The 60,948-nt window shown below is 40.9% G+C and overlaps 11 protein-coding genes across 16 annotated transcripts; 4 read left to right on the plus strand and 7 right to left on the minus strand.

Moving 5' to 3' along the window:
- Positions 1–2,770: 2,770 nt before the first annotated feature.
- LOC129597220 (uncharacterized) lies at positions 2,771–3,743 on the plus strand. Of its 2 annotated transcripts, XM_055494686.1 has the most exons (4): positions 2,771–3,006; positions 3,286–3,363; positions 3,432–3,515; positions 3,614–3,743. In XM_055494686.1, the coding sequence occupies exons 1-4, from the start codon at positions 2,811–2,813 to the stop codon at positions 3,619–3,621; spliced, it is 366 nt and encodes a 121-aa protein (XP_055350661.1). In that variant the 5' UTR covers positions 2,771–2,810; the 3' UTR covers positions 3,622–3,743. The 2 variants fall into 2 exon arrangements, with proteins under 2 accessions (XP_055350661.1, XP_055350662.1); XM_055494687.1 differs by lacking the exon at positions 3,286–3,363.
- A 143-nt stretch (positions 3,744–3,886) lies between these two features.
- On the plus strand, positions 3,887–4,820 carry LOC129597219 (uncharacterized). Of its 2 annotated transcripts, XR_008691542.1 has the most exons (3): positions 3,887–4,080; positions 4,187–4,567; positions 4,603–4,820. XR_008691542.1 is itself a non-coding variant. In XM_055494685.1 (2 exons), exons 1-2 carry the CDS (start codon positions 3,915–3,917, stop codon positions 4,561–4,563), a joined length of 543 nt encoding a protein of 180 aa, XP_055350660.1. In that variant the 5' UTR covers positions 3,887–3,914; the 3' UTR covers positions 4,564–4,572. The 2 variants fall into 2 exon arrangements, 1 of the variants encoding a protein (XP_055350660.1); XM_055494685.1 differs by lacking the exon at positions 4,603–4,820 and having other exon boundaries at positions 4,187–4,572.
- Positions 4,110–10,853, minus strand: LOC129597218 (suppressor of tumorigenicity 14 protein-like). 2 transcript variants are annotated; one of them, XM_055494683.1, is made up of 19 exons: positions 10,621–10,853; positions 8,507–8,622; positions 8,338–8,432; positions 8,228–8,265; positions 8,067–8,159; positions 7,738–7,851; positions 7,512–7,671; positions 7,315–7,452; positions 6,868–7,130; positions 6,757–6,785; positions 6,560–6,627; positions 6,474–6,506; positions 6,306–6,413; positions 6,087–6,241; positions 5,812–5,962; positions 5,709–5,749; positions 5,528–5,655; positions 5,258–5,322; positions 4,110–4,948 (listed from the first exon to the last, which is right to left on the minus strand). In XM_055494683.1, exons 1-18 carry the CDS (start codon positions 10,676–10,678, stop codon positions 5,263–5,265), a joined length of 1,848 nt encoding a protein of 615 aa, XP_055350658.1. In that variant the 5' UTR covers positions 10,679–10,853; the 3' UTR covers positions 4,110–4,948; positions 5,258–5,262. The 2 variants fall into 2 exon arrangements, with proteins under 2 accessions (XP_055350658.1, XP_055350657.1); XM_055494682.1 differs by lacking the exon at positions 4,110–4,948 and having other exon boundaries at positions 5,031–5,322.
- A 211-nt stretch (positions 10,854–11,064) lies between these two features.
- On the minus strand, positions 11,065–20,336 carry LOC129597217 (Fanconi anemia group J protein homolog). The gene is made up of 15 exons (XM_055494681.1): positions 19,613–20,336; positions 18,992–19,109; positions 18,621–18,743; positions 18,139–18,203; positions 17,595–17,767; positions 17,242–17,331; positions 17,000–17,027; positions 16,779–16,916; positions 16,600–16,713; positions 15,430–15,912; positions 13,804–14,469; positions 13,070–13,330; positions 12,062–12,161; positions 11,851–11,937; positions 11,065–11,634 (listed from the first exon to the last, which is right to left on the minus strand). The coding sequence occupies exons 1-15, from the start codon at positions 19,817–19,819 to the stop codon at positions 11,312–11,314; spliced, it is 2,976 nt and encodes a 991-aa protein (XP_055350656.1). The 5' UTR covers positions 19,820–20,336; the 3' UTR covers positions 11,065–11,311.
- Positions 20,337–21,379: 1,043 nt separating this feature from the next.
- Positions 21,380–23,408, minus strand: LOC129597244 (uncharacterized). Its single transcript, XM_055494718.1, has 2 exons — positions 22,477–23,408; positions 21,380–22,081 (listed from the first exon to the last, which is right to left on the minus strand). The coding sequence occupies exons 1-2, from the start codon at positions 22,829–22,831 to the stop codon at positions 21,588–21,590; spliced, it is 849 nt and encodes a 282-aa protein (XP_055350693.1). The 5' UTR covers positions 22,832–23,408; the 3' UTR covers positions 21,380–21,587.
- A 1,556-nt stretch (positions 23,409–24,964) lies between these two features.
- On the plus strand, positions 24,965–26,361 carry LOC129597288 (uncharacterized). The gene is made up of 2 exons (XM_055494771.1): positions 24,965–25,365; positions 25,932–26,361. Exons 1-2 carry the CDS (start codon positions 25,042–25,044, stop codon positions 26,046–26,048), a joined length of 441 nt encoding a protein of 146 aa, XP_055350746.1. The 5' UTR covers positions 24,965–25,041; the 3' UTR covers positions 26,049–26,361.
- Positions 26,362–29,041: 2,680 nt separating this feature from the next.
- Positions 29,042–31,172, plus strand: LOC129597263 (uncharacterized). Its single transcript, XM_055494745.1, has 5 exons — positions 29,042–29,400; positions 29,787–30,375; positions 30,540–30,704; positions 30,871–30,959; positions 31,052–31,172. Exons 1-4 carry the CDS (start codon positions 29,042–29,044, stop codon positions 30,913–30,915), a joined length of 1,158 nt encoding a protein of 385 aa, XP_055350720.1. The 3' UTR covers positions 30,916–30,959; positions 31,052–31,172.
- A 3,381-nt stretch (positions 31,173–34,553) lies between these two features.
- LOC129597239 (BCAS3 microtubule associated cell migration factor-like) lies at positions 34,554–43,434 on the minus strand. 2 transcript variants are annotated; one of them, XM_055494713.1, is made up of 16 exons: positions 42,864–43,434; positions 42,100–42,157; positions 41,934–42,006; positions 41,691–41,849; positions 40,896–41,070; positions 40,753–40,829; positions 40,392–40,468; positions 40,185–40,268; positions 39,305–39,466; positions 38,723–39,050; positions 37,708–38,120; positions 37,179–37,351; positions 36,355–36,714; positions 35,543–35,631; positions 35,320–35,439; positions 34,554–35,066 (listed from the first exon to the last, which is right to left on the minus strand). In XM_055494713.1, the coding sequence occupies exons 1-16, from the start codon at positions 42,926–42,928 to the stop codon at positions 34,885–34,887; spliced, it is 2,595 nt and encodes an 864-aa protein (XP_055350688.1). In that variant the 5' UTR covers positions 42,929–43,434; the 3' UTR covers positions 34,554–34,884. The 2 variants fall into 2 exon arrangements, with proteins under 2 accessions (XP_055350688.1, XP_055350687.1); XM_055494712.1 differs by having other exon boundaries at positions 35,320–35,466.
- Positions 43,435–44,342: 908 nt separating this feature from the next.
- LOC129597238 (KICSTOR complex protein ITFG2-like) lies at positions 44,343–49,188 on the minus strand. Its single transcript, XM_055494711.1, is given in 10 exon segments — positions 44,343–44,668; positions 45,017–45,122; positions 45,204–45,292; positions 45,785–46,154; positions 46,705–46,781; positions 46,999–47,107; positions 47,490–47,548; positions 47,551–47,620; positions 47,974–48,069; positions 48,595–49,188. Coding segments are annotated over 10 exon segments (1,257 nt in total). The 5' UTR covers positions 48,718–49,188; the 3' UTR covers positions 44,343–44,510.
- A 246-nt stretch (positions 49,189–49,434) lies between these two features.
- On the minus strand, positions 49,435–52,607 carry LOC129597281 (protocatechuate 3,4-dioxygenase beta chain-like). Its single transcript, XM_055494762.1, has 6 exons — positions 52,318–52,607; positions 51,937–52,104; positions 50,709–51,032; positions 50,386–50,453; positions 50,036–50,219; positions 49,435–49,769 (listed from the first exon to the last, which is right to left on the minus strand). The coding sequence occupies exons 2-6, from the start codon at positions 52,007–52,009 to the stop codon at positions 49,642–49,644; spliced, it is 777 nt and encodes a 258-aa protein (XP_055350737.1). The 5' UTR covers positions 52,010–52,104; positions 52,318–52,607; the 3' UTR covers positions 49,435–49,641.
- A 2,707-nt stretch (positions 52,608–55,314) lies between these two features.
- Positions 55,315–60,715, minus strand: LOC129597284 (uncharacterized). 2 transcript variants are annotated; one of them, XM_055494765.1, is made up of 7 exons: positions 60,712–60,715; positions 60,430–60,613; positions 57,971–58,126; positions 56,770–57,093; positions 56,196–56,263; positions 55,901–56,070; positions 55,342–55,522 (listed from the first exon to the last, which is right to left on the minus strand). In XM_055494765.1, exons 2-7 carry the CDS (start codon positions 60,566–60,568, stop codon positions 55,486–55,488), a joined length of 894 nt encoding a protein of 297 aa, XP_055350740.1. In that variant the 5' UTR covers positions 60,569–60,613; positions 60,712–60,715; the 3' UTR covers positions 55,342–55,485. The 2 variants fall into 2 exon arrangements, with proteins under 2 accessions (XP_055350739.1, XP_055350740.1); XM_055494764.1 differs by lacking the exons at positions 60,430–60,613; positions 60,712–60,715 and adding an exon at positions 58,322–58,552 and having other exon boundaries at positions 55,315–55,522; positions 55,887–56,070.
- Positions 60,716–60,948: the final 233 nt, after the last annotated feature.

Consider the following 60,948-nt stretch of genomic DNA (forward strand, 5'->3'; position numbering starts at 1 on the left):
AACACTTGAGCCTGGACACTGCTAATACAGAAATCGGCACAATTATACGGCATTATAAAAATTCTTTGGAAGAAAACTGCCCTCTGATTGATGAACCAATAGCGCAACAGCTTAGGACACTACATTCTAATTGGCTTAAATTGGTCACGCCTCCGGACGGTGGCTGGTCATCATTTCGCGATGTACTTCAATAGTAAGAACTGCAGAGTCACAACTTTACAGGGCTAATTAGATCGGGTATCTGGTACAACGATCTAGCACAACGTTACAACTGCCAACTCCATGTAAAAAAAGTGCCGATGTGGACATTTGCTGATCGGAGGGCATCTTTGGAAGGAAATGCAAGACTGCGCTTTAATAAAATAGATACATATAGCATGCATTTGCGCATTTATTTGCACATATTATGCATAATTTTCTTGTTTGGTATTATTTTAGCTACGATTCGAGTGACAAGTCCAACGATTTCTGGAAGAACCTGGATTTCAAAAACTTTGACGATCTACCGTTTGGAAAAATGGCTCAACTGTGCATTGCTAGAGATTATTTAGCCTGGGTTCCCACCTCCTGTCGTCGCCGCTAACCGAAATTATTCAACCAAGAATTTTTTGTTATGATCTTTTTTATGCGTAGTACTGCCACAGCTTAACAGTCTACAAGGCCGTTTTAAAAACGGCGTCTTTACTTGGTTGTACTACAAAAATACAGATACCTACTTTCTGCAATGTGCAATTCTTATAATTGGATGCCTTTCATCCGCAAAACATCTGCATATCTGAAGTGTGTACAAGCCCATCTCATATCAAGGTCATGTTTATCTGTGTACCTAGGAAATCACTAGCCACCATTCCAGTTAAGCCGAAAAGTCGAAAACGTATCGCGGTTGTATTTTTTAATGTGAAAGTGCGGTATGATGTCCTGTATCAACCAGAGGCCTCAAGAAAACCGGAAGAATGTTGGTCATGTAAAAAAAGAATTAGGATAAGGCCCGAGTCTAACTACATGTAAAATCAACAATTTTTCAACTGACTTTTGCGCTGCAGGTGCATTTTGCCCTCTGCTTTCGCTGTAAGTATCGCTTCCGTATGCAATCATGTATACGATAAGCGGGCTTATCGCTATGCTTTTCACACTGTCGCACAAAATTAACGTAGTGCAGAAAAGTTCGGATATACCGCCGTACAGGCCTATACTGCACCGTACTTGTAACAGTCATGTTACGCTCAGGTTCTCAACAGCAGAGTCCAACAGCAGAACAAGAAAGCCAAACCTAAGCAACCATGAATTTTTATAATGCGCTAATGGATTGCGAGTGCCCTAGGTTGTCTTCCTCATCTAGAGTAGATATTCTGTCTGCAGATTTCTGCTCTGGTCGATAAGACTTATTGCAACGTAGACTTATTGAAACGCGCTTGTACATATAATACATATATATAGATTAGCTCACAACATTCACTGTTTTTACCCTCTGCACTGTTAGTAACTGCAATAATATGGCCTGGATTCTGATTTTTACCAATATCTGCTTGTAAATGTAACGTTTTTGAACATCTTTAATCATGATTGAGTCTTTCGGCAGCAATTGCACATATGTTTATGACAGTAAAAACAGCTTAGTAGGTTACGGTCCCTTTGGTTCTGTTTACACAGCCACCGTAAAAGAGCGTGGTGATTTTACCGGTCCGGAACAAGTGGCTGTTAAGGAAATCTATCGAGACTCATCATTCAGTGGACCATTGTTTCTGTACGAAGATGTTCGCAGTAGGTGCGAAGTCTTGTTACAACTTAAGCACGAGAACTTGGTTGGGTACTACAGAATTACCATTCGAGAAGTAGCTAAAGGAACCGTGATGGAGATCATGATGGATCACTTTCCGGGTATGGGCTTCATCGTTAGACACTTTGGAAACTCATATGTTATTTTTGGGGCATTTGTATGATGCATGGGACTCCCTCAGTTAGACGTGGTAAAGCTCAAAACCAACTTAGCCAAAACATTTTCTTATTAATTTTGCAGAAAGCCACTTGAGTCAATTTTAAAGAACAGGCCAAGGGAAAGTTTGTCCTTGATCAATCTGACAGATTTCGCGAAGCAGATTGCTAATGGCTTAGTATTTCTGCATAAAAACGGAATTGTGCATTGCGATATTAAACCAGCGAATACATAGTTGCAAGGGAAAGCAAATGGAGGATACAATTTGCACATTGGCTGTTTAGAGAATGTTGTCAGGATACAGCAAAGCAGCACACGTACGAACGACATAGCACAACTGCGTGGAACCATGCGGTATATGTCACCCGAAATGCTGCGCCGTTTTATGGCATTTACCACAGACCCACCCCCTGGCAGGAAAACAGATGTGTGGAGTCTCGGTTGTGTTATTCTTGATCTAGTTGACTTTCATTATGGCATCAAAGAAAGATGGTTGAAGAAAAACGGAACTGCGGAAAAGTTTCTGACAGATGATGCAAGTGCTGAAGCGATCGCCTTAATGGTTGTGAAAGGCTACTTCCCAGTGGTACCGGACGGCATTCACAAAGGGATCAAATCAGTTTTGGAAGTTTGTCTATGCGATGTCATCTCACGTTGCCCGTCTAAAGACGTACTGGAACTATTGCGCAACATTGTCCATGAAGTGACAGCGGTCAGGTCTTTCGACAGCTCTTGCACTTACCATTACGATCACAGTAATGACCAGATAGGAGGAGGTGCTTCCGGCTGGGTCACCCAGCCGGAAGCACCTCCTCCTATAGCCTGGGTCTATAAAGCAGTTATAAAGATACGTGGAAACTTCACCGGCAACGATGTCATGGTGGTGAAGAGGATTTTTCTGAAGGACGAGATAAGCGGGAATGTGGGGAAACATCGGGTGGGCGCAACTGATGGATTAGTGTGGTTACCTTTATTGTCAGTTAAGCATGACAATGTGATGGCCTATTATAAAATAATTATCGAAAAGAAGCAAGCGGGAACCATAATTGAATTGCTGATGGACTATATTCCAGGTTTGTAGCATTTACGAGCAGTACCAGCTAGCTACCAGCCTTCCACGTGCAAGTATATTTGGAAAGTCATTTTTGCGTATAACTTTACTGGCTGCTTATTATGCGTATAACATGACTAGCTGCTTGTATACTCTTTTACGTTATAAGCAGCAACTGTACATGTACAACCACCACTACTAGCAGTACTTCTACTGCGATTCGCAGTGATTGTACGGTTTCTGGTCAACTTTCTGCTTATACATTCGCAGTTACTCGCAGTCTTTGAACATGCTTACATAGGATTCAGGATTGCAAAAGGGCAGCAAAATTGTAGAAAAGCGAATTGTCGGTCGGCAGTCTGTCGGTCAGCAAAACGGAGTAAACTGACGTGCTACCATTTGAAAATAGTAAAACAATTGAATTATTTTATTATCAGTATTTTGCAGACGGAGATTTGACGACGTTTACCAAATCCAGTGAACCGCTATCTTGGGCCAACGTGGTCGACTTTGCGCAGCAAATCGGAACTGGTTTGATGTTTTTACACTCTAGAAACTTCGTGCACTGCGACCTGAAACCAGCAAACATATTATTGCGACGGCACATTGGGAAAACTTTTAACTTGCAGATCGCTGATCTGGATGATGGTGTCATAACCGAACATAGCCGCGTATGCAGCAAAGATGGCGGAAAACTCAAGGCTACGGCACGGTATATGTCACCGGAAATGGCAAAGGCGTTTGTTGAAACCGATTGTGGCTTGCCGGGAAGAAAAACCGACGTGTGGAGTCTTGGTTGCATAATCATAGACTTAATGGATTGTCATTACGGCAATCTTGACAAATGGTTTCAAGGTGGACGGAAATGGATATACGCGAATGTGAATTTCTGATAAAAGTGATGGAGCTCCTACAATATTTCGAATTGCGATGGGTTTCGTACCGCTCATGCTTCCATCTATACATGGAAGAATTATTGAGGCAACAAGAAACTGCTTCTGCGAGAACATTAAACAGCGAGACTCTTCAACAGAGTTACTTGAAAAGTTAAAGAAGCTTGATCCTGGACTCGGCGAGATGAACAATGGATCGTCAGGTACTCACACTGTATTTGTACATATTACCTAATTATGTGATACGTGTACAGTATAACCGAACGATGTGACAAAATGTACTGTACTAGTTGCTTTTATTTGCTGCAGCAAGGTTGAGCCGAATTTCGGATGATTACACCGCGCTCTTGCGAGTGATAAACTCCACAGTTGGAAAAGAGCCGGAAGACGTGCAACTGGCTGTGGCATGGGTCATAAAAAACCGCGGGGATCAGGATCGTGCCGAATGGGGTGGCGGTTCCATCGCCTCGGTGTGTGGCCATCTGGAGTCGCTCGGGAGTTTTAAAAACGATACCGCCGAGTTACACGATGCGAATTCTCAAAAGAAAACTGAAAGCTGGCTGGAGAGGGCGTACGACCGCCCGGATCCTACGGAAGGAGCCGTGTACTTTACCAAAAAGAAAAACGAAACACAACGGTCACTGTGTAAAATTGCGGGATACTGGTTCCAAACGGAACTGGAGTAAGAAAGTTAGCAGTTAGAAGGTTAGCAAGTTAGCAGTTAGAAAGTGAAAGTTAGCAGATACATGTCCTACTTTTTTCGTACTAATGTTTCAAGTTTTTCACTAGCCTAGCGATCATACGTACATGTATGTACTTTGAATTTTTTATTACTTCAAACCATCATTATATAAAAATGTATCAAATGCAATTAGAAAAACAAAAGCTCGTTAAATAACTCAGCTTTCTCCACGGTGCTCATGGCTGAAACTGCGCCACCCCGCTGCGTCTCTATCTAGAGACAGTCACTGTCGTAGAAATTGGTGCTTGTACTCTTTTTTTGTGTGCCTCAAATCGCCGCATCCATCGTATCTTCAAATTTTTTTGTTGTTTCGCGTGCTGTCCGTAATACTGTCAAATGACGGGGTTTGCAGTGTTTTCCACTATGTACTGTACTACAATGGGGCTTCCCTCGTCTCGGAAAGGTGCATCGTTTTTCATTAATTAAGTAACAATTTTTTATTACAGTTAAATAATCCGCAGAACAGTCAATTTCAAAGCAGGTATATTTTTTATTTTCAAACAATTTTTGGTAGTTTTTCAACAAGACATTTGTATACAGTCGACAATGTAGGTGTGAGCAGTCGTTTAATCAAGTAGGAATGGAATGCACGCGGCGTTATAGTCAGTGCACTAAACACAAAGTACTATAGCTGTTACCAAGTCTAGTTGTTGGCCATAATTTCGTATATCCAATTCATCGCGTAAGCGGTGTTGGCGTAGACCTGTAATACCGAACCAGCTTATTAGAATTATCTGTATGCATTGGCTGCGCGTGTTAATAATAGCGGTCTATGACTGTTGAAACCAAATAAAAATTAATCCGACATCCGAAAGAAACCGTACGGGATGAAGCGGAATTGGCAGTATTGAAACCGTACGGGACAAGATTGAACTGGCAGGATCGAAAACACTAAAATAAATTCATACCGCGGGAAAATCGATGTGCGCACAAGTCGGTGGTCCCCAGCTAACAATCCCGGCTACCATGTATTTGTTGTATTGGTTCTTGCAGACAAAAGGTCCGCCCGAGTCTCCGTGGCAGGTGTTCTTCCCGCCTAGCCAGTTTCCAGTTAAAAGCATGCACGCTCGTTAAATGAAATCAACATACCGATTCCCAAGAATCCCGAGCAGATCATGCGATCATTGATCCTGAGAGAAAAACACGACATTATTTTAAGTTTTTAACCGGTTTCTAATAAAAAGCTGCTCACTTGTTCGGACCGTGCATCTCACCACAAACGGTTCGGTTAACCACCGGTACGGTCACGTGGCGCAGTGGTTTACCACCGTTTCGTGTTTGCGGTGCCAGGTTCGCAAATGTTTCCGGATTAGGAACCCACCCACCGGTATTTCGCCCCCAACCTGACAGAATTACAGAACATTACCCGTAAACAATAATAAGCGATAAAGATAAACCGTCCAAATTGCGAAGACATAAACGCACAAAATCGAAAATTAAACGAATGAAAAGGTAAAAGATTCGTACCGGATGCTATGCACATGGTATCGGGCGCGACCTCTTGTCCTTGCCGGGGTAAACATGCCGGTACGACGTTCTTGCGGAATTTGATTGGTTGCTTGGTTTTAATCATGCAGTAATCGAAATCCGTGGTGCGTGGATTGGTGCCGTAATACGGATGGCTGTACATTAACTCAACTTTTGACACATTATTTTAATTTACCAAACTTTTAAAATGCGGTTTACCATAGCACCGTCTCGAATTCCATATCAGTACCGAGATCGTCGTTTGCGCTCAAGAGCACGTCATGCCCACCGACGCGGCCTCTGAACTGCGGCGCCGAACTGGGTCCCCTATTAACATCCGTTAACCTCTACATGCTTCTAACAAATAATTAATTCTGGAAGAATTACCCAGTAAAACAGTGCCCTGCGGTTAAGATCCACCTAAAAATGATACTTTAAGGTTTGCGGAACACCAGCCTCTACTTTCTCTTAACCTGTTAGAAATGATAGTTCCACCACAAAACTGACTGTTGCCTGCCGCGCGCAGCATCGCCACTTGCCACTACAAACACAACCATTCCCTTTCGTTATGTCAATAAAAATGAAGAAATTACAAAATGTTAAGGACTCAGTAGGCCATCAGGAGCTTCACGCTATAATAGTAAAGTAAGGGAAGTCTGTCATCGTTTACCGGTACGGAATACGGATTCGCTTCGATGCCTGCAATATGCGTAGACCTCCTTTAAACGATGTAGAAATGACCGTACATTCCAAAAATGAAAGGTCAAGATTGCCGCTGTACCTCCAATAATTCGGGCGCTTTCACTGTGCATCGGGAAATGCGCGACCCCGCAGTCGGGATAGCAGTATTCGTGTTTCTCATCGGATCCATCGGCACAGTGCACGATGCCGTCACACTGCTGCTCCACCGATACACAGCCCAACGCCGGATTATCACAGGCCTGGTATCCGGCTCGACACGCCACCAACGATAAGGCGATATCGAAACCGGCGCCTTCCTGTACGTCATCAGCGACGAACGTAAAGACCAGCTGCGACGTGTTTCTGCAGAAAAGCACGGAAAGGCATTTCGAGGTTAGTAAACTTTATGTTGTACATATTGTACATGCAGTTTTAAACTGAAAAATTTATATAGGTACTTTGATAAAATGGAAAATGGTTACATGAAACGTTTGTGAACGACAAACTAACGCTTTTCGAAAGGTCACCGGTCTGCCTTTATGCTTACTCGAATCGCAGCTTCATCAGCTCGTTGTCGCTGCAGAAGCGCTGAACGACATTATTGCTGATATCGGTGATGGTCAGCGAATCATAACACCATCGATCCAAATCGAATAACCGAGCGTCCACCAGCACCGGGTAATTCCTACAAACATTGGTCAAATCCTTTATTCAATTTCTGCCAATGGGTGTAAAGTTGCATACGGATTGGTTCGGACAGTCCACGTGCAGTGCTGATTGGGCGGATAATTGGCGGGAAACGACGGTGAACGGATTTCGAAAGTATCCGTCAACTGCGTCAAATCGACGGTGTGATTGCACTGGGTCGACGGGCTGGGAGGCGCCCAATCGAAAAACTCCAGTTCTACCAAAGAAACCTTGGATTTAGTATGACGGACGGTTTGCAGTAAGACTTGACAAATTTTCTTACCGGCTTTCCAACCGCGTCCCTGTGTGCCGTAATCGGTACAAAAATCCACGATAATTCGATTGGTGCGGGATGTGTACGAAAATGAGAAGTTGCTGTAAGTTCCACAAACCGGGCCTGAAACAAAAGAATTATAAATAAATAAATAACAATAATTTAATTATAAATAAATACATAAATAATATTGTAATAAGTAGGTAAGAAATAATTAAATTCTAGTAAGCAGTTAAATCATAAAAATTTAAAATAAAGATTATCAATATAAATAAACAAAAAAGGCTGTGATGTCAATGGGAAAAATTTTTTCGGAAATCGGAAAAATTGTTACCGACCGATAACGGGATGGGTAAGGGTTTCGATGTCCCGGCAAACTTTAGCCACGTTATGACTGCTCAGGAGGGTTGTCGCATTGACTGCCGGAGAAACTGTGAAAACAGCGAAATCTTAATTTGATGTCAATTTTAAAAAGTGTCACTTTCCTATCTTCACTCACACGGCGGAAATTCGTAGACATTGACGAAATCCATATTACTGTTAGAAACAATTAGAATTTCAGAGTATGAATCTAGGCCGGTTTATAAAACACAGGATATACTGCTTTACCACTGTCCATGTTCTCCTTCTTCTACGTCAAAAATTCCGTTGACATTGATACGAATTCGCCGGTTGGACGGCACAGTAACAACCCATCGGCACCACTTCAGCCAAACATGAATGAATTAAATTTTGATCAAGCGATACGGTTTGACGTATTAATGAACAAGCTCCTTACAGTGTAAGGTAAATAATTTCCGGCTTCGTCAAAATTATCGCTGGATATGGACGCAGTGTCGGTGGCGGCGGTGAAGGTCAAGTCGCGGACCTCCTGACATCCATGCTGTCCGTGCACTATGCGCAATATAAGCAAACGAGCACCACAATTATGCAATCAGCTATGCAAGACTGTACGACTTACGAGTACTATCATCAATTAAGCAATTAAGGAGATACGAAATTACATTATTAAAATTTGTAAAAAACAAGATAATAAATCCTAAAATATTAAAAAATCTTAAATTAAAAAATTAAATCATAATAATTGCTACAGAACTTAATAGTAACACCTACGGTATATCGGTTACTATTCGGCACCACTGTACAAGTAATTCTACAATAATTGATTAAGCAATAATTAAGAGTGATAATATGATCGACTGAAGCGAAGCGAAGGTCCTCTATGCTCAAGAAAACAGGTATTTCTGTCCGTCGGTCACGTTCCTAAAATCCTGTCGGTCACACCGACATATGCATAGTGCGACTATAGCTATCACTCGAAGTACTGCCCTGTCGGTCACTTAGTTTTAACTTTTAAGCAAAATACTTTTAAGAAGTTAAAAGTCAAGTACCTATATACTTGTATATATTAAAATATTAAAGCCCAGATATTTATCGATTGTTGTGTGTTTGGATTAAAGGTCAAGTTGAACCGGCATGACTTCATAAAGTGTCGTTTTTGAAAAGTTTGAAAGCAGTAAATCCCGATTTGTGCAGCAACAGACCAGAATCGAAAGGGATCAGTTCTGTGCCGCGCAGCAAAACCAGTACCGTCGCAGAGGTCATCCGTTCGCCGTGTACCAACGCAAACAGTTGCGAGTATCCTTTAATAAGCTTTTGGGCAATTAATCAAGTATAGGCCGGAGTAGCTCAACATCACAACTAAACGAAAAAACAATGCGCTGGATGAAAAACATCAAAATACCCGCCAAGCAAAGAGTGCGAATATGCAGCCCGAACGACGGCGATCCAGTCAGGGACCGGGAAGCAGCTGCCCGTAGACGATGCGCCATCGCACAATCTGGACAAGAATAGAGCGCTAACCGGCGAAATAGAACGCACCGCTGTGCGTCATACAGCAACGGCAACAATTAATGCCACATATTCTAGCAACAGCTCCGAAATGGTTAACCTGCACGGAACGCACCAAACCTTAGCCCGCATTAAAACCAATAAAAAAGCTGCAGGGTCAGGCATAGTCGAAACATGTGCACAGCTAATGGGCTTAAGCGGGGCACTATGATGTGTGCGGGCAAGACCACTAGATGCCCATCTAGAGTTCTTGGTGTGGGACATATATAGTTAACAAGCCGAGGAGTTCGTCGCCAGACTCACTGCCACACTGTCTGTAAATATCGGTAAAATTTCACAAGTACTCTGGACTTTAAGTTTATTTACAACTGTATGGCCACAACAACCCATCACCATGAAACGGACGGAACAGTCGGAAAATTGCGTTAAGCTCTGTCTTCTTTAACGTTAGCTTCGGCCATTACAATACATAACGGATAAAGAATTGCTTGCGAGAGAGCAGTCTTCCATAATTATTGAAAAACGAAAACTCGCATCCGGTCTTATTTGCGAAGGCTTCTTACGCGTGAAAATACGAAGCGATTTGGCGGTATAGAGTTAGTCTTCCCGTTTAGCATTATGCAGTCCATTAAGCAAAGAATTAGAAAACTACCCCTCAAAAGAAGGCTTTAATTAAAAAGCTGTGGGCAGGCGCTCTATTTCCATTAAATATATCGAAAATAATTTATCTAGGTAATTAATGTCCGAAATGTGGTGTTCAACCTCTTCACGGACATCACAGTCAGTAAAAACAACAGTCTGCTGCGTCTATGCGTATATGTAATTCTGTTTTTGGCTTCGCTTCGGTCTTCTAGTGCTGGCCAATAGCGGTGCACTTCCCTAGTAACAACTATTGTACTTCAACAAACTCTTTCTTTAAAAAACAATAAAAATTAAATACTTGTTACTTACAAATACATACACAGTATGCATGTATGTACTCTGTATAAAACAGTTATAGGTACTAAGAGTTATCACTTAAAAGACAAAAAACACGCGTACCGGAAGCGGCGCTGATCAGTGCAATAAGCACTACGAAGCTAGCGATCCTTCTATCCATATTCCGTGGATCACCGGGTTTTAAAAAACAAAGCTAGACTGAAGTCTGAAACCAACGTTAATCGTTCAGCTGATCATGCGATCTATCTCAATGCAGCTGGCTGCGGCTCAACCAAAACACCTTACGCTACGATTGTTCCCAATAGAGTACTGTTGTACCGGGTAACCAGTAATCCACACAGAGAAACGTCGATAATCTCATTAGCAACGTTTTGTTCTTTAATGGAACAGGAACAATGGCGATTCAAAATATTTTCATTGTAAATCATAACGCGATAAGATACAGTACCACGCAGCGCATGTATCGACCGGAAACCATAATTTCACCGCACTGATATCATGCCGCATGTCGACAAGCGTGATTAACGAATATCGGCGAAAATACCGTTAGTGTGTTAGTGTTTATTACAAATATTTTCATAATGTTTGCATAATTCTTTCCATCTTCATGCACAGAATATTAGTAAGGCATATATTTCTAAAAAAGTTATTATCAAAGAAAGAAAAAACAAATTCAAAGAGCTTAATCACAAAAATTCGGAAGAAAAACAGAGATTAGAAAAATGAGCAACGCAATACTCCATCGGGCGGCGGCCACTTGAGATACAACAAGTAACAATCCCAACAATTCCCGTTAATAGATCCCGCGCTTCTTTTTCCGCACATTAAACTGCCGCTCCCCCGTCGGCGGGGACGGCGCTGACGATTTCGTGACAAACGGCGGCGCGGACAATTGTCGGGAGATGGTGGAGGGTCCCGGCTTAAGTTTTAATGGTGAATCTTCGTCATCCGTCAGAATCTGCTCATCCAACATCTCCTGCAACGGGCGCTCTTCCAGTGGTGGCGCGACGGGCTGCATGGCCAGGCGGTGCGCCACAAACGCCCGCAGACTGTTCATGGGATCGGCGAAATCGCGGAAGTTTCTTTTAATCCGCTGTCGCACCCATTTGGACAAACCTGCACCAGCAAACGCGGGGTTATTATTCAAATTTAATATCCAACAAAAATAAATGTAATATCCAAATATTTATATAATACATGACTTAATCTTACATATGTTTTTGAAAAAAATATAAATACAAAAAATAAACCTAAAAATTATTCAAATTAAATAAAAATGATTAAAAAAACAGAAAAGATATTCGAGAAAGTTGGTAAAGATTTTTTGCCCACCATCGACGAATTTTGGGTTCATGAAGCGCTGCTCCAACAGGATTAATGCGCCCCAGTCATGTTTATGACGAAGACATCGTCCCAAGGCTAAAACAAATTAAGAACAGTGTATCTGTTACCGTTGTTAACCGGCAGAACGGCATAAATACGACTAATCAGTAAATAATAAGACTAATCAATAAAAATGAACAAATCGTGTAAAGCAGCAAACCTTGGTTAATGGCTCGGAAGGCTTGAATATCGTACCATTCATCACCGGATAACAATCCCAAATTTCTCCGCGCATCATTATACTGGCGTTTCATTTTCACCTGCAATGAAATCGATCAGCGGTGTACTGATCGAAGCAGCATACCCTTTCCTAATAGCTTCCAGAAATTCGATTTACTAATAAAAAAAAACAAGAAAGTACTGTGGCACCCGGCTCCACTCGATGCGTAGGAAGCCGCCACAGCCATATTGGGAAAGTTTAAAACCACGATTTTGTTCCATTTCGCAATACACAACAGCTGACATTATCACAAGTTTTTTTCTCTTAAATTTTCAGTATCCCCGAAGACACGAATCACTGAATCTCGATTTCGTGCCTTTCTTTTAAGCCATCGCTTGACTCATATAAACTCCTAGCCGGTTTTAAAAGCCCGCCATCCAAACACGGCTAACTAAAAATAATTCTACCTAGACAAATTATTCAGGAAAGGCGAAAAAATACTTAGAAAAGGAAAATCACTATTCAGATACGCGAGCAATGGTAACGGTTGCCGACATTACTACATGCGTAATGTTTGCGTTGTTATCAGCCACTGCACTACAACTCTTCATTAAAAAGTGTGCTGTTGCTCTTGAGTCATGACAATCATTCACAATCCTTCGAAAATTTCTCACTTTAAGAAAACGAAGTCATCACGGACTTCTAACCACCACAACGGAAGGTCTTTTAAATTAAATTGAGTTAAATTAAACAAATTATTTTAATTAAGTTAAATTAAATTGAGCAAACGTTTAGCGCACAATCTAACACACTCCATAATATCTCAAGAAAAAAAAAATTTTATTATGCACCCAATTTTTTTCAAGAATAGGGTACTGATTAATAATCAGTGATTATATGCTGAAAATAATACGCCAGTGACATTTTGCGTTATTATCCAAAAACTTTTCTTTGAAAAAAAAATTATTTTTTTATTGATCTGCTCACTACGGAAAATCACGTGCCCACCTGTGTGTCCTGAAAATACGGATAGGGTATGCCCACGGCAATCACGGCGCGGGCATTATCATCGGCAAAATCCAATCCCTCACTGATCTTCCCGCGGTAAACGCCGAACATTAGCGCCCCATCCTGACCCTCATGCAAGCCGGTGCCGCGGATCGCTTGATAAAATGTCTCCAGGATGGCGGCGAAGACGTTCTTATCCGCGCGCTGCGGTTCTTGCAGCACGACTTTCTTCTCCTCCAGTGCCTCGTAGATTCCATTTAACTGCATATTAAAACAGAAACATTCTAAACAGATTGGAAGAATTAACAGAAACAACGAAAAACGACAGATTCGAAAACCCGGTAAACCTATATTTTTATTCTTTCTTGTTCATACTTACTGAATCTACCGAAAAAGAACCTAAAAAATTAATTAATGAAATACAAGGAGTCAAGGACTAATTAAGCCATCATAATGTTTTATATGTTTACGCTAACAGATTCCAATAAATGATCGAAGTGTTTTTATCGTAGCCGTTATTCTACAATCTTTTCTACAGCTTTAGGAAGTTGTGGAAAAGAAAGCTGAGATCATACGTACAAATAAAACTCAGTTTATAAATTCAAAAAATCATAAAAGTAAAACCAAATTTAAAAAATGTATAAAACTCACTGAAAATTACTTAATTATAAAATTGTTCTATGATCAACCAATTGCGTAGATTTATATTATTAGAGTTTTATTGATCCATTCACCTTCCATCGAGTGATCATCGTGTCCATGGCCTTATACGACGTGAAAAAGCACAGCACCCCCTTAGGGACCGCCTGGCACACCTGCAGCACGGCATTGCCCAGATCATCCTGATACGCCAGCGTCTGCACGTTCTTATACGTCCCGCACAACGTCGTCCGCGCCGGCCCCTGTCCAATGACCCCCGCCCACACCTGTCCATCCTCAATAACGTGCGGCGCCTCGAACTTCACCTGAAACTCGAGCCCCAACTCCGACTGGAACGACGCCATAGGCGACAGCGTCCCCGATGTCAACACCACCGCGTGGCACACCTTGAAGTCCCCGAAGGCCACCGCCGGATTGAGACACCAGAAATTTAAGGTAATATTCCACTGCGGTATGGCAGTGCCGCGGCGGTGTTTGCGCTGACGGAAGTATTCCATATCGCTGCGGAAGGAGATGGGCTCCTTGACGACGACGATGTTGTAGTCGGCGGCGTGCTGGCAGTCGTTGCGGTACAGGTAGTCCAGGACGACGGAGAGGCTGCCGACGAGGAGCAGCGCGGCGGAGGAGACTTTCTTCTTGGCGCTCGGACCATCGCCGGCATCACCGGCGTAGATGCGCCCGTACTCGGATTGTTCTTCTTCCGTGGCGTTTTTGTCGTTGTACAACGCCTCCACGTTTTTCTGCAAAATCATTGGCTTCGTCCCGCACACTGTCCGATTGTGGTAAATAATCAGCATTTTCTAGAAGTTACTTATATTCGATACAAACTGAAAAAGTGAAAAATTGTAACTGAATATTTTAAATCATCCGTTTCACAAAAACTTTATAAAAAGTTCAACTAAAACATCACTAAACTACGGTGTGATTTATGTTTCCGATGTAGTGTGTTGCATTCAACAATGAGAGTTTAGTCTTGACGACCACTAAACTACAGCAACTGAGTATTGCAAGACACATTCACCAAGCCTTACTGTGATGAACGGTGCGTATGAAATTCCTTAATTTACGATACTTAAAACACGTAATGAATAATTCACTGTAAAACTGGACAACTTTTTCCGCGTCAAAAGAAAAATTCAATCAGAAAACCGAAAAATTAATTCTACTTCTGGCACAAATACTATCGATACTACAAAGTACAACGACGATTTCGCTCACAGCTACCTCGCAAAATTTTGCCATTCAATTTTAGCCACTCGACTACGAGCACTACATTAAAATGCAACTGCATTTTAATGTAGTGCATGAATTTTAATGTAGTGCATGCATCATTAGAATGCATGATAAGAAAATACGGTAGTTTTTCCTGTGTTGAACGTTAGGAAGAAAATGTCATAAATTATCGATACTACTATACAAAATATCAAATAATTAACAGAAAATTTTATACAACTTTTCCAGAACCAAAAATAGATTTCTGTCGAAAACCTCAAGAAAAACAACGTTAATCTTCAAACAGCATAATTATTGGTAGTGTACGCTAAACACTCAAACGTATTACTATTATGGAAGCTGAGAGCCACTCCACTACAACGCTGTTCATTTACCTATACTGTATAAGGCATATAATTATGTTAAAAATAACACAATGCGAGGAATTAACGATTTTCCAATAAGTCTGCAACACAGCAACACGGTACCTTGAAGGCGGGGAATTCTTTCGGCCCGAGGTGCAGTCGGGTGGCGATGGCGATCATATCCCGTCCCGTGATGACCCGATTGGCCGCGCTGTTAATGCCCACCTCCAGATTGTCCGCGGCTTCCTCCACCCACCCCTCCAACGGCTGCAGCACCCGCAGCAGATCCATGACAATCTCGTATAACGCCGCCGGACTGATATGCTCCCCGCTGTCCATGGAGTACTTGGCCGCCTGGTCGCTCAACTCGCGCGCCGTGAACTGCAGGTCCTGGATGGCCATCTTCAGGTTGTCCAGTTGCAGAATGTAGGAGGCCGCTTCGCGAGCGGCATCCTCCATGTTGTGGCCCTCGTCGAAGATGACGATGGCGTTGTCCAGGCTGATCTGCATGGTGGCCCGGATCTTGGCGTCCACGAGGTAGTTGTACGGGGTAAAGATCAGCTGGGCGCCGTCGCGCAGCTCACGCGAGGCGAAATACGGGCAAAACTGTCAACAGTGCGAATTCCAGTAAAAAAAATTCTGAGACCTCATCTCAAATAAACCTTAAAAAATTCCGTTCAAAAATTCTAATCTACAGAATCAATAAGTTCTAATCATTTCTGAATAATTTCTAATAATAATATTTAATTAATTTATAAAAATTTCTGAAATTTTGATCTATAGGTATACTGACGAAAATTTGACAAATATCACAGCGAACAAAAATTCTTAACTGAAAAGCTGAATTATCTTACAAAAGCTCGAGCAGTACAAACACTTGGAATAAACACACTCAGATTCGTGTGGAAAAAGACAAAGATGATTCGATTATTCAAGCTCAAATAAGATCACTCAACAGCAGACAAAAACAGCTAAGCTTCTTAGATAAATTATCGACATTTTTGTATTTACAATACATATTAAAAACACCTATACAAGCTATATTTAATCTGACAAAGCGTTAATTTTCAGATTATTTGTATTTTCAATTTCCAAATAAGGAAATTTGATTCTAAAACCTGCAATCAAAAACATTTCAACTTCTCATATACATTTTAATAATTTTGTATAGTAAAACTATCTATACAGTACTTCAGTACGTCTTTAATTGGTAAAGAAGTTTTCAATTTGTAAAATTATTTGTGTTTTCAGTTATCCGCTGACAATTCCAAAAATGCAAAGACCTCCTCTTACACGGTGTTTCTTTCCAGATTTGACCAGATCTTCAATATCGAAGGCCGTTTTCAAATCGTAATTCTGCAACTGACCATGCGACACCGCTCGGCCCTTTCCGAAATAATCACAAGTCTGCAATACAAAAAAAACCCGCATTTTTTTTAAATGAGAATTTCTTTAAAAAAAATGCTGTGTACCTGGCCATCCAACGGATCGTCCGCATCCGTCGACATATCCATGGCTTCCTGAAAGGGATGCTTCTGGGCGTTCTCCAGCAGTCGCGAACAGTTCTCATTTTTATTCCCATGTTTCGAGACATACTCGTGGATGCAGTACTGTGAAAATGACAGAATTCATTATTTGTTTTACAATAATAACACGAGGCAGTATGGCTAAACGTAATGAAACATTCACATACCTGCTCGCGACTTCCCAGAATCGTCATCCTGCATTAAACCGCACCATGAGAAATCGCAAATAAAATCAGGAATAATCAAATTGTGTTTGAAAAATCAAATGTGTTTAACGCTCCTTTGTTCGCTACTTTTCCAACGAAAAAGCCAAAATTATTAAGCGCTACTCATTGATTATTTACTCGTCCGAAATAAATAAACTCAATTTTCTTAAAATCGAAAAATACTGTTTCGAATCAGAACTCACCGGCAGTTTTTGTAAGTCGTCTTACGCAGTTCCCGTATTAGCTGCGCGATCTGCTTGTGCGTCCGCGTGCAAAAGTAAATCTTCGGAATACTATGAAAAGCATACAGTTTCATGATTCATCACACAACTTTTACTCGCATTTATCGGACTCCATTTATGTATCCTTAACGAGCACTTACCCAGTTTGCTTTTAACACAATATATTATGTACTGAAATATTCATTTTTTTAAAAGTTAAACACCGCATACAAAAAAAGGAATAAAAAATTAGAAAAGAAAATAAAAATTAGATAAAAAATAAGTAAACCGTTTAAAATTACTGACTAGTAAGTACTGCACGGGCCATATTTTACCTGACTTCCGGTGTAGCAGTGGAAGCAGCAGCGGCGCTCATGCCTTCCAGCATTTGCAGTTTAGTGTCCATATCCACATCCATCGCGGCCCAACCAGCATCGGCCAGGCTTCCATCGCCGGCGCAACACGGCTGGTTGCCGCTGCAACCAGCTCCGTTTCCGTTGACCGATGTCTACATTAATATTTCACTGAGCATTTCACTTATTAAACTCTTTTTATCCTCCAGTCTTCCCTGTGCAATCTTTATTTCCAAACTTTAAATGGTAAATTTATTTTAGGATGCAAGTACTGCTTTAGGATACGATTTCCTGACGCTTGCCACCCAGGAAATGAAATCCCGATACAATCAAGTTACATTTAACACGCTGCACGAGGGAAAACTGCAGACCACTGTCGGTTAAAGCAGTGAGATGCCGATATAATTCGTCAGTAAAGGAAAAACGATCAACACAGAGCCTTTAAAAACGGGGATAAAATCAAAAAAACAATCCAAACGAAAAAAAAAATCAAAAAACGGAAATCGCAGGCTCGCAGCCACGGTACCTGAGTTTTCATGGGAGAAGCACCCCAACGGGAGTTTGCCGAACATCCCGATCCAGAAAAAAACGCTGAAGGGAAGATAATCCGAAATGTACACTACCGCAGAGGCACGCTATAATGTTTATATTACAGAGACATTAAAAAGTTATAAAAAAACAATAAAATACTTAAAAGTATAAAAAATGGTCAACTATCAGCGTCTGTCCCATTTTTTATTATTATCAATACTTCTACAGCATTTTTACTGCCATACAGGATCTCGTAATAAAAAAAATCCGAAGCAGCAAGCAGCGAAAAATCTGGAATGCATTTGTTAGTCAAGAAAAGTTGCCAAACATTAGAGGAAATTATCTCCTTTGAAAATACATTAAAAATTACAAGACTAAAATTAAAGCTTTTGTTCGCAATTTCATATAAAAACTCCTATAATCGTACTCGTAGTCATGTGCACCAAAAGTCCACCATTCCAGCTCGTTCGAACTTACCTGCGTTGAAAGATGTCGACTGATTTTCTTGATTTCCTCCCGGTTTGGTAGTAGACACCCCGGCTTCCAGTTGGGCCAACTGCTCGGCTATCATTGCGTTCTGTTTCTGTCGCGCTTCCGCTGCTGCAGAATTTCAGTGTATGTTGAAAAAGATACGGTCTAGCTATGTACTGTTATTCTGTACACAATCGTTAGTTTTTCCGGCACCCAAAAGTCACGAAAAATATCAGTAACACGGCCTCAAAAATAAATTTAGTATCTACTAAAAATTCGTCAACATAAACTGATATATAAAATAAGCATACAAATTTTAATTTATTATTTAACTATATTTTTGGAATTAATACGTGCAGCTGTATAATTGTATTTACCTTTAGCAATTAAGTGCATCTGATACGCTTGACTGGAACACAGAAGCGCTAAACTCTTTCCACTTCCCGTGGGGCTCTCCAGAAGTCCATTCTCCTTGTTTTTCAAGCATCGAAGTACCTAAATTCCAATTCATTCAGTGATATAAATGGCACAACGGCACAAAAAACCACATTAAATTCACGGTCAGTAAATCGCAAACGGCAGGCGAAAAACAACTTTCCTTAAAACAGCTGTGAAAAACACCCTAAAACTGATCGAAGATGCAAAACATTTTAAAAAACCACAAAAACCTAAGAAAATAAAAAAAAATTATAAGAACTGCCCCAGCAGAACAACAACGGAAACGATCCCAATATAAGAAAAATATTACAGTGGAAACAGACAAACAAAAATTTGAAAATTTAAAAATACTAAACATTACAAAAAAGCATAATCAGAAGAAAATCAGTACCCTAAAATTCCCAAAAAAATATCTGATGCATAAACTGTACGCACTAAAATACTACAGAAATCACCCAGAAAGGCAAGGTTTCAATTCATTTCTTTTTGACCAAATAAGTACTCTAATTTATCCGACCAGTACTCCAACATGCTGCACATGTTTATTGGCGCCAACCCACCTTGTCCATCAGGCCAATCTGCGATCCATAGGGTTTATGGGGGAACTGCACCTGCACCCCCTGCATCATCTGGCTCCACTTGGGCGCCACCACCACCTCCGGCTCCACCACGGATTTCGGTGCTTTCCCCCGTCCCCCGCGAAGCACGTTACCCACCCGCGGCAACACCTTTCGCGCCGACAGATCATCCTCCAGGTCCTCCATCATGGGCAGGATGTAGTGGTCCGCAATGTGCACAACGTCGGGGTCCCCGGGGGGCGACGGGGGCCGGGCGCCCCACACCCGCACCCGCCGCGGAACCGGGCCATCGTCGGATGATGCGGAGGATCCGTCGGACGCTGGGGGAAGGTGGGGATGCGGATTGAAGATCTGGCCGTTGACCAAGGAGGAACTGGACGGGGTTTTGGGGTGTATGGGGGCACGAGGGGCGATGGTGCTCGGTCGCCCCACACCCTCACACGCCGCGGAAGAGGGGCGTGGCTGGGGGATGCGGATGGATCGGCGGATGTTGGGGGAACGGGGTGGCGCGCGTTGAAGAGCTGGCCGTTGAAGGGTGAGGAGTTGGTGTTGGACTGGGAGCGTTTGACGGGCTGCCAGCCAGACATGATGAGCGCGATCAGCAGCGATAATTGTTGGGCATGGACCGTGTTTATTAAAACTTGTAAAGTATACGTTGATACCAAATGCGAAAAAGATTAAAAAACGACTTATAGATTTTGCTCGGATAAATTAAAATAACTGCGCTTATTGACATGAATTTTATCGCTTATGTTTCATGACTCATCTGGGCCAGCTGGTTGGAATTGGAAATGGAATGCGGTGGAAGAGCTGACTGGAACAGCCGCCACCGGAATTCCAGTTGCTTTTAAGTGCTAACGTTTGCACAGTAACCTCCTTAGCTCCTATAATTTGTTTACTTACCAGTTTGCTATTACAGAATGCTAGATTGTTAAAAAAATAATGGCACTGAGTTTTGCACTTTCTTGCATTATGTTAAAGTAATTAGACCTGAGGAAATGCGCCATGAAATTGTGCGGCGTGAGCCTTTGTTTCTACCGCCGTTTGACATCCGGTGAAACTTCACGCATCTGTATTCCATTGAGCCAACGAGCAATGGTGAAGCGCACTTCATGAATAAACATGTTTCAGTAGACACTAGAGTCGGTGACTAGACAGTTTACATTACATCCTCTCTGTTATCGTTAATTTTGTTGTTACTTTTTTGAGTGTTATCTACTACTGTAATGAACTTTCTTGGTCAAAATCAATTCGAAACATCGATTTTGGGTTACATAATAATAGAGATTGCAAAATAATTACAAGTACTCACTTGTAATTATGATGTATAATATTTATATGTATATATCTTATATCTATCTATATAATATCTGTATTACGTATTCAGTACATAACCATGCAGGGATTAACTGATTAATGTAAGCACTTGTACTGCATTACCGTATTACTTTACCGCATTAAACTTTTAAATAACGCGATGCACTCTTAAAGAGCATTCCGATTCATACTTCTACAGAACTTTCTTGCACGAAATGTGATAAAAAAATAAACGATATTACATTAATGTTAATACGAGTACAGTTAAACAATGTCATGTACAGAGTCTCTAAGTACTTACAGCAAGCGACTACTACTGCGTACGTGGTATTCGCACTTCGCTACCTAGCTGTAAGTAATAATTCTTTTCTAAGGTTCAGTTAAAATTCATTAAAATGGTTTTATTACAGTACTGTACTACTATCATTTTTATCACAATGGTATAGGCCTGCTAGGCCACACATAATATCACAAAGCTTATGTAGCATAATGGAACCGCTTCCAGGTTCGGCATGGACTGTAGATACCCAATTATAACAAAAATAAAGAGATTACAAAGCAGTGTTAATTCACGCCCGGAAGATCAACATGTATTGTATCCGTAATCAGGAGCATACAAGTAAGCGGAGGCAGAACAGCATTAACCGGAAGTATCACACAAATCGTATTCGTCTAATTCATCATCACAAAAATCATACTCCCCTTCCAGAACCGTTGAAACGCGCCGTTTTGGCTTTCCTCTTTTTTGTGCAGCCTTACGCGTACCGGACTGGGAAATGTAATCTTCCAGCCGGTCGAAATGAAACTGATTATGGTAAGCTCGAGATGCCGGAACAGTGTCGGAGTTGTCGTATTCATCTTCGTCACTGTTTTCATCAACCCAGTTATGCATGCGCCAGCAGCATGTACAATCCACATCCGCATAATCAGTGCGCCTTTCCGGCGGCAGGAACCGGTAACTGGATGACTGCGAACCGACTTTGTTGCGGCATGCTTTGGTTTTGATCGAAGATTTCCGTCCCCGGTAGGCCGGTTGTTGGGAGTGAAACTGCTTGTGGAAGTAGAATGCGTCGTACTTCCACGGTAAACCGATCTCGTAACCGATGTCTTTTACATCCTCGACTTGGGTAACATCTACATACATCATCACGAAATTAGTACCACAAGCGATTGGTTCAGTACAGTACGATAATTCAGTTGTACGCTAACCAATAATTACTACTGTTTTTGAAATGATTAAGTAGTAACTAACGAGTATTTTGAAATAATGCCATGCTGATGAACATTAACACTGGAAACGTACAATACTTGTTCTCGTACTCGTATCCTACAATACGAATATTTTTGGGCGCCACCGTATTAAACGCAAATTCTCAATTCGAGGGCCTATCCGTAGCACGTATGAGTGCGATAAATGTGGCTGCATTACACTTTATCTTCTAAATTAAATGTGATACCTTCAGCGGTTCTGGAACTGTTCGTCAAGTACGTACAGTATAACTGTATAAACAACTTTCGTTCACACATACCTGATCGTCCGCGCAAACGTTTCCCGTTCTCCCAAAGATTCCTGAAAACTGCAGCGCCCGACGGCCGTGAAGTATACACCGTGCACAAAGATGCCTGCTCATCGCCATCATCAAGATCCGCATTAGCCGCAAATTTCGTCGAGGTTAAGCTCAGTGCACGGGTCGGATCGTAAGATGAGCGATAGAACGAGGGATACATCTGGTGACAGTACACGGAAAGATGCAGATTATGCGCGCGGATGTCGTGAGCCGATTCCTCCGCGAGATGTCGCAGGCGTTCCAACAATGTCCAGCGCTGGCGCTTATTCAGACTGTATAGAAGAATGTACCGGTCGCTGCCGGGCACACAATCCATGCCATCATCCAGGAGGTGGCGTTGCAGAATAGCATCGCTGTGGTGGAAAGCCTCAGCGTCTTTAGCACTGCGTTCCGCATCCTGGTACCACAGCGTCCACTTCGGTAAGGGACTGTACAGATCGCTGGGTGGACCGAACCCTTGCGAATAAACCCGGCTTTATGGGGCAAAGACTGGCAGCAGGGATAGCGCTTGTACTTCGGACGGGTTTTCAATACCATAATTATATTACTTTGTTGATTCCCGCGATTATTATACTTACGAGCTTCGCAAAATTATTGGGAGTACCACACAAAAGTCAAGGAAGTAACGACAGGTACAAATAACACTTCTCGAAATTCACGTTTACTAAATTTACTTATATATATTTCTACCATAATAATTTTAGAGAGATCAGAGCTATCATAACAGTCCTAAGTAATAAGTAGAAATGTGCAGTATAATAAGTACTGTTGTGCTGCCAAACAGCGCGGATACAAATAGTGGGTACTACTAGGTAAATACTGCACGGTGTGATCGATAGATCGACACAACACGATGTTTTCGGCAGCTGCTGAGCTGTTAAATACGACGCGCGACATGCTTGCCGATTACATACCGGATACAGCACGCAGTGAAACCGTGGTCGTTTAAAGCCAAATGAAATCATCAGGATTTTAGGCGCTTAGCTCGCCCAAGGTTGAAAATTATGATATCATGCAGAATGGTACCAGTGTTTGCTGACTCAGTTATTGTGCTTCCCGCCTTATCGTCTCCGTAAAAACAGCGAACTGAGTCACCGAAAGCGTTTGCACGTGAAACAAAGGTAGATACAGAGTGCAGCTAAACAAAAATAGAAGTATAAGCTAATCAGTGTTGGGTTACGGTACATTAGAAACTACTGTTTTGTTAGATTAAGGGAAATGGCCCGGTACATGGTGTCAGAAATGGGATACATACGCTAAAACTTTCGCTTTCGCGCACTCCGAATCACTTTTTTGTAATACTTTATGACATTCTAAAGCTAAATGATTTGATTACATTGTTCTGAAAACTGTTTGCGCGCGCAACATCCGGTTGCCGAGATATGGTGAAACAAAATGGCCAAAAAGTTTATATGCATTGTCGTGCACCAAAAGTCTGGTTATTACCCGATCTTCTTGAAACTTTGCTGTAAAAGGCACATGACCATAAGGTCGAAAGTGAACCAATTTCAGCTTCATAGCACTTTCCCATAATTTTAAAATGATTTTAAAATTGTTGAAATTCATTTTAACAGACGAACCAAAAAGTTGTCAGAACTTCGTCACTGTAAATTAAATTTTAGAGCGAATTCAAATTTTAAAGCGTAAATAATTATAATACGATTTACAACTACGAGTCTACGAGTACAACAAATCGGCATTAAGGATATTGAACGAACTATTCACAGGGTCGGAAATTAATCAGCTCAGGGTACTAATGCAATTCTTTAAATATATTAATTTTATTTTTAATCAGTATTATAAAAGATTAGCCGGTTGTTTCTTAGTATAACCTAAATAAATAGGATAAATGTACGTCATGCACCTCACTCGTATTAATCATACGACTAATACAAGTTAGATACATACTAATTACGCTAGTTCGCGATCGAAAAGAAGTAATGTATTATGTCTTTTCGATCGCGAACTTAAGTAAGTTACTTAATTACAAACAGTTTCAACTTTGTGCACAGCCGTAGACTGATCTGTACAATAACGTGATGATTCGATAAAGAAATTTGTTCAAATGATGCATTTAGTGTAAACAACTCGTAGGTGGTAAACGCTTTCACGACGTTACAAGTATTAAACATTTTGACCTTTAGTGTCAAGGGACCGATAAGCAAAGGATTTACTGCGACTCAACCTTTCAAAGCAGCACATTAATGTAAACGTCTGTGCGAATGTTATGACGATATTGTCGCATAGCGTGCCGAATTACACCAGCAGTCATTACTCGCGGGACAACAATGTTCGCCCATAAATTTCCTGCTACGATTAACACACTACCCAGACCGCGCTGGCTGCTTAATGCGCTCCACAGGCTAACAGCTTTACGCGAGGGCGTCGAAGCGTAAAATTAGTACCGGGAACACCTTATGACTTAATTCCGCACTTAACCACAATCGTAATTAATCCGCCTGGATGCATCAATCCCGGCATGCGCTTATGGCTAACTTATAGACTATAAAATAGCATCGTTCTAGCATGCGGCCTCGCAGTTGCTTTTGTTCGCTTTCCATTTACACATACCTACCAATAATTAACATGTCTACAAGCGCACTGTTCGCCGTGACCTTTGTGTGCGTGTTTGTCGCGTTGTGCGCTCAGGATGTGGACTATCCGGATACCGCGCGCGAAGTATGGAGAAATGGTGAGGATTTGACGGCGTTGACGGGATCGCGCGGGGGTGCGTTGGTCAGTTATGCAGCGCCGAGAACAGAGGATGACGGATGGTCTAATGACGATGGGGTGGAGGTGTACGCTGTGCGACCGCGCCATCTTTTTGCCCGACAGGCCAGCCGATCAAAGGTGACTTTTGTTGTTTGTATTATTGATAGTCTCCACAAAATCCGGTTACAGAAGGGTCAAGTACAAGGAGCAATATAATAAGATGATAGTCGTTACACGCGAATAGTAAACTGTATGCACAGAATATTACAACGTTGGTTGAAAACTTGAATATGTACAGCTGTGAAATACGTTCTTGAATGTTACTATCGCCAGACTTGATGTTTCTTCAACATTTTTCGCAAACGGCTTTCGTAAGCAGTCTACCACAGGTTGATTTTTAATGCTTCAAACTTATACGAAACTAGAGTGAAGTGTCCACAATTTCGACATTTTAGAGTGTCACCCAATATTAGTTCTGTTGCACGTGGTTAATCCACATTTGCGTGTCTGCATTTTAATCAAAATTTGCCTTCTACTCTGAAAACGAGGTCAATCAGGTTATACTTTCACCTGGACGTGCGCATTGGTGTGATACAATTAGCTCTTCCAATCAGCTTAGCAACCAATCACAACTAATTATAATGACGCACCGGCTGGGCGCGTTCATTTCATCCCAAATCATGATTATTCTTGTGCGTTTACAGCGTTTCTTCTCCATTGCCTCACCCACCGACCGGTTCCGTTCACGCTATTTCCGGTCAACACCCAAGCCCAACGCTCCCTTCAGTGCCATGGCGCTCCTTACCGGCATCGCAGAATGACAGTGCTCTTTACACCTATGTATTACACCTACGTATTTCGCGTCGAAATACAATTAATAGATCTCTTGAGACTGTATAGGAAATTAAGAACAATCAATTTGCGTTTGTACGTATGGGTATATTGTGTGGCTGTAATCGTTTTGGGACAGCTGTGCAATGTGCTGCGCTCTTTACAGCCTTGGTCTTTGGGTTAGCATTTAGTAAACAGTCGAAGATGCGGTGGAATTGTGGCTTTGGTTTGCTTATTATGAAAGAACTAAATTTATTTCACGTATGAGTCGGCAACTGTATTTGACAAAGAAAACTTCAATAACAACACAGTACTCGTTCTGTAGTTAGCTTATGTTTAGTAAGATGGCTAGAGTAGTACTTATTGGTTTCAAAACACAAAGTCTGTTGTTAATAATATTGTAATGTCGTACGTTTCGGTCAGTTTTAAGTTCCGTTAAAAATTCCGATTGTGAGACCGAATAATTTTATCAAAATAAATAAAGTGCTTAATGTACGAGGAACTTCTTTGGAAATCTCAAAAATTAAAGTGCAAGGAAATGTTTGTATCTGTACCGACTGTACGAGCAGTATAGCAGATCGAGCATGGGTAAATATGCCATTAACTTGATGTAAGTATAATTATGTTTATTACGCGCCTACCACAGGCAGCGTTTGTGTAACGTCTGTTCCACCTTCAACGCACTGAAGGTCATCGTTATATGTGGAAATATCTGGTTCCCCACTGTCAATTCCTGGTCAGATGGTCCATCGAAATGCCTATATTATCCAGTGAAATACTGAAATATTCGGTGGTAATGGTCCCCACTGTTGAATTCCTGGTCAGATGCTTATCCCTAGAAATTTCTGATCAGGAAATTTCTGATCAGGAGGTAACTGTCCGGTCTCGAGTGAATTAGCAGCTATATTTGCCATCCAGAATGTTGTTTTGCTTAACCGGAGCCAGTTATCATGCTTTGGAAGAATTAAATTTTCCACCAGCAAAGCTGCTTATGCACCTAAAGTCCTAAACCTAACCAGGAGGAAACGGAATAAAAAAAGTTTTTCATGCACCAGCATCCATATTGTATTTAACTTCCTAAGTAGTACTCGTATTTACGCACACATTTAAATAAATAATAATACTAATATTCTTACATTTGACAGTTGCTAATTGATCGTAATTTATTTTCGTAGATCCAAGTTCGGACCAGAGCGTCCCAGTTGCTTTCCTTTCGTTTTAATTGTTAGCTTATCGCCGCTCACAGAAGCATGGTCTACCGGCTGTACTAAACGATGAAATAGCTTTTAAATTTTCTATCTTCCAGACAATAAAAATATTCAAAGACATAAGTTTGATGCCGACAGACACCTACGCTCCAAGGCAGTTGAAATCACCGGTGTTTCGCATCAAAACCGGTGGCGACAGCAACAGTTCGTAAAAGAGTTAGCAAAACTCTAGACCGTTAGCCATTGTGAAAACGATACAAGAGTGCCGCTGCATGCATGGGCCTGTACGACAGCGATTTGGCTGTGAAACGGACGAGATGAACTTCTGGCCGCAGTTGAAAACCGGCATTAAATTCGCTTTCAATTATTTGACGTGCCATGGCGCTCAGAATCAGCTGGAAAGCTGATACGCTTATGTTTTCTCAGAGAAAGAATTCCAATATCTCCGTAGCTGTAGCTGCACTATTTTTAATTTACTAATTTCACCTAAAATAAACAAGGTGCAAAAAGGGATGACCGTAATTTGGGGGGTGCTTTTTTATTACAATATTATTATTCAACTATTTCTGTTCTGTTTCTGTGCTGTACATCTTGCGATATGGTAGAGAAGGAAGACGTTTACTTTGCCTTTTAGTTAGCTGAACGGAAACGTTAATTTTTGTTAACTGATACTCATGCATTACTTAGTTCAATACGTGTTGATCACCATTAAAAGAAAGTACGAAAAACATTTTATCAGATTACAGTAGCCAGTTTTCTTTAATGGGGAGACATGCCATGAAGCTATTGGAAACCTGTTTGGTTAGTTTAGAAATATTTTGTACTTTTTCAGTTTGATTTTATGAGATAATTACAAGATAATGATAATCTGGATAACATTTTCGCAAACTAAAAAAAATTCACCCTTCAGAACAGTAGAAGGTGGGGATCGTACTCATTTTTACAGGGTCTTATTGGAAATGATATCATCCGATTCGCTCAGTCCCAGTAGCGTCTGTTCCGATCAGGTGCGCTGTCTTGTATCGCAGATATTTAAAAATGTGCAAGTATAAATAACTTTGTCAAGCACACAATTCCGCCAAAATGCACTGTCGCGACCCAGCATACATGCCCTTTGCGACGTAATAATCTTGATGAATTGTCACGAGAAGTCTCACCGGCATCTTGCGCCGAGACGAACCAACAATCGACACAAACAGCGGCTCCCAGTATTCCCCAAAGCACTGTGAAATATGTCAGCCGTTCGCCGATGCTGAGAATATTTTATAATGAAAAGCCGAAAAAATTTGGTGTGGGGTTTATAAACGGTGACCTGTAGTAAATACTCTTTCGCACTGACAGTCCTAGTCTCTAAGGGAGTAGCCATCGCCTACTGTATTTCGAGAGAGCGTTTACTTTCTTCCATGTAAAAGCACTTTCAGCAAAGCCTTTCTTTAATAATATCAAGTACTTTCAACAAAGGTGAAAGGTAAACCTCGCGTTCTGCTGTAATCTTACCGCGAGCGCTCGAATACGCGCAAAGGAATTAACAGTGCTTCTGCAACTGGGAATTTGTTTTAAGACAAAGTTCGGTGTAAATAATGGACCCCGGTGGGGGCAAGAATGGTAATCCTGCATGCAACGCAGATAGCGTATACGTATATAAGAAGTTCATACTCTTGCAGCGCAGAGGTATTACGTCTTCTGGTAGAATTTTTGCCACACAATTTGAGTACTATTATTTTGCAATGGAAGCTAGCGAAATCCCGTCGACCGGCGTCACTCCTTCCAGAAACATGGAGACCGTAAAGTTTGAGAAGTCACTAGAACATGTATTTAATTGCCTACACGTTCTGGGTCTGGTGGACCTAGGAATATGGACGCATTATGGAACCATGTCCAGTCGATTGAAACTATTCCATATGCTTAATTACACGTGGAGTTTATTATTGCTGCTTTCTATATTTTATCTGACATATTTTGATTTCGCCACGTACTGGTGGCCTCTTGACAAAGATCATCAGCGGCTGGAAATGATGGAGATTATTTCTAACGCGGTATGCGCGGTAGCCATGTTTGTGCTACCATCGTTCGGTCTTCGCGGTTTCCCAGAGCAAGCAGTCAACATTTATGGAAAATTTGTCGGAGAAAAAACGTGAGTAATTAACAAATCAAGGCCATTATCTATTTGCTATTTATTCGAGAAAAATTCGAAATTCATTTGCGAAAATTCGAAATTCGCTCGAAATGTATTCGAAATCCGTTTGCTGTTCATTCGAGAAAAATCAAGTTATTCGTTTTTCGTTTTCAATTGAAGGCGGTTTTATACACGTCGTTTTGTTAAGAAAGTGGGCTTCCGTCTTATGCCGTAGCCTAATTTTAACCTGTCAAGTGACTAAAGGTCACCACGTTAAAGGTTGCGTCAGCGTCAAGTGGCTCAAGGTTATGCTGAGTTTGCTTCAGCGGTTTCTTATAAAATGTCTGTAACGGTATCTGTATATTTGAGATACATCAGTAAATTGATAGCATTCGTCTCGCTAGGCATTATTCTATGGACGCGACACATCTGACGCTCTCAGTTATTACACTGGGATTCACAGCCTTTTTCGCGTCAAGGTCGATTATCTTGTGGAATGCCGATGACACGGCTGTGGATATCATTGAACAGTACTATAACAAATCCAACACCGCTTCAAGTACCGGAAGCATGACAATGCATGCACTGCGCTACGTCCATGATGCCGCGTCTGTGGCTCAGGCATTAACGGATTTGAACATGTATCTCATCCGCGGATTACTCATATATTGGTGTTATCAATTAGCAAGGATATTTGAGAGGTTGACGGTTGACTTTGCGAAAAGAAGCGACCAGACTAATCCTTACTCCGCCTGGATGGATTTTCGGGATCGATATCTCACACTTCGGTCGCACATTATTGTAACATCGCGACAAATGCGATACTATGTCAAAGCTTTATATATTTACGATTTCTTTACAATAGTTTACATAGTAAACAGTTTGCTCAAGGAGACCAATGGAAAATTTGCATTAATTTCCGTTGCCCAACTTATACCGCAACTCGGATTTGTGGTGTTATTGGCCTCCTCAAGTTCCCGTTTATACGAAATGGTACAAATACTGTTTTATAAGTAATTTTGCTTAAATAGTTTGCATGGGTTGTTTATTTGTGTCGAGGTGCAGTGTTTCGCTTGATTATCTGTAAGTGCGCGTAATATTTTTCCAGAACTTTGTCCGTTATAATAAAATTAATGTAATTTGTATTTTGTTCACAGGCAAAAAATTTCGTATCCACAATGGAGGAACTGACAGTGTCTCAAGCGGAGCGGATGTCGGAGACACAAAAAGCCGACCTATCACGTGCTTGCACGTTTTATTTGAGAAATGAAATCGGACTACAGATGGCCGGCCGAATTGTAGAAGGAAATTTTGCTGATGGCGTAAGATATCACAACCGTATAAACAAACTATTGCACTATCAAATTTTGATGCAGTTTGTCAATTGTAATCAATACCGAAAGATTGTCAAAAAGGGAAATGTTTCAACAGGGTGAAAAGCAGGCCGGTACATTATGCTTAATGTAAAAATTCTTAATTCTTGTGCAGGTGGCCGGCGCCATGGGCGCCCTTATTTTGATCACTGATAAATGACCGGTGATCTACAAGGCGGAAACGGCTGTTTTCAGATATGCAGAGTACGTTACTTACTTTCAATAGTTATTGATGTTGTGCGTTTACTGTACCAAACGTAATTAAGTTTGAAACCCAGAATTGTCTGCTTTTGCAGCTATCCACGGCCTACGTACTTCCATCTTCAACCAATTTTGAATTTGGTGTGCGTGTGCGGTGCAAACCCGACGAATGGAACTTCAGTACCTAGTACAATACTTATCTGTACATGTTTGGCAGCCCATCTCTGAAAAGCTGCATAGATTGCTATGTTAAACGTATGCTTTTGTTATGTTAAGCGGTTCCTTGTTGGACACTGGCGTGGTCAACAGCGCTTAGCCGCATTAACAGTATAGCATCGCCATGGTCATACTTATACGAATATTATTGCATTTTCCTTAAAAAAATTGTCCGGGCATGCATTACGGTATTGTCATATTGATGTTTCCCGTTTTTACTTGAAAAAACTTAACGGATGTCAAACGAAGTTTGTGTCGCATGTTGATGCTGCAAAAATCCTAAGAAATCGTAGATCTTAGATACAAGAAAGTAAGAAACCAACAAGTTTAGAAGAATAAGAAAGCAAACAGACTCGATCGAAGTATGTACGTGTGATTATGTTCTATGGAAACTATTGACGACTACAAAAACTGCATGTTATTGCGGAGGGAACACAAAGGTGACTAACCACCGGTTATAAATTCAGAAAAATTTCATCTTTAAATTCGTTTAATTAAATTAAAAAGATTGAAAGAGTAACACTACTCTAGAGCAGAAACAGAAAATAATTTCATGTGCTATCGTCAACAAGGCGTGACCAAACAAAAATTACACGAGTGCCCAGTACTCTCTAGTCTCTACTGTTACAGTGCACTGCGTGCAGTATATATAGGCTGTTTGGTTGCAAATTTTGTTTTGATTTTGCGGGCATTGTGCCAGTGGCACTGCCATCGACCTTTGCAGCTAGTTTCCACTTTCCTGCCGTACGTTACAAACTGGCGTCACTGATGCAAGCTTGCGATGGCAGTGCCTGCATCGCTGCCAAACTTTAAATTTTCAAAAATTCGTCTTTTGTCGAATTGCAAAACATATTAAATTTTTGTATGGAAGCGGGGTTCTGAGCAGTCGGCAAAGAAACTTCTAAATTTCTAAAATTAATTGTTGAGCAGTTGGGGGAAGTGCGTTGAGTCTCGGATTTGCAGCGTTTCAGCAGTCAGCATTGCTATTACCTACAGTATTAGCGGTTTGCCGGTATTACAGTAAGTTGTGTTGGTTTACCTCCCAATCTGATTTTAGACCAGTAGCGCCTGGTTGCAGCTGTAAGATTTGTTAATCAACCAAGTGACAAGTTTGTTTAAACGTTTAATTTAATTTTAATTTAATGGCTTCAGAGCAGTTAGCCCACTTCCCATTGCAGTGGCAATCTAGTATGAGATTTTAAAACTGACTGAAAAAAACGAAACCACCTTTAGCATCAAACCAGCTGAATCCGAACGTTCTCATAGCAATTTACCAGAAGTTAGCAGAGCTGCTGCATTGCTTTTGCCGAATATACGTAATATGGAAAGCGATGGATGAAGACTGGCGCCCGTAAATAAGGCTCAGATTCAGATATTTACTATTATTATTGTACGGCAGGCAGCTAATCCATTAGAAGGCTAGGATCGAGATCTAGCCTGGGTACTAGTATTTAAACCTGGCTAAATAACAGGAATCATAATGAAATCAGAGCAAAAGCCACTAAACAAGAGAAGTACTAAGAAAAGGAAGGCATCAATTAATGGTACCTGTACTCATGCAAGTAGTGCCAAACGCCAAACACCCACTACACACTATATTCCATGAAAACGCATGTAAACCAAAATCACATTATTATCCTTTGTATATGTGCTGGTCGGTCTTTTCCTTGATCACTTGTGGAGCTGGCGGGGCCATCATTATAGGTGGCACTGGAATGCTGGTACCATTACGGGAATTGCCGACACCAGTTGAGTTTCTATTCGCAGCAGTAATGTTAGGACCTGATACTGGCTTTGTTGTTCTCACCATCGACATCAACAGCAAGCCAAACAGCATCGCGAAAATTAACCGTTTTAACATTCTGTATATCTGTAGCAGTGTCACGTCAAGATGACCAGAGCAATCGCTGGCAGCTTTTGACGACTGTATCTGTAAGTAAAAACTATGTATTATTACAAACTGACCTGAATTAGCGTACGCGTAAAAGCACTTTTGCCAAATAGACATCATCTGTACATTTTTATTGTGCTTATTTATATGATAATATTGCCCACATCGGTTTCGTACACCTCGATCGGATAATATATTTTACGAGATACACGCACAGTACACGATATAAGTACGAGATACACGCAGTGACGCAGACTATACGAGTACGTACATAGAGGTACCACACTGATTGTACTACAGATCTGTAGTTACTGTAGCTTGTACTATCTATACAAGATACTCTGTACAAAGGTTTCGCAAGCTCTTTTCAGTAAAACTTAAAACGATAAAATAGATATGCACGTACATCTGCGACACTTCTCTGTAGAAGTACTTCAAGTTTGTCGACAAAGTAGAATCTTGGCCTCTTGACATATTAAATACTTTAGAATTGCATACAATGGCGGTTACATAGCAATGCAGATTCTTTTGTATTGCTGTTTTCCTTGGCTAATGTAAAATACCTATGCCATTTGTGAATTTACGGGAAACGCGAATAAGTCCACTAGCACCGTCCTGTGCTTGAACAATTTCTAAAGCATAAAGGATGTTGAACTGTTGTTAGTACTTGACACACAATTTGGTATTATGGATGTATGGTACAACGGTTTTACCAGTTAAAACCGGTACGACCGATGATAGTCATTTACAAATGGTAAAATATTAATGCTGATGCCGACAGGCTGATTATAAAGGGCTCTGCATTTTCTCGTATTTTATTTGGATTTTGCAGCGAAAGCTAGTTTTACCAAACCGACCGAATACGGTTGCAAGTCGAGAGGTCGACAAAAAGGGCGGGATTGAATGTAAAACTTTTTTCCATAACTATGATGACCATAGCGCTCGTTAAATAAAAATATGCTGAGTTTGCCATACTATTGTGCATAAAGTACGTATGCAGCTACAACCGTAAAAGTTCTGTAGCCTGATGGTAACAGTGTGTGCTTGTCAAAGAACAATGCAGTACAAAAACATACTTTTCTCATAGCTCCTTTTATGTAGGTATGTTCCCGAATAAACTGCCATTTAGCTCGCGTTCATGTCAATGGAAATTGGTAGTCGAACTGAAAAAGTGTTACTACACGTTTTGTGACCACCGACAAAATTTGTCCATCGACATCACGCTTAATGCAGCATCGTGCTGCCTCTGCAAAGGAAGAACTAAGTAGTTGCCGTAAACTCCTTCGTAATCCGAGCAATTTTTCCAGCAGACCGTTGTATTGAGAGAGATTCTAATGCTCTTTATTCTGTGAAAGTTGGATGGATGGAACGGAAGTCAGACGCGGAGAACGCAAACCCTGGCATGGATGATTCGTATTCATACAAGTAATTAGTTCTGCACAATATTAAACAGAATTCCATAAACAGTATGGTCAGAAAAACGTACAATATGGACTATGTATTTTGCACTGGCACCACGTCCACCAGGGGGAGCACGTTATACAATCGGAAATGTCTGGTTTTCTCCAGTGACCTTTGAATCTCGAAATCGCGGAACGACAGCGACTTCAGCGACCTCTGATCGTTGCACAGCCGCAAGAAAACAGTCGCGAACGCCAAAAACACCCAGTCTTTTTTGTCAAACATCAGTATCAAGCATCCTCTTCGTGTTCGCCATGTTAACAGATTAGAAATCCTTGGACAAAACTTTCGACACGCAGTACGAACGCACTGAACAACACCGAATGCGCTCTAATTCAACAGCTACAAAGCAAGATCCGGCTACGCATCGTTGGCCAAGGGGAAGACATTGTCGAAATCATTGGCCAGGGGCAGCAGGGACCCGTTGGGGCCCAGGAGGACGGCCGCCGGGTGCGGGAGACCGCTGCCGTGTCCCCCGCTGTGTGTGGACTCCGCTGAGCTCACACTCAAGTCCTCCGGACTCTCATCCACATCCCCGCCACCTACAACCACGAAAAATCAGAAAAACCACAAGAAAATACGTACACCATGCTGCGACTATGAAAATACTACCAAACAACACGAAGCAGTTGACTTACTGAAAAAAGTTAAATACTTACACCAAGAAAACTTTAGAAGCCGCTATGCAATAATTCAACACAATGAAAAAATATAAAATTAGATAAAATATGGGTAAATAAAACCGTCTATCAGACGCCGTAGCTGATTTTAAATTGACTGTTGCAGAAGACGCACCGCGGAAGCGCGTGTGGATCCCGTCGATGGCGTCGCGTCCAGTCACATCCAGCATGGCATCGGCGATCTCCGACACACGGTGCAGATCGTCGGCACTGCTGGAATCCCTGGTCAGGTACTCTGGAAACACAGCTTTATCGAAAGCGCCTAGAAAAGACGTTTCCACGGTACACATCAACCCACATCGCATGCGGAACATGGGGAAGTCAATTACGCAACTAACCTGAGCCGGCTTCGATGGTCAGCGAGTAATTGCTGCCGGAGGCACTCGGAAGATTCATCGGCGCCGAACGTATCCGCATGTTGGCCAATCTACAACAAACAAAACTTAAAATGCGGAACAATTTCTCTGCCAAGGAAGTGTTGTCCAAAAAGCATGCCATTACGATAAATTATAACTCTACGACAATCGATAATACACCATCAAGAACAAGGAAAAGACCCTTGTAAACTGGCAAAAGAAGAAAAACAATGAGATATCACAAGCATTCCTAATACAACTCATAATAGATTACACTTTACACTGAAAACCGGTTAGAAATACTTGCAAAAAACGAAGCTTAATAAATCACAATTACGAAAATGATTTTCCAAATTTCATGCGTAGAACAGTTTTATTATATAAATATTCACTTCAAAATTTTAAAATCTTGCCAAAACGAAGCACCTCAACAGATTGCAATAACTTGTGAAAACGATTCGATAAATAAAGATTATGAAAATCATGAAAAATTAGGAAAATGATTACAAGTTTATACAAATTAAAAGAAATGCCAAACTCAATAAAAAACATTAAAATTCAATTGTGAAAATGATTTTCGAGATTTTTGTATGCGTGGAACAGTTTTATTACAATAAATATTCACCTGATAGTTCAAATTCCATTAAAACGAAGCAGCTCAATAAATTACAACTATGAAGATGAGTTTCAAAATTTTCATATGCGTGGGAACGTTTTATTACGGTAAATATTCGCTTATTCAGATTAAAATGAATAAAATTCAAAAGGAAATTTCCAAAACTTCCGTAGCGCACTTTAGATCGCTGAGATCCCAGTCGGAGCCGGTGCGCATGATCTCGGCCTGCGCCAGACTACTCAGCGGGATACTGGTGGAGCAGCCGGGCGAGGTGGACGGCGTGAAGTGGAACTGCGGTCCCATCCACAGCCGGCGCGCCGGACCGGCATTGGTGACGATCTCCACCTGCGACAGCCACATTTCGTTGTCGCTGGCCGCGGCCAGATTGACGATCTTCTCCGTCAGCTGCATCTCCAGGAAGCGGCTGGGTTCCGGGTCCGGCTTGTGGCTGGCCTGGTCGGCCGACAGCGCCGGGCTGTTCAGCAGCGGATGACTGGCCGTGAAGTTGGCCGGGAGGAATTCCGGGTGGCCTAGATGCCTGCAGATACGGACATTACGTTGCAAAAGAATGCGAAACTTGACTGTTTTGTCTTACATAACGCCATGGTTATTACGTGACAAACGTTCAATCATTGTTCGTTAAATGCAGCTAATAAAATTTTCCAACCATAAATCAGGAGTTCTACAGTACAACCATATTATTGAATGATACAGTGCAACGAAAATATTACAGTATTCGATACTCGTACACGTCCTTTTCCCAAAACAACCATAACATAGTTAATCTGAGTATTTTCGAATTTACTATTTACAAATTTATTAAACATGACAAAATGAAGCTGTTACAGACAGATTATGATGTAACTAATAAGTTCACGAAATCATTTGACACATTCCGATGAAAAAACAGGTTATACAATTATACAACTTTACGAAGCTAAAGTGCGTGTTCACACGCTTTGGCCAAAAAAGCTTTTTTCCCAAGCATATGATAAACTCTACCTGTTGAGAACCCACTGCGACTGTGCATGGATACTTAATCCCACCGGCGTCTCACTGGAGATTCTCTCACCGGGACCGTTCGGCACCACCGGCTGCAGGGAGTATTCCACCAAGGCGCCATGCGAAGTGGCAATCAGCAGTGCATCACACACTGCCTGCGGCTCGTTGGTACTCTGCACAAAAATTTAAAACTGTTCTGTTAAATCCTTCTAAACACTGGATAATAAAAGTAACTTAACGCTGCGATAACAATGCAAAAACATCAAGCACCACATTATCCTCAAAATACGAGGTAATTGTATCTTATTATCTTCCTCCAACAATATCGACTCACACACTTGCAAGTAGAGGCAGGCATGTACTAGCCGTTACACTACGAAAACCAATCAAAATACCAAAACCGAATACCACGCTACGCCGTTACAGAACAGCGAAAACAAGGATTTTGCTCTTAACTTTAAGAGAGCTTTTCCACAAAATTAATACAGTGTATCACGGACATGTCAGAGAACATTACCGTACAACTCACCCGAGAACGGCGGGCCGCAAAGCACGCGGCCACCTTGACCGTCTCGTTGACGACGGCCGGCTGCCGGCCACTGGTCAGATTGCCCGGCGCCTTGGAGGGGCCCATGTGCTTAATCTGGATGAGCGGCTGGACGATGACCGGGGAGCGGAAGTGCGGCACCCGCTGGGCGGACGACGACGACGGGGTGGTGTAGGCGGCCACGGTGGGCGGCGCCTGCACCTGCACGCGCGTGGTATCGGCGAAACGCGGCGATGTGCTGCCCACCACCGCGGTGGCCGAGGCTGTGGCGGTGGCCGGGCTGCCGTTGACACTGGCCACTGCTGGTTCCAGTTCGTCCAGGCCGGCGCTCTTCATGAAACGAGAGCTCTTGTTGACCACACGGGCGGATGAATGCGTGCGGCAGGTAATTGGTCCTTTGGAGAAAAAAACAACTTTAACACTGCGAACTAATATTACAGAAAAATTCCAAACAAACGCTTAAGGAGTAACATCAAACCAAAAAACCAAAAGTAAAACCATTTCTTTTAAGCAAAGCTGCAATGTTTGCTGATGATACAGGACAACCCCGGATTTCCGAGACCCCACGCCATTACACTACGTAAACACGACAGTAACTACTTCTACATGCAACCAATGCATACCATCACCACCATGAATTATCAAAGATTGTACAAAATCCAGCAAATCACAGAAACTTGTAGAAAACTCTCATCATAATATCCATGATATTCTCAAGATTCAGACGGTGAAACAAATAAAGTACAAATTCCACTGATAATAAAAAGGCATAATGGTGAAACCCCCGAAAACGGTTACAACCACAACATACCAACCAGAATCGAGAAAAACCAAAAATGTTCATCGCAAAACAAACAGCTTAATTTTCGCAAAAACAGCAGCGAAAATTAACGCAAAATTGTGGTCACTCAATAATCATCACAATGATAATCCCCAAAAATAGGAAATATTCTGGGAGAAAAACGAGCGGAGTGAGCATCGTCGCGCTGGCACTTACCACCGTAGGGCGTAATGGGAAAGACATGGGTGGTGGCGCGCAGACTGGTGACGGCCACCCAGCGGCTGTCCAGGGAGAAGGCCATGTCCTGCACCGTGGCGTTGGTGTCGCCGCGGTGCAGCGTGTACAGATGCTGCACCAGCGTCATGGAGGAGCCGGCCGGGTGCGGCTGGATGCGGAAGAGATGGAAGTGCTGGCCGGTCTGCGAGGCGGTCAGCAGCAGACTCCCGTCCACACTGAACGCCAGCGCCGCCACGTTGGACGAGGAATGGGCCAGGAAGTGCGCCACCACGCCCGTCCGATTCACGCCGCCCTTCTCCAACGACACCTACAACGAACACGTCATAAACCACCACTGACCGGCACATGGTACTGTTCACTAATTAAGACAGAAAAGCAGCCAAGACAAGTGCTATTATTTTCCATATATTTTCATAAGAAAAAATAACAAATTAAATTTCCGTACACTGTACTGATACAATGACCTGCGTCAATATAGACTGTAAATATGAATAGTATCTTGTAAATCACGTGTTTTATTGATTCTATGGAAAACGCAACCAGGAGTATCACTTCGCTTACCTCCCCGTCACCGGCGGCCTCAATGTCCAGCACGGTGACCACACCCTCCTGTTTGCCTTCCGGTGCGGTGTTGGCGAAGGAGGACGTGGTGGTGAACTTCTTCGTCCCGGAGATACTGTTGGCCACCACTTCGCTGATGTTGGTGATGCCCTGCTGGATGGTCTATCAACACAACAATCGCCTGCTTATCAAGAAACTTGCATCGAGCGACTATGCTATCGTATCGTATCCACTAACGCTAAGTTACTACTTGCGTATCCAAATTTTTTCGTTATGGTACAGCAGACAGCGCCTTACAAAACATAAGACATACCGTAGTGGACAAATCAAACAAAAAAATTTTTGTCGCAACTGCGGTAAACAGAATAACAAGCGTAAGTAGGAATGCAATATACCGTACATCACGCGCAGCAGTTATACCATTGTCGGCGACTCGGCGTAGTGCAGTGGTAAGGAAGTAACAAACCCCAACCCCTCTTTTCCCCAACTTAGGGTGCCGCTGCTGCCGCAAAGCAACAATAGTGCGCGAATTAATATAAATTTCGATTTCCTTTAAAACTTTTTCGTAATTCCGTTGCTGTTTTGCAGAAACTTTTCCTGACATCGTTCTACTATAATCGACAATACTGTTCGTTATTCCATGCGCTGTGTTCATAAAGAAAGCAGTATTTCTGTAAGTAATTTTTCTTATTCGTCCCTAGTAATCCAAAGTTTTGGTGCCTTTCGTTATGACAACATACAATAGAAATAAAACTCACGATAATAATTATTAAATCGACAGATAAAAGTTTTACATCCCTGATCAGCGCGAATGTCTAACACGATTTATTACATTCAATTTAAAACAGCTGATGGAAAGTTTTATTTAGGACGGGAATACCTTAGCAGCGCTGATAACCGAGGCTGTGTAAGACGGTACACCGTCGATCATCCGTCCGCCCAGGGAATGGTACATATCATGCAGCTGTAAAAAAAATTATGTTATTATGTATCACTCATTCACACACTGTAAAGCAGAATTAAAGCCACGGGAAGCAAATGATGAAGCGGCGATCACAAAATTTAATTTCCAATAAAACAGCCATACTTTGCTTTCCGAGTAGGCAACCCAGCGTTTGCCAAGGGCCACCGGGTTCGGCGACACTAAATGGACAGGAAACGAAGCTACAAAAAATTCAACGCAATAATTATATAATTACTTTGCATCTTATTTTATTTTTATTTAAATTTTATTTTTATTATTTTATTTACAGTCTCAAGAATACACTATTTTATATCACTGTACGATTATCACGCACGACAAATTGCCCAAAAATACACAAAATATTATCACTACTCCGATATACACAACAATTACAGGTATTAGCTTTGCCAAAGCGGAAGATAGCGTGTAAATTTTTATAATGTCAGAAAATCGATCGAGAATTTAAATCATAAGTGTTTCGTACCAGGAACAATAAGACGATCCTTAAATGTGCAGGCATCAATAACAACAAACCGATCGGGAAACGTAACGATAAGAACTCTGCAAAACGGAAAAGTTACTCCCAAGAAAACCGCATCAACACGCCCATCAACGCGATTATCTCACCTTTGGTTGCAATAAATTTCTTCGACGGCCGTCCGATACTTTAGATTATGTACAGGTTTACCGCTCTGCAGGGAAATAATACTGACGGATGTAAAGGGCTGACTATTGGATTGAGCACTGTCGCAGATGGCCATCAGAGGCCGTTTCTCCGCAAAGTTATCCGCCGAGCCTAAAACTGAGCAAAACCAAAAGAAAGGTTAGTGCAAATCGCATAAAAATGACGAAACGCTGCATGATCCCTTATTAAACGTTCGCAGCGGGACTTCCAAAAAATTTTCCAAACCGGATTTCAAGAATAAACGCACGTGAATATTCCGATAAAAAAATATACCGTAAGTATCAGTCAAAAACGCAAAATAATTTCCCACGCTGTCCTGATTGCTCACAAAATGAGGCATGCGCAAACAAGGCATTCAAACATTACCCAAAATAACAACATTCTTAAATCATATTATATCTCTTAAAAAATTAAAATATTCAACCCTAAGTGATACTTTGGCTATAGCAACTGTTCCCGGACCGGTTATAGACATTAGACACCGAAACGCAGGCAATGGCGCTACTAGTCACTGTACTACGAAAACCATACAATCATGTACGCCCAATGCCACGCTGCGCCGTTAAGTAAATAAATTACCACGTTAAATATTTACTAATTTGATATTTACAGGATCTATGAAAACCACACCAGGTCCGACAGCCAATATTATTGCGCTGCTTCCCCGGAAATATTTAAACGTTTTAACAAATCTAGTTGGCAAGCATATAAGCACAGGCATTAAACATCCAGTGTACCTTCTTCCGGCAGCGGCAGCAACCGCAGCGTCCTCACGGGACCATGCCGGGAGGAATAGACTTCCCAAGCCTCGCCGTGCGCCTCGATGGCCCAGATCTGGACGCCGTTGGTGTAGCCGAAGATCAGATAGAACGGCAGATGCGTGTCCGCAATATCGCCTAAACCGCAACTGTCCCCGTTTAAACATTCCCAAAATGCAGACGGTATCATGTGCATACAAAATGCACAACCCTGTGCGTTACCTAAACGCTCGGGCTGTTCAATCTTGATCCAGATGATGCTCTCTTTGTCGTTGGCTTTATGAGGCACATTTCCCTACGGAGTTTCAGTATGAGCGAAAAATCCCACAAAAATTCCAATAACGATAAAAAATGCAAGGGTAAAGCGGGTGATTTTTTAGTTTTTTACCTGAGGAAGCACGTCGTTGATGAAGTCCACCACACTCTGCACCACGGTTTTGTCGGCCCTGAAACGAAAAAATAAAAAAAAATTGATACCACTGACTGGCACTAAATACATTCTTTGTACTTCTATTCGCCGAAGTTCCGAACGTATGTTTAAAAAAATTGCATTTTTATTTATGCATTACAGTATAAAATTCTGATAGCAAACTTTAAATCGTTTAATATTAAAAAAAACAATTACACACAACAATTACACTCGTTGCAAAACAAAACAAAAACAATTGCAGTCGTTGCAATTACACTCGTTGCAATACAGCCTGTCGCTGCTTAACGTCAGATTTCAAGCTTTGCAGAAAAACGTAGAGCAGTGCCATAAAGTGGTTGTCATTATGCTGCAGTTTCGCAAACCATTATAATGCCATTATTGCAAAATTATAAATGGCTCCTTTCAAAAACCCCGTTTTTTTGCTGTGCCACTATCCGAATAACCTAGGGACATTAATAAGCGTAATTTCAGTAAGCCATGCAACAGGAGACGATAAGAAAGACCAAAGTGAACGAACGGAAGAATTACGACTGCACTTTGGAATGGCACGCACACTACGCACATCCCTGTACCAACGCTACTTTCAACCATACTAGCATAGCGCGAAACCGTATAACAACACCACATTTAAAAACTGAATAATTTCGAAAAGACGAAAACCAGATTTCTTCCAAGGAAATTCAAATAAGTTTTTTTTATCTTAGCGTGAAAATGGCACTTACGAGACTTTCTGTGGTCGAACAACAACCATGGCTCGGCCATTTCCCGCAGCAACATCTCCCGACATGGCCACACCACCCCAGAAACCCCTGCCAAAATCCAACTCCACACCAGACTGATTCAGGCAGAACCACGCAGAACTGTGTCGTCGCTTAAAATCGAATCAACAACCCAGAAATGTTCACAGAAAACAAAGAAACATAAGTTCCAGACAACCCTCCAAATCAAAAAAGAAAACGTTTCCCACAGTGATCGATGGACTATTAATCGTCCACGTCACACGGAGAATGGCCCAATAAAAAAGTAGGTTTCTTCGTAATTCAAATGTTAATCACATTCATCACGTGTCAGTTACATAAACGTGTGCGAATCTAGGAGAAAAAACTGAACGACAAAAACATGAAACGATTAGCGGAAAGGGATCAACTTATTCCCTTGTACAATGACACCAACGATTAACTGGCCTTGGAGTTTCGATCCAGAAGAAATAGGCTGGGTAATTTAAAAGAGGGAATTGCCAGGGTTGACTGACACTGGAGACTCACCACAGTGTGCAGATACGAAACACAACAAAGACAGATGAGATGCACACACTTGTCAGCTGTTATACGGGGTACGCACGGCTCCTCCTCGCGTTCTGCGTAATCTATGGTGAGCTGGCTGGACCAACTTTTGCTGACACTGAAATTGACTGAATGTTTAACTGTGCAGTACCACGTATCCAAATTACCGAATAATATCTTGCATAATTTCAAAAATCCCGGCACCAGTATGCGGACATTGTAAGCAGACCGTTGACAAAAATAGCATGAGAAATTTGCAAGCTCAGTTTGAAAGTGAAATTCTTGAAACGGTAAGAATTTAGTACACCACAAATCACAATTTAACACGAATCCAGTAGCTGTATTTTATCTGGAATAATCTCGTAAATGCGGCATAATTAGACTTTACAGTTAGAACAATCAGTTAAAGTATACGTAGTGTTCACGAAAAGGTAACATTTAAAAACACTGATTTTTTTTTAAAAACAACTTTCAAAAATTCTCGGTTAAAGGTAAACCCAGTTTTTACGTTTTAAAACGGAGACTCGCAAAGAATCCTATAAACTTCTGTGCGTAAAATGTAAAATCAAAATGTAATAAATGATGCAAATCAAATGTGTAAAATAAAAATGTTAAATAAATAATGTAAAACAAATGTGTAAAATAAAAATGTTAAATAAATAATGTAAAATAAATATGTAATAAATAATTTAAAACAAAATGTCAATAAAAATTAAAATTTATTTGATGTTGCGGCTGTACCGGAGCCTTGGCTGGCTGTTGCCCATATACAGTAGCTGCAAATCAACGAATTTTATTAGAGTAATCATGTGTTTACAATTCCGTGATAGTTAAAATCTTTTCTCACTCCAGTCTCCAGATAAACAGAACATGCCCCAACGAAAACTCATATCAAAATTAGATAATACCGATAGTGTGTTTTGATTGCAGTAGTATTAATCAACGCCGAGAAACCACGAACTCGAAAACTAAAAAACGTAATAAAATCCATTAGAACTCTATCAAAATCAAATCAAAAAGCAGAACGGGTAAAAGCTGTACAAAGGTAAAACGATGAAATCACATATAAGCGCCGACTTTGGCCGGTCATGCTCTCTGTTTCGGGCGTCTCCAGAAGGACGGAATCGTGGACAAACAGGGAATCTCCAGAGCGTAGTAGATAATCACCCGGCCACCACTGCAGATGGTGGCGAAGGCGCATGTGTTGACGTGCTCGCCATTGCGGGAAATTACACCATACGAACCTATGCAAAAATGCAAATGGGTATAAAAATCCACAGTAAATATAACAATAAATTAATACAACACACTGTATAAAACGCCGCAACGTTTCACACGAAATTCCACATTCGTGTCTGCTTCAATAAAATAAATTAAAAAATTTTCACAATAAAAAGAATAAATTAAAAATTTCCTAAAATTCCCCCTTTAACAACCACGGAATAAAAATCGATAAATTTTCCCTTTAAAAACCACGCTAAAATACCAATTAAAAAACGAACCCCAATTGGGTGGCGATTTCCAATAGAAAGCACACCGTGTTCTAAACGATTCGCCGTAAGGCGTTAAATTATTCCCATAAAGCAACGCACCGCAGGCGAATCCGTTCATGGGTTCCGACGTCAGCAGTTTAATCATCTTCTTCCTATCGTTAAACACGTATACGGCACCGGAACTCGTGGCTATCACAAACTCATCCTGCAACCATTTACACGGTTTAATTATTAAAGAATCCGGATCGCAGGGATGATCGATCATCGATGTGCCAGGGTAACGTACACGTAGCGGCAGGGACTGGATGGCGATCGGATGCTCCTGGGCCTGATGCTCCCATAATACTGTATCTTCGTTGCACACCATCACCGTGCCTACAGCCACAAAAGTTATCTAATACGCAAAAAAAACACGCAGTGTCCAAACACACAAAGCGAAATGTACTAACAGTACGAACGACCATTCCTGTCAACAAGTGAAAATAATTTATAAATTCTGTACTTAGTGTACAAAACTTATGCAAATGGAACTGGCTCGGCAGATTTTATTTGCAAAAATCTAAAGCGTATAAATGATAAGATTACGCAGATCTGCAAAAATTTTTAACTACGTATTCGTGATGCTTTGTGTACATATGGCAAGTCTAAAGATTACGATCTATATTCAGTTAACCATCGCACTACGATCAACGATTACACACACTCCTTTCGTACGAGTACAATGAAGTACGAGTACTGTCAGTTTTCGAAAAGATAGAATCATACTGGCTGCGAAATCAGAGTTCTCATGTCAAAATTAAAAAAAAATTATATATTCTTCTGACATATTATAGTGTTAACTGAATTCTATTAGTACTGACTACTGACCATCGAAAGCACACAGCGCGTAGATATTCCTCCCGCACTCCACCATACTCTGCCCGGTTTTCCCGCGGTTCTCCGGACCCTTGAACGACACCCCGCCCAGCACGTGCGCGATCATCAGCGGGTTGCGCAGACGGGACGCCGCCGGACTGTGGTAAACCGGCGGTTCGAAGTTAATCTCCAGCACCGGTTGCTGCTCCTCCTGGCGAAGGGGGCAGGCCTTCAACCGGCAGCAACTCCCGCCGGGCTGACTGACCAGGATCTGCGCGATACCCTCGCTCAAGGTGGCTGAGAGGTTGCCGATCTGGCCGGCGAATTCCCATTTGTTGAGGGTGATGAAGGCGCCGGTGGGTGTCGTCTGACCGGGACCAGCCTGTCAAAACACACCCAATTAATTTCCCGTACGCAATAGCCACCACAAAGCTTCACCAAATTTTTTAAAGGGGCTGAACGTGATCCGAAAAGACGATTTTCTAAGACGATATATAAATAAAATGTGATCACGATGCAATAATAAAAAAATATTCCTCCGTATCACAGGATTTTAAATGAAAGCGCTTGTCACTGCTAACTTTTAAGTATACGTCTTCATAATTTCAAACAGGTCTCTGTCTTGCATTCGCCTGCCATTACACTACGGTGCAACTTATTCAACACCGGCCTGCAAGAAAAACTACGAGTACATAGTAAAAATTCGCTAGTGATACCGTATTCTGATACAGTATATCCAAACTTGAACCCAATCCGCGACAAAGAATACGATGAGGCGATAGTGGTTCACAAAAAATAACAAATTCTAATTTGACAGGATAGCAGTAAATACAGTAAGTACCTAACAGCCGAATATTCAAGGGTGAATACACAGACTGCTACCTATACACCACATTCTGATTTCTGGTCATAAAAGTATTTGCTCAGCATACCGGCGATTCCACCCATTTGAACGAGCGCACCACACGGTCAGTCATCCCGAATAAAATCTCGGGATAGCCATCGCCATCTAACAAAAGACAGAAATTTGTAAAACTTCACAAACAACTTCGAAAAAATAATGATGAATCGAAGGTACACCACATCACTAATACTGTACATAAATGAAAGTTTGAAGTTGCTGGGAATAACTGAAGTTATTGAACCATGGTATTTAGGAAGTACAAAGAATTCTACAAAAGTCAGCATACTGCTGACAGCAGTATGCTAAAAAATTTAAATCATACCGATATCGGACAACACCGACATGACGATGTTCGGAGGAATCTTCTGCATGAAAGACGGCTCAATACTGCTGCGGGAACGCATCATGACGTCGCGAGGTTTACCGCTGTCCTGCAAAGCAACATATTCAAAGTTCCAATTTATATTCAGGAGGCCGGAAAAAAACGGTCACAATACAATGAAGACCACAACAAAATAAACGAAACATGGTAAAAAATATAAAAAATGGGCAAATAATGAGCAGCGCAAACGACTGCACGGACGACTGCAAACATAAACTTATAATTAAAACTGTTTGCATAAGAAAACAGCTGAAAAGAATTATTATAAAATATTACGGTATACCGTTTGAGTTCTTAATGTACAAAACCACAACTACAGCAAATTAACCGCCGACGAATACCATCAGCTTGGAAAAGACGTTTCGATGAAGTGCACGATTTACAGATATATCATATATTTGGAAATTTAATCAACAAAAAAATCAACGGACCTCTTGCGCGACATTAGCATGCGTGACGTTGGTGGGAGTGATGAAGAAGGTGTAGAGGTCCCTTCACCCGTAACGACGTAAATCACGTTCTTCTTTTTCTGCATAATATCACCGGCTCCCACGACGCTAATCTACAAATAAGTACACAATTACTAAAAATTTTTGCAGCAAAAAAAAATTTCCGCGTGTACACTGATCGCAAATTCAGCATCTCGCACAACAACAGTCTGAACTTGTACCGCAGTATGCCGCAAAGGCGCAAACGCAGGGACAATTATAAGAATTCTAGCTTCAAACTCTGGAGAAGACATACTTTAGATTTCGTTTTTACTGCTCTATAAAAACGGGGTTTTCGTAAAAACCCAAACTGATTAGTAATTCTGTTCATTACCAATAAAGAATAATTTACAGATAAATTCTTCTGAATTGGGAAATACTATTGTCTCGGTTGTCTGCATGTTTGTTATGCGCGAATAAGACCTACCATTCCCAGTCCGGAAGAGCGCTTCCAGTATTTCGGTGTTAATCCCTTAAAAATAAACAGATCGCCCTGGATGGATCCAGCCAAGAACTCGGACATCTACAAGCAAGAAAAATACCCAGAAATAAATTCAAGTACTCCTTAAGAAAGTCAAAACGCCAGCAAAATAATTTTCGGCGCAAAACATCTGCACTTAAAATTAAAAATTCTTAGAATAATTTTTTAAAAAAATTCTTTTTCAACGATTGCTGCTAAAATAATTGTTACACATCAGCAGAAGTACAACAAATTAGTTCAGCGAAACAATAAAATCAAAAATAACGTACAATTTTAAGAAAAATCAAAATATGTAAATGAGTCTAAATCAGCATAAAAAATCGGTCCAGTATTTTAATTCAATACTATCACGGATTAAACATATTTAAAGGCCAGTACTAGTACTGTATAAATCAATACGGTACACAATTAAAAATGAATTGGATTAAATTTCTGCAACACGATATTACTTATACGTCACAATTCACTCAGAAGTCACGAATTTGTTCGTTTTGCAAACTTACCGCTTACGGTAATTAAGCAGTAAGGTAAGGTAAGTTTGCAAAATTCACTAACATTGTAACTTACGCCGTCGTTATCCGCATCGGCGAACGTCATGGCATTGGGATAGACCGTGGCCGACTCGCAGAACTCCAGCTCCAGCCATTTGGTCAGGGGCTTGGTCAGGAGGATCTCCGGACTGGACGCCATGTCGCACGAGGATAGCGCAATACTGTATACTTCACTGCAGCGACTCTACTGCATCCAGCGCAGCTAGAACAGCTGCGATGGTGCGCTTCACGCCTCCACAGGCTCACAACAGGTCATCAACTATCAGTTATCGCATGGTTCCTCATATCTGCAAGTCTTCATGCGATAATACACCCTCAGGCATCTGCACAAAGATTATCAAGAGTGCAAGACCATCACCACAAGACACGGAAGCCTGACGAAAAAATCTCCAAAATTCGAATGATAACAAACTCCAGTGAACTTCAACTCGGCTGCTCGATCTCTTTGTCACAAGTCCCCAAATTTTTATTGTGCAACCCAAAATCACTGGCTTCTTTGACATTTCAGAAATAACTATAGGGTGTAAAATTGTGTATGGAAAGATAAAATCGCGGTGTTCGTAACTTCGTAAAACGAAAATTTTACTTGGATTTTAATTTTTATGATTGAAAATTTTGCAGTCAGCTGGATATGATCATCATATGCTGTATAACACGCTTTGGCAAGCCATTCAGACCAAATCTGTTATTACGAACTGCGAGAATCAATTGGTTTCTCCAACTGTCCTCGACTTCCGGTCTGCCCGACGCAAGCTGAACGAGGGAACTTCATTATTTTTATTAAAGGAACATTCGGCCCAGCTGCTCCTTTTTTTTTGTTTTACGCCTACTGTGTCAGAAACTTCCAATAGTGCCACAGAGGTTCGAAAGATAAGTGCACAATTTATAAATACACACATACGCGGACCGGTAAATGCGTTTTTTAACCACATATCTATTATTTATTATACACTATTATATATAAAATTTATATGAACCATGGTCCTTTGGGAGATATTAAATCGTTCGGAACAAGAACGTCCCACAAGAAGCTGCTATACAGAAAATTCATATGATTTACAATTTATACATTAATCAAGAAATCCATTTTTCCTTCGAAAGTTTTGAAATCGTTGGTGTTGCTGTATGTGATGGTTATGGTAGGATCCATAGCTTTACACACTGGGCATGTATCCGTCGGGCGAAACATATCTGCAGAAAAAACTCTATCAGCTAATTGTAATTGAGAAAGTGGGAAATCAATAATTATTGCAGGACTTGCAATTCGTGAAACCCCATAAAGGTCACTCGGATAATTTAGCCATATATGTAGAACACTACGGTAAGACTGTAAAACATAATAGGGCTGACAGACTAAATATCTCTAGAACCTCTACATATATGTCTCTAGACTAAATATTTGAGTAAATAATTTAATATTTACCATATTAATCTAAATATGTACAAGCAGTGTTTACCGTAGTTGAAATACAACTGTGTAATGAAATCCTTTCCAATGGGCTTATTATACTGATCCAGTTGGAAGATACGGAAGTGCATGTGTGCCGGTCGCCAGCCAGCTAGAATCTCGTAACGCCCCGGAATGACCGTGGATATGGAATAATAGCCATCATCACCGGTGATGATTTTAAGTCGGCAAAACTACAATTAAATAAAGGATCAGTGATATTTATCTTGCAGGCAGTTTTATGCTCCATATATAACTGAAGTACAACCTACGGTAGTTCACAGATTTCATAAGCAATCTGCTGCTGTTTGCGGCTTTACGCTAAACGTTGCCATCATCAAATTCAGCGGTATATCTTACCCAGTCTGGATCACTGACGGATGTCGCATTGGTAGCCAGTGTAAATGGGTCGGCATTTTGAAAGAATGCTGTAAAACGATATTTAATGTGCTAATTAACGTCTTTTACGCATGCTGCTAAGAATAAATACGTACAGCTGATAAAAAGGTTTACAAAATATAATAAATTTGTATGCTATTAGCAATATTACTGTTATGCTGGCTTGCTGCATGTTAAAACTATCTGTATCGTACTTCACTATACGTGCTTCACTATCTATACTTGTACATAAAAATCTCAGTACATTGCGTTGCACAAAATGCATTGTATAACAATTTGCGTACATGGAGTTGGGTTCTGGAGGGCAGGGGGCACGATACTGTACCATCCGGTCTGATTGGCCATCCACATATCGACCAGCGCTCGTTTGCCGACACCACACGATACATTGTCGGACCGGAAGCGAATATAGCCGCTAAGCAGCACGCGGTCATCGCGGAAGCCATTAGGACACAGCCAGACCGTCTGATTCGCGGTTGGCGTATACACCGGCGCACCGTTGACGTAATACGGTCCGATATCGTCGGCGGCGGTCGGCACACAGGACGTGTTTGACTGGACGATCGACTGCTTCGGTTTGGTGAGGGATTTCAACACTGTCTTGGGATCTTTCCCCAAATAATACAGAGATTTTGTAATTATTGCACTAGCCGTTGCTGCTGCTTACTGCTCTAGTTTGCAGTGGCCATGTATTTGCAGCATGTTAATAAATATTTAGCAAGAGTGAGATTAGATTTTTGAAATCTAGTAAGAAATCACCAGAGTAAAAAAGCTAAACCAATGCATCTACTCGTTCAACTTATGGGAGGGAGTGGGAGTCGTAAATTAACTTGTTGGATTTGGAGCTTTTATTACTGTACTTTACATTTCGTCTGCGGACACACAAGACAGTTATAAATGTGCAATAAGAATATTACGGATGATTTTTCATCTTCTATAAACTGCCCGCTCTCAAATTTTTAACTCAGCATTCTCTGTTTTTAATAACGTGCTTATATATCAAAATCACATGCGTCTACAGATATATTTGGTGCTCTTATAAAGAAACTTCGTATCTATATTTCTGCAAAGTATTTTAACTCATGCAGTCGTACCTACAGATTAGCTCTATAGCCTGCTGATGTTTTGAGAAAAAGGTCAAATAAAAAACATTTAAACGGCTACATTTATAAATCAACTCTGATCAGTGTAGATACATTTTACTAGTACAGTTATAGCAAAGGTCACTGTTAAAAGTACTTTCATCAAATTTCATGCAACCAACGCACTTAATTCTGCCCCCGCTGCGATTCTTACAATTCGAAGTGGATTTGTACAGTAGTATCTGTTATCTTCGTTAATGGATGTGTATCTGAGATTTTTTTTTAAATGATATTTTATATATATAGGGACGAGCAGCGCTGACAGAAACACATTCAAAGAAGAATCTGGGTATCTGTCCATATATTAAATTGTAATAAATCCGTGCGTATGTCGAAATTATTGGAATATCTTGTAACGCTTGTTCCTTACCGTAACAACACCACGCGTCGTTCGAGCAGTCCATTGATGCGCTGAGCTCCCCTTTAGAGCACTGCTCATCCATATTCTCTAGATCGACACATTTGCCTATCTTCCCGGCGGCCGGAAGAGATTTAGGTGCACACGGAATGAGCGACGCACCCCTGACTTCCGGAAAATCTGCGCACAAAAGCAAAACTTATAAATATAAATTTCAAAAAATTTTCCGTGTTTGTCCATAATTCGTGCTTGAGAATTCAAGACCAGATGATAAGTGTAATAAATGAGAGTAAATGGCCACATTCTACGTTATTTGTCAGAGATAATCAGACTCGTAAAAAGGTTGCAATGGATACACAGATGACAGAGTTGACAAGGATAATAATTAATGACCTGACTGAAATCCATTGACTGCGACGATGCAGTACAAAAGTAATCCAATGCAGATGTTGCTAGCGATGCGATCAATCACCAGTCTACATAAAACATCAGTAATGAAAATATTCTTTTCCTCATCGTGTTTATCCCGTGCTTCAATTTAAATGGCAATTTTAATTTGACAAAAATTTGCGATATGCGGGAAGTATGTTAAGAAACCGTAAACGTGTGAAAAAACCCATAAAAACGCAAAAGATATAGTCAGCTCTATAAATGCCAGTCAGCAGTTTTCACAATAAGAAAATAGCCGCGCGGAATATGCAATTTTAGCGGACGAACAGAAGAACACTTACCGGCACGAGTACGGCACGATACGTTGTATTTGTTTGATTTTCTGTTTTTCAGGTGCAAAAGACAAACGGCACTCGTAAATCTGCCGTTTCCTTATTAGAATGACTGTTTTTGTTAAAACAAAACTTATGTAAATCGCTGACACAAGAGAATTTATATGTTCATGTTCATTATTAATGTCAGAAAATGTATACATTCTTGATACTTTTGACGAATGCACTCGTGAATTATAATATGCTATGTCCAATTATTTCATCAAAGGATTTTTGATTTTGCTACAATCTCGCTGATTTATTACTGTCGAAGGTCGAACGAGCGTTTACCGAAGAGAATAAAAACAAGTTAAAGACTTTTCTTATATAAAAAAATAGTAACATCGCGGGTGAATTTGGACAGCTCAACTAACTAAATACTCGTAGTTGGCAAAACATTCTGCTTTTCATTTACGTAATTACGTAATTACATATAATGGTGGAATATAATGAGTGCGTTATAACGCACTCATTATATTCCACCATTATTTTTTTTAAAAACTTGGTTACAATCAAAACAGTTACATTTTATGGCAAAATTTTCATTTTTGAAAAGCATAATCATTTGTTAACGTAATGATATACGAAGAAATATTTTTGCGGCTTCTTGTATGCACATACTATCCACATGGTTGCGGCAGGGTAATTAACCGTAAACAAATAACCGTTGCTGGTAGTCTGTTAAACTTGGCACTAGTCGTGTCGGCTCAAAATAATTATTGGTCATGCGCCGGTACTATACGAATTGTTTGAAATAATTCTTACGGATTTGTTGATCTTGACTTTGTGCGAACAATACGCTGTACAGATCTATGTCTGTTCATTCCCGCGCGCGTAAAAAGTGCATAATTAGCGGAAATCAGATTATCCGTGACAGCGCTCTTTAATTTTGCTCATGAACTGTGCTGATCCGACTATGATAGCGTCAACACTCACCACAACAATCATACACATGTATGCAACAATAAGTGCGGCGCGCTGCACGTGTATTGTACTACTGCCGCTGACGTTTGCCGCGTTTAATAAAAGCAAGGCAGATAAAACTGGCTTTAGTGTATGGTGTCTACACAGTCCATTTGCATTTTGAAGTCCTCGGATCGGAGCGACCGCAAGCTTAATCAAATGCATAATCAGAGCATCTCATTGCATATTGCCACCGCATCTAAATTGTGTTGTTCGACCACAGTGGTAAATTAATCGTAAGTTCGTGTACAGTACACGTTTCTCGTACTCGCAACATTTCATTCATTTAGCCAATCAAAATTAAGAGTTGTAAATATTTTTTACTGCAAAATTCAGCAAAGTTTGCTCAAATGCTAAGAAACGCAAGCTTTGGATAGACAAGATTATTTTTTAAAAATATACATATTTTAGACTAATAAGATAACCGAAATGCCGACAGAAGAAGCGAACTGCATCAGTTGCATATATATATACCACCAAACAGTAACCATTCCCGTCATCCCCTTCCGAATTATTTGATTCACTTCGTAATAGTGTAAAAAACTCTGTAATAGTGTAAAAAATTCTGTAAATTAAAACCTTAAATAGCAGCAATCTAAAGACAACTAGAATTGGTGTCCCAATACTGAGAAAAATAACCAGCATTATAGAGATCCAACCGCATAATGTATTGATAGCATAGAGCGAATTTTCATTTTTGTAGCAAATAAATGACTATTACGTAATGACCGAAAACAAAAATAACTTTAACGTACGATGTACGAATTCATACAGGCAGTTTCATAGAAATTTAACCGCATACTGCGTCTACAATATGTTGTAACACAAAAGTATAGATTTTAATTTTTATTATAGACACCAAATCATGGGAAAATCGTATACTGCGAAGTATCACTGTTGGTATTGAGAGCAGAAAACAAAGAAATAATTTGTTTGCAATTCGTACAGCTAAATTGCAACAACCATTCCAATAATACACGTGTCGTATGTGATCCCACGTTGGATCTGAATAATGTTATCGTACAATCGATACCGAAAAGAACTCTTCAGCGCGTTTCTGGCTGCAGAAGCAGGGAATGAGCGACTACAGAGCCTGTTTACAAAACTTCCCACCTTGACCACAGGCTCTTAGTACAATTCTCCCTAAAGTAAGGTCTGTAAATTTTGAACGCCGTCGGACCGAAATGGCACCGTTTTTTCAACCAGCAGAGCTTCGTTAGCTCTATCCTTTCGGCTTGCTCCGCGGTGGCTCCGGCGCTCACGAAAGGACGACAAACATACGAGGCCGCCAGTGCGGCGACGACGGTAACGTCCGGGTTTACCTTACTCGCGCCCACGGAAAGATTGTGATGACATAATACGCTCTGTTAGGATCTTTCACGACAAACCTTTTGGCTTCGTTCTACCTTCGTGCTAGCCGACTAGATTTAATTCGTCAAGTAAAACTTGAACTCCCCCTTCCGGACTTTCCCCTTCCCGATATAAGGTGCAATATTCGGGTATATGCACAGGCACTTTGGCTATCGGGCACTGATACAGTGATACATATACCGGGTCACTTCCCTTAAAAATTAAGCTACCGCAGCCGTATTGTTCCAAACTTTAAAATGCACCTATGTACATCTGTTTATGTAATTGAGTAACGGTACTTCGTAGTCGACGAAAAATAAAAAGTAATAAAACATGACAAGTACGATTGTACGCGCAAGAAAGAAGCTGCTTATTATACTGTAAATAGGCAGCATTTTAAACATTTATCAAAAAGTCCATTTTTCCTTCGAATGTTTTGAAATCGTTGGTGTTTGCATATGTCACGGTTATCGTTGGATCCATGGCGTTACACCTTGAGCATGCATCCGTTGGCCGGAATATATCTGTACAAAAATCGGTTTAATTTAAGACAACTGTTTACGGTGGAGTCCGTCAACGAACATCCATCTGTTGTCTGATGTAAAACAGTGAGCTTTCGCAGCACATGTAAATTCATACTTACAATGTTAATCGCATTACACCTATAAGGTACTGATAAACCGCTGCAAATCCGTACCGGCCTTAAATCAAAGGTCACCCGGATAATTAACTGCACGCACATATGCTAAGAGTACAGAGTATTAAAAAAAAGTAGCAACGGCGAAGCTAAAATTATAGCATGGATCGGAAATATTGTATAAGCTAAGTCTTTGATACGTCAGGCTAACCGCTGTCGTATATATGTATTATTCTATAGCAGCTATTTACCGTAATTGAAATACACTTGTGTAATCAAGTCCTTTCCAACAGGTTTGTTGTACTGATCCAGCTGGAAAATACGGAAATGGACGTGGGCCGGTCGCCAGCCTGCAAAAAGCTTGTAGCGCCCGGGAATAACCGTGGATATGGAATAATAGCCATCATCGCCGGTGATGATTTTAAGACGGCAAAACTACAAAACCAACCCAGTGATATTATAATTTTTATCGTTCAGGTAGCAATAAATCTGTGCTGTGTATGTACGGACTACAAGTAGTTACAGTGAATTAAGGCTTAGCGCTGTCATTCATTGATTACCCAGTCTGGATCGTTGGCGGATGTCGCATTGGTAGCCATCGTAAACGGACCGGCACTCTGGAAGGCAGCTGTAAAACCACTTCGCTCAATGTTATAAAATTCAAATTCATCTGACTCAGTTTTACTAGCATTTTTTATTTATATTCTATTTAATGTTTCAGACAACACTGCATGCATTGGCCATAATACAGAAAAAGTGACTGAAAAACACTATGCAATATACGTAAAACTACTAATGCGCGACGATGTTGATTTGTAAACATGTTATTTATTTAGTTTTGCGCGCATTTAATGCAGATTGGGATGATGGAGGTCATGCGTTACTTTCAATGATAAACATATGTATTTCTTCATATATTTTTATTGTACTAGCATAAGCGGAAAACGTAACGAATAATTTGCGATAATTTGCGAAAACAAAATATCATAAACGATTAACATGCGTACGTGCATATTATGTTTGATCACTACTTTGATGTGCAAAAAAGTTAATAATAAATGTCCCTTGTGCATGTGTTTCTACTGTTAATCTTATTACGTTTCCTAATATTAGGGAGTGGTAACATTGTCGTACTTGGAGTTGGGATTTGGAGGGAAGGCGGTACGATGCTGTACCATCCAGTCTGATTGGACATCCACAAATCTACCAGCGCTCGTTTCCCGACGCCACACGATACATTATCGGACCGGAAGCGAACATAGCCGCTGAGCAGCACGCGGTCATCGCGAAATCCATTGGGACACAGCATGACCGTCTGGTGTCCGGTTGGCGTGTACACCGGCGCGCCGTTGACGTAGTAAGGACCAAGAGTGTCGCCAGCGGTCGGCACACAGGACGTGTTCGAATGGACGGTCGACTGCTTTGGTTTGGTGAGGGATTTCATCACAGTCTTAGGATCTTTCCTCAAAATCCAATACAGAGATTTACTAATAACAATCATTTATGATAATTTCTTTGGGTAAATTGCGCCAGGGAATACGCTTTTGTAATGGCATATAATTGTATGCTGTGCGGTCTGCAATGTGCTCATCAGGTGCAAGTGGCATTATTATTGAAATTTTGTCATTGTACATGTCTATTTTATTACGATATTGTTGCTTAACTGTAACACATAATTATCTCTGCTAATCTGGCGTAGTTACTAGAAACCCTGTTTTGTACGGCTGGCCGAATGTTAAGCAAAAGTAATCAGTTACCGTAAATTCTTTCAGTTATAAACTGTAAACATCAATTAACAGTGGTTTGGTTTTTAATTGAAGCGGTGTCTTGAACGATAAAACAACATTCCGATACTGCTTAGATTCTATTAAACGAGACGATACTTTGGACTTTGTACTTTACATCTTATACTTTATAATTTATACTTTATTCAGCGAACTATATATAATGGATAAACGCGCAAAGCACAAAATGTACACCTATCAGAGTTCCGCGAAACGCATTTCACCTCCTTTACTACGCACTCGTTAATGCTTATATACGTCACCTGCTCGTGCTTTGCAAAAAAGGTCGAATCAAATCGCAGTATCTGGATTACTTTATTTATGATTCTACTTCCGGTATAGGAAGATGTCAGAATGTCAGACATAGCGAAGGTCACTTACTTCTTCGAGCCTTATATACAGACAGAAGCAATACTATATAACTATGGTCTAAGATGCTTCTTTTCCAAATTTATTACTTCGAAAGTATCATACGCAGTCTATAATAGGCGGTCTATAATTAATAAGCTGCCCATAACAAAATTTCAAGAAGATGTTTTAACACTTCTTACCGAAACAACACCAAGCGTCGTTAGAGCAGTCCAGAGACGCACTGAGCTCTCCTTTAGAGCAATGCTCATCCATGCTCTCCACACTGACACATTTCCCTATCTTTCCGGCGGCCGGAAGTGATTTTGGAGTACACGGACTGAGCGAGGCGGCCGTATCTGGGCACGAAAATAAAAAAGAAAAGACGAATATTAAAAACATCTTCCGGGTTCATTCGTTATCCATTCATCAGAACATCAAAACCTAATAGTGTGTAAACGAAAGTACTCCATACACTGTTCGACAGAAATATCCAGATTTATTTAATAAGTCATATGGGAGTCGAGCTGATGCTCATTTTATTATATAATTACCTGGCTGCAATCCGGCGACTGCCGCAATAAAATGTAAAAATAATCCAATGCAAATGCTGTTGCAAATGCGATAATGTGCCAAGCTGTGTAAAGCATCGACCAAAATATTTTTGTTTGTCATTGCAATGTAGTTAATCCGTAGTTGACAAGAAATATTTAATCCGATGAAAATCCTCAATATGTTGAACGTATGTTAAGAAACCTAATATGCCTGAGAAATCCCATTAAAACGCGAAGTATACACTGCGTTCTTTAAATAACCGTCACCATTATTTAAAACAGTAAAACCGCCCCACTGATTTTTAGCGGACGAACAGAGGAAAACTTGCAGACACGATTACGGCACGAAACGTTTTCATTTGCCTGGTTTTCAGTTTCTCAGGTGCAAAAGACAGACGGCACTCATTAATCTCCAATTTCCTTATTACTGTGGATTGATATTTTCGTAGAAACCAGTCTTATGTAAATTACTGACATGAGTAAAATTATGTTCTGTATTAAAATTTATAATTAATGTCAAAATTTGGTCTAGTTTTTGGGTACATTGAAAGCATATCTTTTAGCAAATCAGTTTGTGAATATGCTAATCACAATATTTATATGATTTAATTTTGTTGATTCATTACTTTACTTACTGATGTAACAATTTCAATAAATATTTATTACTCATAGCCTAACACACTTATGAATGTGAATATGTGATTAGCGCTGGTATCGTCAGCGCTAAATAATGAAATCATGCGCAGGTAATTTGTGTAACAACTGTTAGAATTAGAAATACCGGTAATTGTGGGTTACGGATTAGTTGCCCTTGACTTTGTCCACACAATACGCACTACTATGACTGTCCGATTCCGAGCTCGTTAAAACCCGATCATTTAAGCAAAAAAAGGTTACGCGCCACGCATAACCTGTTTGATTTTTCTAATTAACTGTGCTGATCCGACCACGATAGTGACAAGTGACAACAGTCACCGCAACACTTAAGTTTACCTCTATACGTACATGATACACATTCAACAATAAGCGTTGACGCGCACGTGTGGTGGACTACTTCCGCTGACTATTACCGCGGTAAAAATTCGCGGTGTAGATAAATTTGGTTTCTTTGTGGGTTATTCGAAATGAAGTCCTCGGGCAAACTCGTCACTGACGCTGTATGTCCGGAGTTAGATTAAAGCTACGCATTTCGAACGGATAGGATGACCATCCGCACGACAATCATCGGTTTTCAATATACTTAATTATACAACCGCATGCAGAGCAAAATGGAATGGAAAGTGGCCATTCGGAAAAAATGTGACTACGTTTTGTGATAATTAAGTTGTGGCGAGTAGGCTTACTACGGGTAGGCTACCAAAAACATTTGCCATTTCGGAGGATATTTTAGTAAAATTTCAAAGTAGTGACTAATTCTTACCGCACCACGTACTCTGTATACTTGTATCAAACTCTGTCTTTTCCCTTCATGCCAACGCCACCCCACAGAGCTGCCCATTCTGTTTTCAGCATGCAGAAATCGCTCAGAACGATTATTACTCGTATATTGCTTTTACCTGGATGTTCTGAAAATTTTCTGCAGTACAGCTGGATCTAATACGAATTTACTCTTTGGCAGGCCAGTAGGATTTAGGACTAAATTCTATTTTCTCGTGTAAAGTCCAGTGACATATTCTGCGTTCGAGAACGGAACGGTCTCGAACTGTACCTGACTTCCGGTAGAATTGTGTCAGATGCACACTGAAACTGGCAGAAGGACAAATGGCTCAAATGTTTCTTTTTTTTGGTGAGAAGTATGTAGTTTCATTATACACATTGTGACACTTCCACTACGGTTTAATGGATGTCTGTGCAAACCTGTATACTCCACCAGAGAAAGATAATCGCCATCGCATTATATATGGTTACAAACAACTGCTATTTCCGTACCGGCCGTAAATAAAAGGACGCTCGGATATGTAAATAAGCTGCACATAACACTACGTATATTATGAGCGTAAAAGGAAGCGGCACCGACGAAGCTGTATATTTAATTTAACAACCTAATCCTTTAGTATGTCAAGCCGATCGCTAACATAGATTATTTATTATGTTAAGCAGCTACTTACCGTAATTAAAATACACTTGCGTAATAAAATCTTCTCCAATTGGTTTATTATACAAATCCAGTTGGAAGATCCGGAAATGCATATGGGCCGGTCGCCAGCCATCTAGAAGTTGGAAGCGCCCGGGAATAACCGTGGACATGGAGTAATAGCCATCGTCACCGGTTATGATTTTAAGACGGCAAAACTACAAAAAACATAAATGACATTTATCATTCAGGCTTTACCATAGTATGGTACTACGTGTACCGATAATAAATATGGAATAATAACGGTGTATCTTACCCAGTCTGGATCGTTGACCGATGTTGCATTGGTAGCCGTTGTAAACGGACCGGCATCCTGGAAGGTTGCTGAAAAACCACTTCGCTGGTGCCTCTGGTTTATCAGAATTTGCTGCTTATAAAATAATTATTTAATTTTTCACGCAACATTGCAAGCATTTGCTAAAATCCAGACGGGTACATTTACAAATACGGACACACATACGGGTACATTTACAAATACTATATGTACAGAAAA

Source organism: Paramacrobiotus metropolitanus, unplaced genomic scaffold, assembly GCF_019649055.1.
Source record: "Paramacrobiotus metropolitanus isolate TYO unplaced genomic scaffold, Prichtersi_v1.0 Parri_scaffold0000102, whole genome shotgun sequence".
Taxonomy (NCBI): Eukaryota; Metazoa; Tardigrada; class Eutardigrada; order Parachela; family Macrobiotidae; genus Paramacrobiotus; species Paramacrobiotus metropolitanus.

Excerpts from the sequence above, each read along its gene's own strand:
- LOC129597263 (XM_055494745.1), top strand. The coding sequence starts at position 29,042 with ATGGAGACCGTAAAGTTTGAGAAGTCACTAGAACATGTATTTAATTGC. Across the intron at positions 29,401-29,786 it reads AAATTTGTCGGAGAAAAAAC|GCATTATTCTATGGACGCGA; the intron begins GTGAGTAATTAA and ends TCGTCTCGCTAG. Across the intron at positions 30,376-30,539 it reads GTTCCCGTTTATACGAAATG|GCAAAAAATTTCGTATCCAC; the intron begins GTACAAATACTG and ends TTTTGTTCACAG.
- LOC129597281 (XM_055494762.1), bottom strand. The coding sequence starts at position 52,009 with ATGGATGAGCAGTGCTCTAAAGGGGAGCTCAGCGCATCAATGGACTGC. Across the intron at positions 51,033-51,936 it reads CGACGCGTGGTGTTGTTACG|ATCCCAAGACAGTGTTGAAA; the intron begins GTAAGGAACAAG and ends ATTTGGGGAAAG. Across the intron at positions 49,770-50,035 it reads ACAGTTGTATTTCAACTACG|ATATGTTTCGCCCGACGGAT; the intron begins GTAAACACTGCT and ends TTTTTTCTGCAG.
- LOC129597218 (XM_055494683.1), bottom strand. The coding sequence starts at position 10,678 with ATGGATAGAAGGATCGCTAGCTTCGTAGTGCTTATTGCACTGATCAGC. Across the intron at positions 8,623-10,620 it reads ACTGATCAGCGCCGCTTCCG|TGCACGGACAGCATGGATGT; the intron begins GTACGCGTGTTT and ends TATTGCGCATAG. Across the intron at positions 5,656-5,708 it reads CTCGGGATTCTTGGGAATCG|GCGGGAAGAACACCTGCCAC; the intron begins GTATGTTGATTT and ends GAAACTGGCTAG.
- LOC129597217 (XM_055494681.1), bottom strand. The coding sequence starts at position 19,819 with ATGATGGAGGACCTGGAGGATGATCTGTCGGCGCGAAAGGTGTTGCCG. Across the intron at positions 17,332-17,594 it reads ACTGCTACACCGGAAGTCAG|TATTCCGAAGATTTACTTTT; the intron begins GTAAAATATGGC and ends TGCTTTTCATAG. Across the intron at positions 12,162-13,069 it reads CGTATTTTCAGGACACACAG|GTGAAAATGAAACGCCAGTA; the intron begins GTGGGCACGTGA and ends ATTTCATTGCAG.
- LOC129597284 (XM_055494764.1), bottom strand. The coding sequence starts at position 58,442 with ATGACAAACAAAAATATTTTGGTCGATGCTTTACACAGCTTGGCACAT. Across the intron at positions 57,094-57,970 it reads CGACGCTTGGTGTTGTTTCG|ATCCTAAGACTGTGATGAAA; the intron begins GTAAGAAGTGTT and ends TTTTGAGGAAAG. Across the intron at positions 56,264-56,769 it reads CCTCCAAATCCCAACTCCAA|CTGCCTTCCAGAGTGCCGGT; the intron begins GTACGACAATGT and ends GTGGTTTTACAG.
- LOC129597220 (XM_055494686.1), top strand. The coding sequence starts at position 2,811 with ATGGTGGTGAAGAGGATTTTTCTGAAGGACGAGATAAGCGGGAATGTG. Across the intron at positions 3,007-3,285 it reads GCTGATGGACTATATTCCAG|GATTCAGGATTGCAAAAGGG; the intron begins GTTTGTAGCATT and ends ATGCTTACATAG. Across the intron at positions 3,364-3,431 it reads CTGTCGGTCAGCAAAACGGA|ACGGAGATTTGACGACGTTT; the intron begins GTAAACTGACGT and ends AGTATTTTGCAG.
- LOC129597239 (XM_055494712.1), bottom strand. The coding sequence starts at position 42,928 with ATGTCGGGAGATGTTGCTGCGGGAAATGGCCGAGCCATGGTTGTTGTT. Across the intron at positions 42,158-42,863 it reads GTTCGACCACAGAAAGTCTC|GGCCGACAAAACCGTGGTGC; the intron begins GTAAGTGCCATT and ends TTTTCGTTTCAG. Across the intron at positions 40,269-40,391 it reads TTGCCTACTCGGAAAGCAAA|CTGCATGATATGTACCATTC; the intron begins GTATGGCTGTTT and ends TTTTTTTTACAG.
- LOC129597219 (XM_055494685.1), top strand. The coding sequence starts at position 3,915 with ATGGGTTTCGTACCGCTCATGCTTCCATCTATACATGGAAGAATTATT. Across the intron at positions 4,081-4,186 it reads GATGAACAATGGATCGTCAG|CAAGGTTGAGCCGAATTTCG; the intron begins GTACTCACACTG and ends TATTTGCTGCAG.
- LOC129597244 (XM_055494718.1), bottom strand. The coding sequence starts at position 22,831 with ATGGATTGTGTGCCCGGCAGCGACCGGTACATTCTTCTATACAGTCTG. Across the intron at positions 22,082-22,476 it reads ACGTTTGCGCGGACGATCAG|ATGTTACCCAAGTCGAGGAT; the intron begins GTATGTGTGAAC and ends TGATGTATGTAG.
- LOC129597288 (XM_055494771.1), top strand. The coding sequence starts at position 25,042 with ATGCGGCCTCGCAGTTGCTTTTGTTCGCTTTCCATTTACACATACCTA. Across the intron at positions 25,366-25,931 it reads GACAGGCCAGCCGATCAAAG|CGTTTCTTCTCCATTGCCTC; the intron begins GTGACTTTTGTT and ends GTGCGTTTACAG.